Consider the following 63,211-nt stretch of genomic DNA (forward strand, 5'->3'; position numbering starts at 1 on the left):
CACAGTCAATAATCCATAACACAAACAAAAGGTGGATGTGTTTTAAATGCAGGGGCGGGGCAGAAGACTCCTGAAATTTTTGTACTGGATCATCCAACAAAAAGTGACGTCACATCCTGTTTAAATGGTGCTGCGCAGCTCGTTTCACAAAGCGAAAAAACGGCGTTTCGATTTTGGAAGATTTTCTCCCATTTGCAAACCATCAGGTCCGTGTCCTTCCATACTGAGGATAGAAATGTCGTGAAGGCACATTTCTTCCACTTTTGAAGCAAAACTGTTGGCAAAAGAGAACAGTTTAGTATTGTTTTGAAGGAAAATAACGGAGAACCTTCTGTCATCGAATGGCGGATTTTACACATATTCAAAACTGGTGTTGTTCCGACTTTTGGTTCTTATTGTTCGTGATTCGGTGATAACACTAAGTGCAATAGCCTATAATGTTAACAACAACTTGGATGAAGTATTGCTGGCCATAGTTTGCACTGTGTACAACGGGAACATATTTAACAGAAGCCGTTTTTTTCTGAAAGTGAACACAGTTGAAGCTCTGTATCCACGTGCGTGTGGTGGAAAAGACATGCTGAAGCGTATACTCAAGGTTAGTATCCTATTTCCGTATCTCTTGTTGAATACGGTTTTTCTATGTAAGAAATAAGCAATGTTGAGAGTTAGAGGCGAGCTTCGGGGATATCAGATTTCCCCGAAGAGATCAACAATCACAGTGGGTTTTGCTGAGTTAATTTTCTCTTCTTTGTAAATTGATATTTCTGCTTTAAATTCTACATCAAGGCATCATGTGACACTCGCCATGCGAAGAGTTGTCCCGGTTAGCCAAGCCAAAGTGTTTATATAAAGAAAAGTTGTCCTGCCTGTCAGGGTGCCAAGGCGTGATTATGAGCCAAGGCTAGACAACTCACCCACCCCTGTTGTCTTGCAGGCGAGACAGGTTCATGATCCTAAATGTAAACAGTTGGTTGAATGTTCAAAGAAATAAATAAAAAGTTAGCTTGGCCAGGGTAACTCAGGAGAAGGGTTGTCTTGGGTACCCAAGACCATATAAATGGTCCCTGGTAGGGTCATTCTATTTTATTTCCACACTCCCTCTTCCTCTGTTGACATGAGCTTTAGAGGGGGCTATGAAAGAGTTATTTCTTCACTTTTATCTTTTCTGTTAGGTGGGAAATATTGACTTATTTAGTGAGTGTGGCTGGGGGAAGGGGGTGTGGATATAAAATGGAATATCTCTAGTCAGCTCTGGGCCCAAGTTGTGTGTTGTCTAACTGATTATACAAACTATACTTTCCAAAATCTTTATGGGTAGGTGTTTGAGAGGATCATCTTATATGTTCACCACTACAGTGGAACCCTGCCTTCTGGCCACCCCATTCACATAGCCACCTTGTTATTACGGCCACTTGATTCTGGCTTGAACAAAGACTCAGTCAGTCAGTCATTTTCTTATTTAAAGAACCCCTTTAACCACACTGTTAATGTGGTCAGATTTTTGTGGCCCAGCAACCGGATTAACAGAGTTCCACTGTAATTTAAAATTGTCAGTGTTGGTTGTTTTAAGAATATTTGTACCTCACAGAGGTGAAAATGAATTTGAGCTATTACCCACAGAACAAAATTCTGGATCGTACATTGTAGGAGTAATATACACAGTTTATAATAAGCATCAGGCATCACTTTGATAGTGAAGTCCCATAACTCTATTATTTGGAGACTGGTTATCCACTATCCCTGAAATTACCAAGGCTGATATCTCTATTATCATGTCATCAAAGCCATAATATTTTGACACCTACTGTACCAAACACAGTTTCCTTAAGCAGTAACAAGAGTTTTTCTTTAGTAAACCAAAATAGTACTTGCTGCCAGGTGCTTTATAAAAGTATAACCCTTCAGAAGCGTTCACAAAGTAATATCAGTTGCTAACAATTTTTTTGTGGCTGATTTAAACCTTGTAATAAACCATACTGAACTGGCCCAAGTTTAATATACATTTTGTTGCATTTAGCTCACATGTTTTCAGTTTAAAGGAGAAGGTCACTCCAAAAAGCTTCCTTTTTTTGTCTTCACTTATAGCAAGTGAATATTCAGCATTTCCACTCACCAAAGGTTCAGCCTCTGAAGTGCCTGCTATCCTTGGGAAATTCATCTTGAAATTACGAAGCGACTTCGGAGGCCACCATTTTGCAACTGTCTTGGCAGCCTGAGGCTGTGTTTATGTGACTTCATTCCGTCCAACTCGAAATTGGTGGGAAGGAGAAGAACCTGCAACTGACTTGGCATCTGTCACAAGGTCAGCAAAATCTATTTTTTTCCCAAGCGATTATCCTCTTCACTATCTTCAAATATGCTATTATTTTGGAGTTTAAAGCATGTTTAGCTCAAAATAATATGTCCCAAGAGCAGCCATAACCCAGAGTGGCAGTCAAAAGGCTTGTCACAAGCCATCAGGACAAAATCTGTCAGACAGAATGATGTCATGAAAACTTGGCCTGGGTGCTTCTTTGGAGGCAAACTTCATAAGGAAAACCTGCACTTCAGACGCTGAAACTTCTGTGAGTGGTTAACCTTAGTGCAAGGTTTTCATTAGCGTTGACATAAAATTTATGTTTTTTGGAGTGACCTTCTCCTTTAAAATACACGCATTAAGGCTTAACTCAGTAGCAAGGTACCTCTTGTATGACCAGTAACAGTATACATGTATCCAAAAAACAAAATATATATTGTCCAAACTCAGTCATGTTAGTAGTGTTAGTGTCTAATGAGTTCCTGCAAAGAGATACTTATACAATCATTCTAGCAACTCTCCTCAATATTCTGGGAGTCTCCCACCTACCGTTTAGATCATCCATCCCAGGCAAGTTTTGAACTATTGTCCAGATACAAGGGACCATGGGCTCCTAGGGACAGTGCTTTAAAGTGCTATTATGATGAAATTTGCGGATGTCCTCCATAATATGAGCATAACAGTTTTGTTACCATGGCAACATACTGAGTTTCAACCTTCCCTGAAGATTATAGGCTTTTCTGGCCACCTTTAGCTTAATTTCCATTTTGACATTTGCCAATGGTGCCTCATCAGCATGATCTAGGAAGCATATTAACATGCAAGGTCAAAGTCGTAGCCTTGTTTAATGTTTCTCAAACTGAAAATCACTGAATTAGTAAAATCAGGTTACAGGGGACTGGAAAAGAGCGAGTTGCCATGGGAAAATACAGGCTGTATATAATTTTTATAGCCATAGGTGTATTTCCTGTAGTTCTAACTATAAGCCTACCAACCTGATGTAATATTGGGTTAAAGTGCCAATGGAATGAAATTTTTGTACGTGAGATTTTTGCTTAGTAATAAAGTTTCAACCTTACTTGGAAACACTGCAAACTTTTTTTTCGCATACGGTAAGCGAAAACTGCTTTTTCAGCCATTCAAAGTTGGCTGGTTAAGCCCAAAATTGGCGGCCAAACTAATAGGTATCGACAATATGAAGAATAAACTTGAATAAATCAAGTGAAAACAAGAGAGTATCTATAGCGCTTCTTGCGTGAATACAACCAGTGACGTCACAAGGTCCTTAAACTCGGTTCCAGAGCCCAGACACAGTTTTACTCAAAAAAGTCGATTTCAACAGCTAAAAAAAACACTTTCCGTTAGGATTTGACAGAAATAAAGTTCGCCATTACTTTAAGCACGTTTGAAACCATAGATTGGGACAATAAAAGAGAGAACGAAAATTTCGTTTTAGTTGCACTTTAAGTGCATGACAACATCAGTCACCTCATTTGCATATTTCTATTTTTCAAACCTACATATCTTTGGAACTGATGCAGATATTTGCAAAAGGTAAACAGCATTTTTAAGTTTTTGTGGAATTCTATGTGATACACCTGAAAATTCTGACTCAAGGGGTAAAACTTTAAGGATAGAAGCACTTTAAAGCATTGAGTTGAATTTATGCTGTTGGCAAAATTTTACTGTAAGGTGTCAAAAGGAATTTGGATGGGAATTTGGTGTGGTTATTGAATTGACAGACGTTGGTTCTGTTATTATTGTCATTATCTTCTGTATTTTTGAGGCAGAATGGTTGTTGGCAAAAGCAAAACTGGCAATATGCTCACTGACCTGTGTTTAGATGTTTTTAGGTTTTTGTCTCTGACAATGAAGATCAATTTGAGTAGTTACACTGTCTTTACAATAGAACATTATGGATATTAATAGTATAGTTATATTTCAATATCATCATACTAAAATTATAGTAATTTTATGGCTCAATTTCTACCTCTGCTTTAATTTGTTTAAACCAGTTTATTTTTTTAAACCAATTTAATTTCATCAAAGGGGAAGGGGGAATTTGAGAGCAACAATAAATTAGACCAACAAATATAAGGACATTAGCAATGTTTGCTTTCATGGCCTAGTGGAGATGAAGTGGACCAAAAAGTCAGAGATCTGATGTTTGAATCTAGGTCTGCATGTACAAAGATTGTATTGTAGTATAGGAGTATTATAGTAAGTTATCACTTATGTTGGGGGGTTGATATGGGATCCTGGCTGTACTGTTGTAGGGTAGGAATAGGGACTGACGGGTGGGTGGTGTGCTTGTGATCCTTTTTAAAAACCACTCTAAAAGTGAAAACAAACTGATTTCAATTGAAAAATTTACAGCACAAGTAAAAATGATACATTATATCTTGTTTTTTATAGGTGGTAACTGAGCAAATACCCTCATGATCAAGAGACCTGTCCAAGTGTGATTTTTTTTTACTGATAATGGAAATCATAATAAAGATGCAAAGCCACCTTGGTGTGATTTCTTCCTTGACAGTGAAGTGCAAGCTAACTTAAAGTTGCATTCTGTAAGAGGTTTACCAAAATTAAATGGAAAATTAAACTACTCCAGTTTGTATTAATTTTATAAGTACTCCTCTCTCCAAAATATATTTGGTATGTTGTCGTACATGTACTGGCATAAATATAATGTAGAAATTTTATGGGAAATGTTTCCATTCAAAAAATATGCAGCTCAGACACAATAACAGTAATTCTCACTTCTGTGGTGTTTTCTTTGGTGTGAAAGTGTAAAAACAGATTCTATTACCCTACATGTAAGTTGAAGAATATAGGAGCTCCTCTGCAAAAGTTTGTTGTTTTTTTTTTTCTGTTCATTTTTTTTGTTGAACATTTATATTTTCCTATAAGCAGTTTCTTCACAACACATTGTAAGATAATAACTAGCCATAAAAAGGACGTTTTTGTCTCCGAGATCATTTTCAAGATAAAAAAAAGGCGATTTTCATTTATATTTTTTATTTTCTTTGGGCAGGGACGTTTTGAGAATTTCCCTAAAAATATCACAAGGTACAAAGGAAGGGGCAAAAATAAAAGTTGTTTTCATTATCAGTTTGAGTCTTTCTATGAAGCTGCAAAGTATGGTTATTTTATACTGTTGTGGATAACGTTAGGCCCATTTTAATTCAAAATACAAATGGGAACTTACACTGATAATCACACAATCTCTTAAATTGGCACTGTTTTGTTTTTGCTTTTTTCCAGAAAACAATTTGAACATCCTTGTTACACAAGGAGAAGGGGGGGGGGGGGGGGGGAGGTATTCTACATAGTTTTAAATGGGGAAGCTCCACCTCAAGGTCCAACCCCTTAATACTGTATCCCTTTTCTAAACCCTTAGAAAGTAGTTTTAAAATATCTTTTTGAGCAATATATCAGAATCCCCTCATTCTGGCTCATGAGAGTAAATGAGAGATTATCAACAACATTTTAGAACTAGAAGAAGGGAAATCCCTAAAAGAAAGATTTCCGTACGCTTTCATTATACACGTGAATTCAGAAATCCCTTACCCTTTAATAGTTATATCTGAAACCTGAAAACTTTTGAGCAGAGCTTCACGATATATGTCATTACATGGAGTCCTCCCACATACACAATCCAGGAACCCTTGACAAGTTGCGATGAAGCTGGGGGGTAGTCAGCAACGATTTGTCAACAGTCAAACCAAAATGCTCCCCGGGTACCCTCGTGCTTTATTTGTCAAACCCATAAAGGGAGTGCCCGGTTACCCGGGGAGCATTTTGGTTTGACCGTTGACAAATCGTTGCTGACTACCCCCAGTCGGGCTAATTATAGTTACCCAACACCGCGAAAGTGTCCTAACTTTTGTGACGCGGCTGTTTTCGAATTTGCGAGCGAAGCAATCTCGAAATAAATGTATCGTTGCGAAGGCGTTGTGGACGGAATCGCGTAGCGAGTGAACTGACATGGAACTTCAACATCTCTTCTTCGATTCTACGGAGGAATTGAGCCGGCAGGGTTATTTTCAGTGGACTTATTCGCTTCGAGCGGCGGGCACTCCGGAAATCAGTGTCCGGCCTTGTCTTTCTTTTAGTAGTGGAAACCCACAGAACGATAACTCGCCGAAATCGCGTTAGATCGGCCTGAGGAGCTGGCAAACAACAAAGAATACAACACAGTAACAGGGTAAGTAGATTTTATTCACAAAATATAAGAATAATTGACTTTTCAAGCAAAGCCGTTGCTTTCTCATACAAACCTTTATACATCAAACCGTTGTAACACAACACCTCCATATACTGCAAGGCCAGAGTCACGTTTCGCGTAGTCAAATTCGGTCGTTATGTAATAGTATATGCCATATGTCACGTTAGGCTGAACGTTCGCATAAAAGTGAAAAAGGATAACATTGAGAGCTTGGGTCACCTATGGTCATAACTGTAGTTATGATTCCATCTCAGTGTAATTCTTTCACGCTAGCAGCGTGACATCCGAACTATACCTCCCGCTTTTAATAAAATGTAAAGTAAACATAGACTACGAGCAGTCTCTCTTTTGCTCGAAAATCCGTGGGGAAGAACGTAAAGAAGAACGCAAATCATCATTCGCCTTTATCGCACAGCAGCCATCTTGGATTGACGTCATGTACTTTTGACACCAATGCGAGGCCACGCGTGTAAAGTCACTTCCGGCGATCGAGGAGACAAGGCGATCATCTGCAATCATGCCCAACGGAGATCACTGTTGCGTGCCGCAATGTAAAAATAATCGCGCTAAAAATATTCCAAATCATACCTTTCACCAATTTCCCAGTGATGAAGCCATTCGAAAGCAGTGGGTTGTCAAAATACGGCGAGACGTGGGCAAAAGTGTCCAGGTAAGTTGGTTAGGTTATCGATGTCATTGTTGCGCACATGTATTTACATTAATTATTATGATCTGGTCCATCTACAGATAACAAACAGCACAAGAGTATGTTCTGTACACTTTAAGGAAGCGGATTTTCAGACAACTTTAACAGGGAAGCGTGTTCTGGAGAAGCATGCAGTTCCGAGTATTTTTTGCTGGTCAAGATCACCCAGGAACAGAAAATCTCCGACAAAGCGAGAACCACCGCGTGCACGAGTGCGATTGTTTGATGTAAGCGTGCCATCGTCCCCTGTCACTGTGACAGGTACATATTGTTGTCGATATTTCTTTAAACATTCCTTGGTTAAAATCGTAAAATAATCAGAAGTATTTTTATGTTTTTCATTTTAATCCATAGCATCAACTTTCGGCCAAGCTTCTGGTGAGGAAAGTTCTATGGAGGTCCAACCGGAACTGTCATCCTCTCCTGTTGTTGTAGACTTCTCGGAGCCAATATACACTGTCACTGTCACAGGTAAATATTGTTGTCGGTATGTCCACCAGATTGCAGTACCAAAACTCTGAAGAAATCAAAGTACTCGCTGACTCAGCCATGATGTTTCAACACGCGTGGCCTCGCTTTGATGCGAAAAATGGTGACGTTGCATCCAACATGGCGGACTGTGATTAAGGCGAATTGAGCGTGCGAGGGTCACATACGAAGCCGCGAGCTGTAAATAACGCGGGCGTCGCTCGCCCCTTGTATGTCACGCTCGCAGTCACGCTCGCACGTTCATTTGATTTGCCTTCTTCCCCACGGGTTTTCAAGCAAAAGAGAGACTGCTCGCAGTCTTAAGTAAGCAAAACAAAAGCGTTACACTTCCGGTATCATTACACATTAATTCCATCTGACCTGACGCCCTGATCTGGCCCATGTTGATATATAGAGTGAGATATTGATCATAACATACATAATATTAACTATAATTTTATGTGATTTATACCTGTTTGTTTATGTGCAGAAAATACGCATTAGTTGTTAGTTTTTAATTCGCTCGTTGCAATCTTTAGATTTGTCTGCGTGACTAAGAAAAGTCGACACTTCAACGTTTTAGCCTGTCACCTGTTGTCAAAATTGGTTAAATCGGGAGCGAGTTGTGTGACCCGTGGACTCGGACACTAACAGTAAAAACAGCCTGTCACAAATGCTTCAGTCTCCAAGGTCTGCATGCCAATCCCCGTAAAAAAACAAGAAATAAATAGTGTCTTCAATCTGTAAAGCGTGGTTGCCAAAACCAATAGCACAAACCGCCGTCAGTTCAACTTTTTATGGCTATCTTTCGTAGACAAAATTGATTAACCCAGAGTTTCCAGAGCCACCCTGCACAGGAATCTTACATTAAGAACGCAAAGAATGTTTAGACAGGAATTTCTTACACAGAAACGCGAATATAATTCTTACAGAGGAATGTAGGGAAGGCCCACATATACCTCGTGTTTACGTCACGTGGACACGAGGAAAAAATGGCGTTTCAAAGCCAGAACCAAATAATTCTTTAGAGTAGCCATAAACTTGCGGTCAAAATATTCCTAACAGGAACAGGTTTTTATTACCTAAACAGAATACATAATTGGGCAATTAAGGAAATTGTCTCTGACTTTTCAGCCCAGAATCTAAGGTGATTAACATCTGTGGCCGCGATTTCTCCAGAAAAAAAACATGACTTATCCCTCGTAAGATGGGTTCCGCCCCTTTAGCTAGAAACTAGGATTACGAATTATGCGCGCAGATGTACAGTTACACACTCACAGAAAAACTGCTACAAAAGCATTCTTAGATCACATAAAAAAAAGTTCAATCTGAAAAATATATCGTGGAAATATGGCGATTAGAAGATCAATCCAGCAACTGCGCAGTTGAGCCGGTGTGGGGAGATCCCAAAGTCTTAAGTTCAAAACATGCCTCAAAATTATCTACCGCAGAATTTTGTCTGCCACTCGTGATAGAGGTACATTGCACAGAGTCACTCTGACGAGCGAAAAGAACCGGACATCCCAGCTGGGACAAAATATCTTCAAATCCTTGGCGGAAATTTTCGCTAAACATCACGTACAACCAGGGAGTGAGCGCGGCGTTGAAGTGAGCCAGCAGCAACCTCAAGTACAGAACATCACAGGAAACACGCACACCATTTTTACGCAGCACCATCAAGACGAAATAGAGCGACCAGCATAATAGAAACGCTAATACTAAAACAAGAACCATTCTCATCACGCGACGGTTAGTTTCTTCCCTTTGTCTGTTGCAAGCTTCTGAAAGCGAGTATCCTGGGACTCTCCTTTTGAGCATCGTAACAACAATCGCTGAATTTAACAGCACAGTGACTAAGAAGGGTATCGCATATAAAACTATGAACACAAACTTGAAGTAGATCTGGCCCGAACCTGCACCAAAAGTTAAATCGAAGTCGACAATGTAGTACGTTTTACCTTGAAAATCAACCAAGCTTGACGCAAAAAGGGTCGGGATTTTCACACTTATCGCGATCAGCCACGCAGCGGAGATAACGAACGCGCAAATTTTTGTCGTAACTAACGCTCGTAACGGGGACGTTACGGCCAGAAAACGTTCCACGCTTATCGCAACGATCGTTAGGACGGAAACGATGACTGTTATTTCAACGAGAGATGATATCATATGGCAAAATATCAAGCCCACTAAACCATGAACGAGCCACTTGTATCCAAGAGATAGGATGGTGACAATCCGGGGAATGTAAACCAAAGAGAAGATTAAATCGCTCAACGCCATGTTAGCAATGAAGAAGTTGATGGTTTTTCTCATTGTTTTCTTTCTCCAGACAACCGCCAGCACCAGAATGTTACCTGTTATCGCGAAAAACGCGATCAGCGCAAACGGAGCGACGCGGAAAACGCGAACTAAATCCGTGTCATGAAGGAAGCAAGGAGCTTCACACACCACGGACTCATTTGAGGTAGAGTTCGAAGACGCCATTTTTCAGAAAACCGAGAAAGAAACTGGCTGAAACAGCAGGTGTAGTTAGCTGCTCGGTTTTCTAATAGCCCCGATTGTCTTTAAAATGTCACGTTATTTGCGAATCTTGTCTGCTTTATGCGTAAAGCAAACTTCTTGATATTTACATTGACACTAAGGCGACATACTTATATGATATGAAATAAAAACTCCGCCTAACAGACAAAACAAAGTGTAATCTTGGTTCAAAAACACACAAGGTCAAAATAAAATTATTTATATTTACAATTTTAGCGAACCTCAAGAAACAAATGCTTTGAAAAATGACTTGGAAAAATATCACTTTGGATAGCGTTTGTCTCATGGCAGTCGCATGTATAAATTCAATTATATCTCAGGAGTCGTTTTGGTTCTTATACTGATTTGCTTGAAACAAACCTATCCCTGCGTATTGGCGACAGCCATTGGTGTTATCATGTAAAACAATATCCTGTAAAGAACAACCCAGCTGCTTAAGTATCGGGGTTTTTTAAATGTGTGGAAAATTTGGAAAACCAGTCTTTACTCTTTAAGCCTTGACCTCCCTCATATGGGCCATACAGGAAAGAGTGGCGCTAATGGATATGGTTTTTGACCATTTTGGTCTGAAAAAGGACATGTTTTTCACTCTGGCTTGACAATGGGTATTTTGTTTGCAATGAAAGTTTTTTCCGCATCAACATTGGCGAATTTGTAGCTCTTCCCAAATTTTTACCGGAATGGAAACCATTTCTGGTTAGTTGCGGTCGTATGTCAGAGCTGTGTACTAATTTTAGAGGGCTGAAATGGGGTATTAATTTTTGGTTTAGGTCTGAAAGAGGGTATGGAAAATCACAGATAATGGTCTGAAATAGGGTTCATGTTTCAAGGATAATTCGTGCCGCACACTTCACCAATAAACTTGGTGAGTACCCCTCCGGCCCTCGACTAAATGCACTGAATAATCTTTGAATAGGCTGTAATGAAAGACAGCGGTATGATTTAGTAGGAAGTACGCTTTGCCACAATCTTGGATGAAAAACAACAACACCAATAACAACAAACTAAATTTAATTAATCCTCCGTTTGCAAAATCGGTATATATTGCACTAGTCCAGTCCCTGGACTCTCCTTTCTTCCCGCCCCATTCAGGGCTAAACCCGAGAAGGACTCTCTTTTCGCCCGCCCGGCCGGGTTCAGCACCCATATGGGGCAGGAAGAAACGAGAGTCCAGGGACTGAACTAATATTGCACTTGCTTTGAGAAGTAACACTGCACATCGGATCAAGTACTCAGGACTGTCTCTTCAGCGTATAACGATACCAAGCGGGGTGAGAGAGTCAGTAAGATTCGTAACGTGAGGTTTTTGACAAAATTTGAGCTGTTGAAGATCTTTTTGATCGCACATCTTTTAAAGCAAGTCATGAAAATGCTTAAAACCAATATTTAAGAGCCGGAGACGGCAAGACGAAAACACTAAGAAACACGCGAAATTGTATACGTATATTGAATTATTTACTTCTAATATTTAAAAGGAAATCATTTTTCATTTTGCCACTCGTCCAAACAAAACAAAACAAAAAAAAACAAAACAATAACTTTATTGTTTTGTTTGGTGTTAACTTTTCGACACCTTTTTAACAAGCTGATACTGTAATCAATTCAGTTAAAACTTTATGATGTGTGAACTGAGTTTTCGCCTCTAGTCGATGTTGCCTTAACCCCCGAAACGTCACGAGTTACGCAGTATAGTGTTTATTACAAGCTTTAGACACATTGTCAAGGTGGCGAGCAGATGGCAGGGATGGCGCAGTGGTGAGAGCGCTCGCCTTTCTCTAATGTGGCCCGGGTTCGATTCCGGCCCGGTGCCATATGTGGGTTGAGTTTGTTGTTCTTGCCTTCCTCTGAGGGTTTTTCTCCGGGTTCTCCGGTTTTCCTCCCTCCACAAAAACCAGCATCTTCAAATTCTAATTCGACCAGGATAGAGGACCCAGCAAAGGCTGACATGGCTTATTGTAATATATACTTGATTCGATCTTTTTGCTTTTTACGTTTTTATAACAAAACAGAGAAGATATCTCGGCGAATATCCAGCCATCTTGGCCTCAAGCTTTGATTATTCAACGGCAAATGTTTACATGCATACCAGGTAGTGCAGGTAACTGAAATTACAAGTAAATAAGATGGTGGTCTGGCCAGGTGACATTACTCACTGCGTTATTGTCGCTGTATTGGAGTCCTCACAACACAATACGGTGGGTAACGTTATATGTTTTAAATAGTCTTAAAGTAAATTTAATTTACTTAGAATAACCGAAAGTATGTTGAAGATTATTCACCGGAATCAGATGTCTTTTGTTAATGCTCTTAACTTGTGAGAGTTGAATCACAGTTGAAGACTAATGATTTTCGTAAGTTTGAAAAGAATTCCCTGAAGACGAGTGACGAAATTATTGTTCATTCTCTAGTATGATTCAAATTTGGTCAAAACAGTACGGAGATCACCATAAAACATATGTACATTGCCATTGTAAAATTTACTAATGTCACTTTTCAGTTACGTTTTCCTAATTGACATAAATGACTAAATTACAGAAATCAAAATAAACCCTGTAAATACCGATTTTTTCATGTCTTTTAATTTAGCTCACAAGAAGGTCTGCAAAAAAGAACCAGACCAGCTTCCACTCTTTATCGTAGAACTGTGTAAAAAAGCCTCGATAACTAACTTGTCATCAAAGTTGTAATAACAAACTGATGTAGAAGAGAACACCAGGATGAATATGGCAAATAGAAAGCGATCCAAATAACGTACATATAACGAAAATGCAACGGTGATTTCAGGCTTTTTCCCACTACATGATATTTGACCTTTTAAGATTGCCGGGAACAAATTTAAACAAAGTTTGTTTCGATTTACGTTTCATGGATTCTGTTTCAAAAATCACGACTAAGTGCAGATGCGAGTCAAAACTGAAACAATCTTCAAGAGTGTTTTGGGCTTCAAAATTTCAAATCGTATAATTTTCAAATAAAAAAACACATTGTCTTGCCGTCTTTTTGATGTTCGATTAAATTTATAAACGTACAAGAACTGTTTTAAGTTCTTATATGATACATTTTGCTTTTGTTGCTGATTACACTAAGCGATAAGGGATAATTGTAAATAGAAAAACACAAATCTGCGAGATCAACCAGCAGGAACCTTTTTGTTTGCAAAGAGGCACAAAGAGGCACCGTGTCAGTAGAGTAAAAATGATTATTATAGGTCTTAGCTCTGAGTCATTTCAAGAAAAACTAAGGTTCTGTTTGCCAAACCGAACATTGCCAGTGAGCAACTTAGTGGCTGAGTTTCAGCTGTTAATGATAGATGTATAGAAGATCAAAAACGACAACACTTCTAGCTTTCTCCCTGGTATAGTCAACCAAGTACACCTGTTTATGAGTAAACAAAAGAAGTACTTACTTTACAGGTAATGATTGACTAACTGTATGGAAGTCGGAGCAAAAAACATAATAGAATTTTCAATGAAATTTGTTTTTGGGTTAACCATAAATTTAACTATATTTTAATGTACAAACAAGCTAGATTTGAAAACTTCGGTGTACAATTGTTAACTAACACTGAATAAGAAGATGCATTGTGACATAGAACATTGACCTTTCTTATGCATTCGAAATATAATGTTACACTTTGAAATCATGAAACATAATCATTAATCCTCCATTAGCGTTAAAAGTAACGCCTCTCTGGCTTCCAATTCAACTGTCCTCGTTGAAACAGATTAACTTCTAACCCTAACACACCCCGGCCCAAACTGAACGAACATTTATTTAATTTTGACCAAAGCTGATCACCGAAGCTGCCGTCACTTGGGAGAGAGTTTCTAGCCTAGCTTAAAATGACATAAATAAGCAATATTTATTGTTCCTCGCCATAAATGCACCCTCTAACGTGAAATAAATGTGCCTTATAAAACACATCCCTTAATCCTTAATTGTTTTTTAACATTGCTCAACGGTAGCAGGAGAGAAAGTGGGCGAAAATGAGTGTTTCAGTGCTTATAACCAGATTGCACTGTAGCTCCTCGAGCAGTTCTGCACACCATTTGTAGTCTTCCAAGCGCCCAAGTTTTTTGAAAATATTTTTCTTCCCTCAAAAGTACACTAGCTTTATCTTTCTTTGACTGAACCCCTAATTGTTGTAAGATTCCTCCTGTCATTGAACTTGCTTAGTATTTTACAATAGCAAAGATGTCGATTGATTATGTTTATCATTGTTTGCTTGAAAATGAAAGGCCTCAATGAAGCCGTTATTTTCTTGATGTCTCTTGTTCCTCTGCGTAAGTATATGTCTAGTGTTGTTCAGTGATAATCCAAACATCCTTTTCATTTTTTTCCAACTCAGAGACAGGACGAAATGACGAACATAAATTGCACTGACAACTGATCAGTTCAGGACAACACAAGCGTTTTTATTCGCACTTTTTAAGGGACCGGACAAACGCAAAGAATCAAATCAAATCAAATCAAATGGTAACATCAACAACAACAACAACCATTTATTTGTACTCACAATTTATAAAATAACTACAATAAACATTAAATCCCATTGGTAAAATCTAACCTATGAAAATGACGCATTTTGAGTAACTGGAACTGCATTTAGCAACAACCGCTATCGAGGTTGAAGCAGAGAATTTACGTCTCCTGTCTGCTCCATAGGTCTCTCGTCGTATGATAATCTTCACCTTGTGGGTGTGCCGTACTTGGGGAGAAAGATGTGTAGTCGAAAACGTAAGTATTGATTTACCAATTGACTTACGTCGGTTACAGAGTGCTCTATTTCTATTTACGCGTCGATTTTCTCTAGATCAGTAGACTGCTAGCAGTCTGTCTTTCTCTCGAAATTGGTCGGGGATTGGGACGGGCCATGGGCGCAGCACTCATAAGCGTCAATCCCATTGTCCATACTGCCCCTTTGCATTCGCGTTCGCGGATAAACACAATCTTTGGACCCTAAGAGAAACGACCAGCTGTCAGAAGACTTCTAGATCAGTTCGTGATTCACCATTTCGTAAAATTTATTAGAAACGCAAGCCGGGCGCAACAGCAGTGCCGACTGTTATGCATATAGCGAGATGCCAGGAATACAGGCAACAGTTCGTATAATGCCCGCAATGTATACAATTCTAGCAATGCCAGATGTTATGCGTTCGATGCCACTGTCGTCACGCGTAATCCCAAGCTATGCCAGGTACGCTAGCAGTTATGCATTTAATGTCACCATGCAATGACACCAAGGCAAGCAGTGATACTCGTTGTAACCAGTGGCTAAAAGATTGACACTGTCAATAACACCGTTTTCAAACGTGCAGACACACAAGTAACATCATAAAACTTTCGCCATTGGTTTTGGCAGTAATGCATGTAATGCCAGCTGCTGGTAAAGCAGAAGTTACCTCAGTCCAACCTTTTTTCCGAGGGTCTCTCTTCCCCTGGAAAGAAAGCAGAAGAAGAGAGAGTCTGGGAACGAGGTGATGCAGGCCAATCTTCCTACACCACAATGTTTAACAATTTCTGTCTGACTTTGCAGCGATAAGAACTTTTGAGTGTCGTGATTAAGCCGTCTTTACAAATGAACGCCATCAAGGTTGAAGATATTCCAGAGCTGTCAGAAATGACCGTGTGTATGCGGCTGAAGCCTGGGACTCAGTGCGACGCCAGTGCAAATAAACAGATGTACCTCAGTGCCTATGACTTGGACCCTTCCGATAAATTGACGACAAACATCTTCTTCGTTGGACTTAATGATGATAATGAGCTGGTCTTTGGAATTGGAAACAGTGCGCCCACATGGTAAGTTAGTTACTGATATAGCACCACATAAGAGATAAATCTTTTCATCAATTGAATGTACCTTCTTACGTTTTTATACTTTCGTTGTCCAAAACGATTATTATTTCGGCGTGTTTTTGAATAAAGGGATAAGGTTATTCATTTGTTAGAGGTAGGCATCTTTCGGACTTTTGGTCCATGGATTAGCGCACTGTTAGTTGATTGTAGCGTCTGCTGTTGCTAAACAGTCCAATTAGTGATTTGTCCGCGGTTAGAATAATGTGCTGTTCTCGGCAAGGAGTGCTTTGAACATCTTTACACTCGAGATCTTTCTGTCATTCATTCATTCATTCATTCATTCATTCATTCATTCATTCATTCATTCGTTCATTCATTCATTCATTCTTTCATTCATTCATTCTTTCATTCATTCATTCATTCATTCATTCTTTCTTTCATTCATTCATTCATTCATTCAATCAATCAATCAATCAATCAATCATTCATTCATTCATTCATTCAATGAATCAATGAATCAATGAATCAATGAATCAATGAATCAATGAATCAATGAATCAATGAATCAATCAGTCATTCATTCATTCATTCATTCATTCATTCATTCATTCATTCATTCATTCATTCATTCATTCATTCATTCATTCATTCATTCATTTTATGTGTTAAATATTACAGCAACTTCGCAGCTTCTGATCTGATGGGTGGTCTTTGGCATCACAGCTGCCTTCCGTGGGACAGATCAGCCAATTCAGGATACACGAGTTACTACAAGGATGGAAAACAAGTTAAATATCAACAATGTCCTGCAGGTACAAGAACTGCAGGTGGGGAGTTGCAACTTGGAAGGGGTGGCAGAGCGGAAAACGTAGAAATGACAGGTTTCTATTTATGGAACAGAGTGTTGGCAGAAAGCGAGATTACGGAAGAAGCCAGCAGGTGTGATGTAGGCACGGGCGGTATAGTGGTTAGATGGCGTGACTTCTACAGCTCAGTGAGAAGAAATCGTGATTCCCTGAGAACCTCTGTCAGGCCTACATCCCGGTGTTATTTAGGTACTCAGAGGTGGTTTCCATATTAATTATGGGGGAACCCAATACGCCATTTCCGAGTTACCTGGTGCCTTTGTTTCAAAACGAGTCCTCGTGCAAAACTTTTCAAATGGAAATGAGTTTGATTAATTTCTATGAAAATGAACCTTTAAGGGGAAGCATTTCACTTTGAATGGTTTCACACGAGGACTCATTTTGAAACAGAGGCAAAATGCAACTTGGAAATGGTCAACTTTTCGAACCTCCAAGGGAAACGAAAATTAGTTTGAAAAATCATGCAGTCAGTCGAGAAATCGGGGGTAAAATTACAGTGTTCGACTGAGGGGAGAGAAACGACTTTTGGCTGGTTTTAGCTCGTGTCATGATCTGGAGGTCGAAAATTCGAGAAATTGGGATTTCACTGTATTCACAGCTATAGTGATATATTTTATCGAGGAAAGATGATCTAATTATTCTCTTAGTTTTGATTTAATATTTCAGTAAGAAATTATTTCTGGCAAATCTAGGCGTTAGCTGGATATAACACTTTTGATTGTCTGTATGAATAAACGCCGACGTCGATTTCGTCGCGCATTCTCCATCAAATCAACGATTTTTCAACGAAATCGTCGCTATAAATCAAAAACTGTTTTCGCTTTGAGGTTACCTTCCGAAATGGTACAGTATCCTACATCATAAAGTTGCTTCCGCTCCTTGCTGACCAACCAAGGTGGCTGATACTATGCATACGTACTTTTCCAACCATTAGGGACGCATTTAGAATGTCAAAGTGACCAGTACCAGAAACTAGATGAAGCCGATCGCGCTATGGGCAATAAGAACCAACCAGGCTCAAAGTACAAATGTGACAGAAAGGGCGAGTTTTCAACAGGCTGGTACCGCATGATGGGAAACACGGGTGACCAGATCCCCAAGGAGTGTGTTCCGAGAGGTGTCTGCGGCACCACGGCCACTTGCTGGTTAAATGGTAAACACCCAGCTGTCGAGGAAGGAATAGTTACCCGTGAAATTTGTTATTACTGGGATGGCAACTGCTGTAGGTGGAAAAACGACATCAAGATCTTGAACTGTGGAGGTTACTGTGTGTATGAGCTCCCACCCACTCCTATTTGCTTTGCACGTTACTGTGGCAACCATAAGTGTTGGTAGGAATTTTATTTCATGAGTGGTAAATAATAGTCACACTGACTGAAATCAGACACTTATCCCGCCCCACCTGCAATGACCCCGACTAAGCTCATGTATACGCTCATTAGTCATTGCGTCTATCCATGCATCCATGCATCCCAAATCATTTCTGATCCGTCCTTTTGTTTGACTGACCGTCAGCGTCTTTGTCTGTCTGTACGACAATTTATCTGTCGTTTTGTTTGTCTGTCTGACATGATCCAGGTATGATAGACTACCTGGATCAGGTGAGGCTCATCTGCCCGTAGCGTCGAGGCGGGTACTTAGCTGAGTGCTGCTGGGGCAACCTGAAGATGTGGGGAGGGGAGGAAGGGGGATAAGGGTTGAAGCAATTTGCTATAGACTAGTATCACATCGAGACGGACGGTGTAGCAATACTCTTGATCTCTTCAGGTTAGAAAAGAAGGACGTCACCTGTCATATAGAGATTACTTGCTCTTACTTGTGGAAAAATAAGTTGAGTTATTTTCGGCCCTTAAAGTAAAATTGAGTGTGAAAACACTCCTTACAGCTAGGTTTTGTTAAAACAGTTTTGGGATGACATTGATTCAACACTGTTATGCTCATTTTTGCTGTTTTATAGCGCTGGGTTCTGAATGCCACACCTACAAAGTACTCGATCAAGCAGACCGGGCCATGAGTAACACTGACAGAAGCCACATTAAAACAGACAATACAGGTCCAAACGCTCTCAGCTTTGGCTGGTATCGCACGATAAGGAAGTCTGGTACTCAGATACCGGAGCAGTGTGTTCCCACATGGCGCTGCAGCACTCATGCTCTTGGCTGGCACAGTGGTAAACACCCAGCTGTCAAGCAAGGTAGAGCGGTCCGAGAAGCTTTCTTTCATTGGGAAGACAACTGCTGTCAGTATACAGTCGTCATCAGGGTCCGTACTTGTGATGGTTACTACGTGTATGAGTTAGTAAAGCCTCCTAATTCAAGCTTGCGTTACCGTGGCAACAAGTAAGGTAGGTTTGCTATTTTACTTCGACCTTAATGGAGTTACGTCACGGTTTGTGCATTTTGAAAAGTTTAAGCTAAATTTTTCAAGTTCGTAGTTTGTAATTCGTGTCAGAATCTTCTCCATCCTTAACCATCCTTGTTCCTTATGGTTTATTATCACTCTCTTTGGTGATTTGCTATCTTAATAAACTACTATTCTCAGGATTCCTTCAATTTAAAAGTAGTTTTGTACGTGGTCTAAATAACTCACGGTACCGTGCTGAACTCCTTGAAGTCTGATTTAGTTTTGAACTGTGATTAGAATTGTTGAAAGTCACGAGCAATTGTCTTTTATTTCAAATTATATAAACAATAGCCTTCACTTGGCGCGAAAATATGCGCGGATATTTGTCCGCGGACATTATCTGTTCCGAGAAGCCAACAGTTTTCCGAGAGCATAGCTCGAGGAAAACAGTGAGCTTTGAGGATAATATCTGAGAATGATATCCGAGCATATTTTCGCACTCAATGGAGGCTATTGTGTTTATCATCTGTCAAATATTCTTCACATCGCGCGCCGTTTTGAAAACTGAGGAATACCTCTTGGATATTCCCCACATCTAGCTGGGGCATATTCAGTCACGTGACTTGTTTAAAGCAATCGTGCGCGATCGAAAATATTTGATAGATTTTCAGTTGTGATATCGCTTTCATATTTTTTTTCCACAGCTGAGTTTGTAATGTCAAATCGCAATGGCAGCTCTCATGGAATACAAGCGGGGCCGAGAGGCGCGTGAAAGAGAGGACGTATTTTATTCAGGCAAACAAGAACCATGAAGATTTTATTTCTTTCTGTTTTGTTACAGATTCGAAAATCGGCCATGATTCTATTTTGACATATTTTGCGAATTGTAGTGATTGAATTGTTACTGTTACTGTAACGATTTAGAAAAAGTGAAAAATTATCAGGCTTTTGGAACACTATCAGTATTGTAAAATTAATGATCACGGCACACATACGCCCTGCGGTGTGTGCATATACCCTTCCTCACACAACGAAATTTTCAAAATATATTCTAGTACGCAAATCCGAAAGGGATTTCATGTGTTAAATAGCATCCGTTATCATGGCAACTAGGCTTGCTACGTACCTCACTACAGAAATTCTAGAACATCACATTTCGTTCCTACTCACAGGATCTTTAGAGTTGTAAATCGACTTCGCAAACCAAAATGCTATCGCAATATTTACAACAAAAACTACAATGGTTGGGAACAATGTCTCCAAGCTCGATATTTCAGTCAGTGACCGCGCCAAAATTTCATTTCTCGGGTCCCGGCGGCTCTCCAACGCAACTTCTAGAATTTTGAACGCGTACTCCGTGGAAAGAGCACCAAAGATGTGAAGAAAATGATGACTGCTTCCTATGATGTCGAATGTTCCTGGCAGAAGGCGCTCAGGTAGTCTGCTACCATAAATCACTCCCCCCGCGACGGAACAAAAACAGTGACGCCAATAATACGTAACGAGCAATTCGTTACAGGAAACGAAGGACTGGCATTTCGTGACATCGTGACAACTACACATCGTCACGCCAACCGTTGGAGCGAGCACGGTGTTGATCCAGCCAGCGAACACTGCGATTATACGGATGACTGGTCCGTATTTTTGAAGATGTACTTTGCTCTTGCAGCTATAGAACGTTGCCAAAAAAGATAAACCAGCGCCCAGGAGCGTGTACATCACTGCTGATTCGAAAATTCTCCACTGGGTGTTAGTTGGTCGATTGTAGTAATACATTACTTGGCCTGAAGTGAAGGTATAAATGCTGATACCTGCATAGTCGAAGAAGTAGAAAACTCTGTGCATCTTTTCCGATTTGGAGTTAAACACATGAGCAGTGACGCTCAATGTGTACACGGTGATTGTTCCGATAAACGATGACAACATTGGCCAATAGAAATCTCTCTGAGGCGAGCTCGGTTGTCGTAACTCAAGCAGAACTACTGTATACCGCACAATAAAGTACAAAACTGCTATGATATGACTCCACATGTTGAAAGACTCGTTGTTGACGTAAAAGAGGCTTTGGAGACATTCCCAGGTAGTGCTGTTAGGCTTTCTGTATCCTGTTCTGACGAATGATTCGTGAAGGCCGGGTGGAACATCACTGACGTTGTATAAAAGGACATGTTTCCCGCTTTTTCCATTCAATAACTTCGCTGAAACGCCTCTGTCGTTGTTGTTTCGATTATTATTTACCTTTTCGTGGGCAGGAATCACGGACTTTGATCGGAGTTTCATTTCGACATAAATGTTTGTGTTGAAATGTTCCCGTTGCTTCTTAGTAAACTTAGGCGTCTTGCAATAATGTTAAATGATCAGTGAGGTGTAAAATGACGAACAGAGACATACTACGTCACTCACATGAGAAGCAAAAGTTCATAGTACCATTCTGCGGTTTTCGAGCAATTTCCATCAGTATCTCCGTCACGCTATACAATGTATATCGCTTATCTATTTTATTTATAAGCCGCGACTTCGTGAAAACATTCTGAGATGAATACAAAATTTCATTTGAGCAACAGTTCAGAAAATATTGTCAAGTGATTTGAATAATTTTTTTCCATTTTCATCTTCAAAATGCTAATTGGCAATTCAAAAAAGGTCAAAGAATTGTGTTGTTTTCATATTCTCCAAGGACGTAGAGCGTTTCTAAAACATGCCACTTATTCTATTTTCTAAAGTCACTTTTGTGGGTTTTAGGGATGTCTAATATGAGCAATGTCTATACTCTCCACATTTTTAATAACGAGGGTTAAAAACGCAAGTCATGTTCTCGTTACCATTTACGTGAAAACTCATTGTGTGAAGTCAGTGTTTCGTAAACAAAGTGACATGGATCAATATAAATACCAGAAATTACATACGAAGTGTTGTTGAATAAATTACGCATGAAGGAAACATCTACAGCAATAAAATATACATCTGGAGGAGATTACCCCAAACCATATTTAAAGAACTATTTACCCTAGAAATTTAGTAACTTAGCTTAGACAGCGATGATCATTTGAACGCGCTGTTGTTTCGTGACCATTTGACAATCAACTGTGAATAAATATTTATGTATTAGAGTGTACTTTGAAACTGAAAGACCGCTGGAGGCTGATTTCTCCTGTCTGTAGTGGTGCAATATTTTTAACACCTAACAGCATCTCATGGAAGTAGCGGATGTAAAGCTGATTGCCAAATTTTGAGCCGTAACATTGTAAGAAATGTACGAAAATAAGTAACGAGAATTGAAGATTCGAACGGTTGTAACTGAATGAATGTGTTGCTCTCTCCGTGATCTCATTATAACCTTGTTCAGCTGCAAATCTCTCCAGACGGTGAGTAAACTAATTCCGCTGTCTTCCTCTTAGTTTTAGCAATGAAATTACTACTTAAACGACAGTCAATAGGCTTTTCAGGATCGAAGAAAGGACTACTTGTTTACGTTTCGTCTGGCAGCGTTGTCACGCATTATTCAGTAAGAAACAGTTATCGGGTTTGAACTTAGTGCGGACCTACAATGTCCATCTTTCCAGCCTACTCGGTCACGGTTATGGACTTATAAAACGTGCCATTGTGTTTTTTTTCTTTTAACGATTAGCTATGTTCTTTATTAAATACTAAGACCGGGTTCAGGCTATGGGAATAGTAACTCCCATCTCTTTGATATCAGTATTGTGTTTACAATTTCTCGCTAAAGCAGTGATGACGCGCGGGTGAGCAAAAATTTCAGGGTGCACATCCGACCTTGACGAGAAATTCAGAAATTCGCCCAATTTGTTAATGCTAAGGGTTAGAAATTAGAAATTAACGCAAGGAAATCACAAGACAGTGCAAAGTCTCGGCCAAGCTAATGTATCACTTTACAACGCATCTGAAGACTTGGCATACCAATTAGCGTTTGGTCGCAAATCAAGCGTTACTGGTTATTTGTCCTTGTTTGTAATTATTAATGAGTCGAAGACGCCCAAACTCACGGCTCTTCGCTAACTGATTTGTACTTCGAGAAGTTTTGTTTGAAGACTTGCAAATGCATGGAAGGTACGTTTGCCGGTGGTTATATCGAAAAATAATCTGTGTTCCTGAGCTTAAGTTACGTAACATGGAGTATTCTGTTTTTCAAAACCACAGCATGTAGTTTCTTGTGTTTCGGGATGTAACTAACGAAAGATTTAGAATTTGACTGACCAGTTTTTGCCAGAACCTGCTGCATCCAATTTATTCCCTGGAAACAGAAACCAAAGTAGAGAAAACATAGAAATTATTCACTGTAAGATTGAAATGAATTTTCATTCAGCTTTTATCCTGTAAGAGCAAAATCTGATAGTTTGTATTTTCTGTATTGTTTATACCCGAACAAGTAAAGCTGCTTGTTTGATGTAGTTATGTGATACCTGCATATTCGACACAAAAGAATAAACACTGCTTTACAGTTTTCAAATGATATTCCAAGTTCATTTGAGCACCGTTCTCATGCATTGTTTTCACGCTTTTCAGTTACCTAGCTACACTTTACGCTTGACTTATTTTTATAAATATCGACGGAGAATATTACTTATTTAAAGTCGGGTTAAATACACCATATGCAAAATGCTGTTTTAGCTTAGGACTCCAGTATTTTCATCGACAAGGAGTCTATCGCATATGTGTAGAGACGCCATGCCAGTTCAACGTTTCCATGGCAAGGACATATTTTCAGAACGGAATGAGTCAGCGAATAATTATGCAAATATAGAACGATGGTAATCTTCCTCGATCCCAGGGTCTTGTAAACATGCCTCGCGCGCAATAACTTCGGTTGACACAGGTGAAAAATCAATAAAAAGCTAAAAACCAAGCTCTTCATTAGTTTAAATAACACTTTACTCCTCTAAGAATTGACTTTGATATAAATACAGGGTTAGTACCAGCTGTTGTCTCCTAACTTAGTATAAACCTACTTCAAACTTGTTTACACAGCCTCTGACGGAAGCATGGCAAGCACAAAGCGCAACAGAAACTACAATCCTACCAAAAGCACCACTTACCACAACAACGACAGCATGAAGGATTGCGCCACACAAAAGGACAAGCTTCTTTTTGAAGAACGCGAAATGCCAAAGGGTCTTCGAGAACCCTTCATCAAGTCGGGATATAGAAGAGCTTACAGTACACCTTGGCAGTGTTTCAAGAGCCTTTTCTACCTAAACAATGAGAGCTTTAACGTGTGGAGCCACATTTTAACAACATGTTACTTTTTGGTGCGTTATGGAACGGCCGCCGCCACTCAGTGCAACTCGTTGCTAGATCCTTTCAATTTACCTCTCTTTGCCTCTGCCTTTGGAACTCTAATACTTTACTCCACAAGCTCCGTTGCGCATCTTTTCAACTCTATGTCTGAGCGAGGATACAAAATCTGCTTCTTCTTTGACTACGCCGCCGTAAGCCTGTACACATTTACCTCGAGCCAAGCAATGTTCTTCTACGTTCGGCCAATGAACACACAGTGTATAATCTTTGAGTCGCCATCTTTGTACCTGTGTTTAGCGGCACTCTTTTCGTTTCTTGTGACGTACGGTTGCTGTAAGACTGATGCTGCAGTCAACAAGTTCAGTACCCTTCTCCGTGCTTTACCTGCCCTCGTTGCCTGGGTTTTCAGCACTCTGCCATTTACAGCTGGCGTGACGCTATGCAGCTGTCACGCAACAAACTCATCGTGTAGAGCTTTGTCTGCCTGTAGTAGCGAGTCTGTCAGTTACTATCTCCGTCACGTATTTTGCACAACTCTCGCGGGCTTCATGTACAGCAGTAGGTTACCTGAACGACTTTTTCCCGGGAGGTTTGATCTCATTGGTAACAGCCACCACTTCCTGCACCTTTGCGTTGCCCTGGCAACGGAATATGCGTTCAAAATCTTGGACCTTAATGTCAGCTATCTGAAGAACGAGCACTTGTTGGAGGAAGCAACTGCCTATGTCTCGCTTATCAACACCATGGGTGTGGCCATATTGGTGATGTTTATAAACACTGGAATTTCTGTCTGGTTTGCAAAGAACCTTAAGGTTAAGGAGAGTGTTTAGAAGAATTACACTCAATACATAAAACATTCCAGACTCCTACCCAGACGCTCTTTGGCTTCGTCACGCAATGCTCAGGAGCCTGATTGCGTGACTAGCGTAACGAACCTCTGCCTAGAAGACTATTATGGCTGTGGCGTCGTCTGAAATTTTCCCCAGCTTCAAAATAATAATTCAGCAAATCACAGTTTAAGGGTTATTTTGTAATTATGGCTAATAAAGATTTGGAACGATTAAAAGTAAAAATTTGAGTACTAGCTGCCTGGAATAACCATAGGGGCTAGCGGAGCAAGGCAGCCAGTTAACATCAGCATTAAATAGAAATAAAATACAGGTCAGCAAGAAAACTTGAGCACAAATGAACACACAAGAAGAAAAAAAAAAAGACGAGGAAAAACGTTGTTTCTATGCTATGAAGGAAGTCTAAAATAGTTTAAGTTATATATGAATACAAAACATTAATATAAGAAGAGCACACAATAGCCATGGCAACTAATAACAATATATAACAGTATATTATAATAACAGTATACTATAAAAGAAAGACTTGGAAAGGTGACAGATGAGAAATGAACAAAATACTAATTTACAGGTAAATTGGAAAACAACGCAACTGCTAATAAAAACCTAAGTAACTAATAATCTTTGACTAGATCGCTTTTTTCTGATTTCTTACTGATTAATTACTGTAATGTATTTTTCATACAACGGGACTCGTGATTGGCTCAAAATTGAGTGGCGTGACCAGTCATGCATGAAGCTCGAAGTCGTCACTAAAAATAAACAGAACGAAATTAAGTATGCCTTCGATTTAAGAGAAACGGGACTGTACAAGCGAGTTTCTTTCGCGCAAATTCACTTTTTGCTTTTTCTTCGTGATAATAGCTCAGGTTATGCGATTTCCCTTTAACAAGTCGAATTAGCCGGGAGAAAACCTGTCTAAATACAAACCCTGAACCTTGAGTTTGAATTTGCTTCCCTAAATATTGCTATAACGGCGAAATGTTAGTCACAGCTTTTCTATTTGGACAGAGTTCTTGAATTCAGAACGCGTATTTTCTCGGCGAAAGTTTTTACCACCGGCCTCCCAAATTAAGTTCGACGCAAGTACGCTGTCTGAACCAGCCGTCGCTCCAAAGTCGTTCTAAAGTCGAACTTAATCAAGTTTGGTTCAAAACATGACTGGAGCGGCGTTTGGACCGGGTCTAACAGTTTGAATTATTAAAATTCAGCTAGCAGCGAGGTCTAGAGGACACAAACAAAGCAAATTGAATGAGCATGTTTCTTCATTTCCCTTCTTTGTGGTACTAGGCCTCGCTATCGAGCTGAATTTCAATATATCGAAAGTAGCCTGTTATTTTGTATCTTAGATCCGGTACTAAGGGCCACCACAGACATCGACTAGACTTTTAGGCCCCGTCTGCACGTATCCGGATATTTTTGAATCCGCAACTTTTTCTTTCCGGATTCAAAAATTCCCCGTCCACACGTAGCGTATTCAAATTGAATTCGCCTGTCCACACGCATTCGATGGTATCCGGATTCAGTCTAGACAAACTAGGCCTACACGTTGTGCCGAAATATTGAATAATTTTTCGGTAAGAGACTGGACACGATTTTGCTAAGTCATCGGATTCGAAAATATCCGGATTCACTGTCCACACGTTATCGGATTCGTTGCGGATTTATTTTTTTCCACTCTGGAGAGCGGATTAAAAAATATCCGGATTCGCTGCAGAGTTCGCCGGATCATCGGCGTGTGGGCGGAAGCCGTATCCGGAGAGAAAAAGTTGAGGATTCAAAAATATCAGGATTCGTGTGGACAGGGCCCTAGTTGTCGACAACTATGAAGGCCACGACGGCAACGGCAACGGCAACGTCGCCAAACAAAAGGTTTATGAGCAGAACAATGGCTGTGCACGTGCGTTATAATTCTTGGTACATTTCTTAACCGTCCTCTGTAAAACAACAACCTGAAATGACCAACTTCTGCGTTGTCTGGAGAACGTGAGCCACGACGGCTAATTTTTTAAATTTTAATTTCGAATCATTCGATGTGTCCTAGATTCAGTTTCGTGATAGCTTTGACCGGTGATAAACAAATTAAATGACTCTAGAGTACGACGAGATTCGTAGGTAAAATATGAACTCATTTTTTAATCGACGCTGTCATTGATGTCGCCGTCGTGGTTTCTTAACACACTTGGCGCTACGATAAATCGATGACATTTTTATGATCTGGAACGAAGGCCTGAATAACCTAAAATTTTCATCGATTATCTTAACAACATTCACTCCATCATTAAATTCACTAGTCCACACTCTTTTACTAACATACCTTTCCTTGACGTTATTAGTGTCTCATTGACTAACGACGGTAATATATCTACTGACCTCTGCACCAAACCTACAGACAAACACCAACATCTACTCTATTCATCTTGTCATGTCTTACATACTAAAAAAACCATTCCTTTCAGTCTAGCACTCTGTTTACGACGTATCTGTTCTACGGACGCTATGTTTAATACTCGCGCTGCTCAAGGTTACAACCGTAACTTCGTCACTAAACAAATACGACGTGCCGCTGACATTTCCCGCAGATTCACTTTACAAACCAAAGACGTCAACAAACCTAAACGTATACCATTTATAACTACCTTTTAGTCCATCACTTCCTCACATCTCTAACATCATTAGAAAACATTACAATCGGTTGCTTTCTTATAACCGCTGCAAAAACGTCTTTCAGCATTTGCCTGTTATAGCCTTCAGACGCTCCCACAACCTTCTTGACTCATTAGTTGCAGCTGAATTCTCTTCTAATTCTAGCTAATTCTGCCCCCCCCCCCCCCCCAACTTCCTTCTGGTTCTTTCCCTTGTGACGAGAACTGTGCTACTTGTCCCTACATTTCTCACGGACTTACTACATATACCTTCCTTTCTACTAGGGAAACGCGCCCCATAAAATCTAACCTCGCCTGTGATACTAAAAACCTCATCTACATGATTCAATGTAAACCGCTGTGATTTACAATCGTTTAAAAGACTGATTAAGTGAACACCGCCGTACCATACATAACCCTAACAACAAATCTAAACCTATTACGTATACAGCCGCAGAACATTTCCTGTCCTCTCCTACCGAACTGTTATGAACAGTTCTACTCTCGTTGCGTGATCTATGAACATGAACACGAACGAACATGAACAGCCCGTGATTTACGAAGAATGCGTGACTTTGAACAATGCGTGATTATCGAAATATGCGTGATTATTTTCCTATGTTTCTCCACAGCTGAACGCAGACGTATTTCCGACCGTCGCTTGTCTCCGCCGAAAATAACGTCTGTGAACCCGAGCCAGGAAACTCATTCGTGGGCACTCGTAAGTAGTAATTACATGGTCTCAGTACGCATTGTACGCAGAGGTTACTAACCAGGTATTTTTGCAGCTCTTTCCATTTCATAATTTGTGGATCAAAACAAGGATCCATCAGAGTTCTACCAAGACTGGGTTTGAAAGCGTTTAAAGAAGATAAGATACGAGTAGATTCTGTGTGGTTGACTTGTCTGTTTTAACACTGCAGACATGGTGACCATTTGTGTAATACAGTTCATCCCGTATCCCTCTATTTCGAACCCTCAGCGGGGGAAACGAAAAATATAGTAGTTCGTGATAGCGGGAGTTCGAAATAGCCGATAGTAAATGACTTGAGGGAAAATCCAAGGGAAATGGTTTCTTTTGAGTTCGAAATAACGGAGATTTCGAAATAACCGAGTTCGAATTGCAATAAGATCTCGACTTGACGTTAATAATATCGCCCCGGGATGTCTATGATCGATATGCTCTAACTGCACCTCATATTAGAACTTATATTATCGTCCAAGTTCCCTTCGGAAACTCGACATGGGGAATGCAAACAAGAGTTTATTTCCACTGCCGTCGCGGCAGATCATTATCATAGGAACATTAAGGCCCGCTTCACACGAACCCCCGGCGGGTAACCCTTTTGCAGTCGAATGTTTATAAGCGTTTACATGAAAGCCGGGTCAGTCCCCTTGCCGGGTAACCCTTGTCGAGCCTCGGGTTGATTCAGTCAAATAACCATGTTGTTTCGTTTTTGTTTTTTGGTTTGTACATCAAGACCTCCCACCATTCCGTTATACTTTCTAGATTTTTTTGTTCGTTGTGTCTAGGAACCCGGCAGCTGGGAAGTGTTTTCAAAATACCACACACCCGGCAGTCTGAAATTATTCTAGAATTTCCACGGAAAACCCATCCAATCCTTCTTAAAACCGTAGATCTTCGTTTAAAAATGTCAAGCGATTTCAATTATAATTTTGGTTTTGTGGTTGAGGAAATTTTCGAGCTTGGGCATACTAGAAAATCTCGATGTTTCGACGCTTAGAAAAAATTCGTACTCTGACTCCGGTGTCAACTCTCATACGATAATTTCTACAAAAATTGAAGTTGAAACCCTATGAGAATATTCGATATATGTTCAGAAATGCGAAGCGATTCTAAATAATGCTTTGCTTTTGTTGTGGACGAATTCTCTTAGCTTCGGCATACTATAAAAACCTCAACTCACGGGCACGGTTGTTCAAAAAACTAGATACCCGGCAGTGAAAATTTTATGAATTATCAATACATTCAATATCCACAAAAATGATCATTGAAACCTCCCGAGAGTATTTCAGCATTTCGATCTTTGGTCGGAAATACAGAGCGAGTTTTTACAATGTTTTGGTTTTGCGTAAGAACTTTGTGTGATTCACGGGCACGGTTGTGACTGCCGGGTGTGTAGTATTTTGAAAACACTTCCCGGCTGCCGGGTATCTAGATACGACGTTTTTTGTTTGTCATCTTTCTAGCCCATGTTTTCAGTTTTTGATCGGTAGAAAGACTGACCCGGGTCAGGCTCGAAGCAAACAAACCACACGCTATTGCAGACTGACAACCCACGTTGGCGTAAAGTGTTTATTTTTAGCTATAAAATGTCTAAGCAAGCAACCGTAACCGGATGATCGTGCTGTCGCTGGTGCGCGTTGGATCAATAGTGATCTAATCGACTTCACATATGAAATGAAGAATATAAAAGCACAAACCGACACAACGTAGGATGATTATTTTGAAGGTGTGCTATATTTCGGCTGGCCTTCAGGTACAATGAGAATATTACATTGAGACGTGTTTTTCTGTGGCATGTTTTCGTAATACAGGATAATACCGGATAATAGCATATTTACGTATTTCCGGTATTACAAAAATATGCTACATGAAAACACGTCCCAATGTAAAATTCTCATTGTACCTGAAGAAGGCTAGTTTGGCCAGCCGAAATATGGTACACCTTCAAAAAAATCATCCTAAGTTGTGTCGGTTTCTTATTTTTAGCACTCTCTGCGGTGATTCAAACCGGGGTAAAAAGCAACCCGGGGTCGTGTGGAGAGGGCCTAACTTTCAAGACTCCAATATCGTTTTGATGTGGAATCTCTTTTTCCTTTTATGCAAAGGCCGGGACAGCCGCAAAATACCCAGTTTTACGTTTTCGTCGCGAAAAGATACCTTGCTGAGAATGGGTCTGATATCACACACCTTATATATTGTGAGCTTTGTCTATTCTCTCCTTTGAGTGAATTGATTCGCGTTTACAAAGTTCTCATCGGCCAGTTCCTTGCAACTTATCCAGGTGCTTTGCATCGTTTGGTTTTTTTGGATCACTCAGCTAATGACGTACAGCCAAACGTATTCTCGTAGACGGTATTATAGATGAGTGTCAGATGCTCTCAGTAAGTCATTGTTCTATTTTCAGACAGTCAAAAAGGCAAAAGTAACGACCGAAATGCAGTTATGCTCAGACATGCATGCACGTGGTCTGTTTATCAACCTGTTTTCGTTCTTGATCGAAGTTGTCTTTACTACCTTCAAGAACTTAAAACGCCTTGGTGACCTTAGTAATACGAAAAAAACGAGAACCGCTTCGATTAACCCTGTAATGACTTGTAATAGCTAAAATATAGCTCAATGTTTTCGGTAGGTCTTTAACAAATGGCAGTTAAATCCCTGGGATGTGCGTGACTCGTCACTCGTCACGCAAGCATTATTCCACCCATCTTCTCATCTTTAAACCTTTTTTCATAGATAACTATTATTTTTCGCCTAATAAAGAATTGATTGAAAAATCTCAGCACGGCTTTTTAAATATACGTCGTCGAATTGTGCACAAGAGGTAAATTTTTGAATGCAATATAAAAGAATGGAAACGGAGCATGGAAATTTACATTTTTATTCTCACAGCGGCTTATGGCGCCGATCATAAACAAAATAGGCTAAATTCACATTTTTTGCAAAGAAAGAGAAAGGCTGACTGAACAGATTAATGTTGCATTCACACCTTGTGCAGCTACATCGCAGTAGGACTTGAAAGTTTATTTTTATGCAAATGCCTAAACTGTGTCCGCCATGACTAAGCGCATTCCACAAATTTTTCGTTCTGTGCCAAATATTGGCTTCCCCCAAACATTCTCGATCGCACGAATGTATTTACATGTATTCCTCGGGACAAAGCAAAAGCTTATTTTTGAAAGCTGATGATAAACACTAACGAAGGATTAAACGTTGACCAAATGTTAGTCACGCGGTTACAGGTTGACAAGTCAATGAACCAACAGGTCTTGCGAGTAATTTAGATGCATACGAAAAGTTTATGTTTTTTTTTTTCACTCGCTCGTGAACAGTTATCATTAGGGACCCTAAGCAATGATGACAGCGACGCCTGGGACGACGCCTAGTTAAAAATGGATTTATATTTTACCTTCCAATTTCTTAACTATCTGAACCTAGCTGCTCAGTGCTCCAATCGGTCCAATAACCTGCTCAAACTAAATATGTACTTTTTGTACAGACTGCAAAGCATTTGCCGTCGTGGCCTACGTTCTCGAAAATACGCAGAACTTGGTCATTTTGCGTTGTTGTTTCGTAGAGCACGGCTGCGAAATGTACAAAGATTTAAAACGCACATACACAGTCACTGTTCGTCTTCTCATTAAACCTTTCGTTTGGTGACGTTTCGTTGCCGTTGCCATCGTGGTTTGCTTAAGCTCCCTAAATGCACTTGGCGGTTGCGTCTGAAGCGGTCGAGCAAAAGAGAGATTCTCACTCTTTCCTACCTCACCCAGGGAAGCCTCTGTGTATATGTCTGCGTAAATACCTCTGGTAAATTGGCCTATTTTTCCTTCGCGTAATGTGCGTAACAATTGCTCTTGAATGTACTGACTCTGCTAGTATCTTACTCGGTAAAGCGGCACTTTTATTCCTTATTCGTTCCTATTATCTTATTTTAATAAGAACTAGAAAAGAGATCATCTTCCCCTTGTGAAAAAGAAAGATTCCATTTTTCTCTTCACTCTCTTTAATATTTATAACGTGCGTGTAAGAGTTCCTGTCAAGGTGTTTCAAGAAGACTGGACTTCAAAACCAAGAAGAAGCGACTTAACGCGTCCTCCTCTTCGTCCTTCTCGTCCTCCTCGTCCTCCTCTTCCTCCACTTCCTGCTCTTCCTTTTCCTCTCCACCTCCTAATCCTCTTTCTCCACCCCCTAAACCTCCTCCGTCACAATTTTCTCCTCCTACTCCTCCAGCACCTTCTCTTCCCCGTCCACCACCACTACTACCTCCTCCTCCTTTTCCACCTCTTCCTGTTCCTCCTCCACCTCCAACTCCTCCTCCCCTTCCTCCTCCACTTCCTAGTCCTCCTCCTCCACCTCCTCCACCTCCTCCACCTCCTCCACCTCCTCTACCTCCTAAATCTCTTCCACCTCTTAAACCTCCTCCTCCACCACCACCACCTCCTCCTACCCCTCCAGCTCCTCCTCTTCCTCCCCCCTTTCTTTTTCCTCCTCCACCTTTAGCACTACCTCCCCCTCCTTTTCCTCCTCCCTTTCCTCCTTGGCCTCCCACCTGTTCCTCAATTGTATTTTTACCTCCTCCTCCTTCTCCTACTGCACTTCCTTCTATTCCATATTTCTTTCCCTTCCTATTCATCCTCCTGCTTCTCAGAATTCTTCCTGAACTTCTGCTCCTCCTGCTCCCTTTCCTCCTCGTGTTTGGTCTCGTCCTATCCACCCTTCTCCTTCTCCTTCTCCCTGTCCTTTTCTTACTCTCCTTCCCCCCTCGTTGCTTCACCACCTTTCCCTTGTTACTGTATACCGATTTAACTTCATTTTACGGGACCATAGACACCATAAACTTAAAGTTTTCTATTTCAGTTTGTTTGGGATCTCGCAGGTAAAAAGCAATGTGCTTAGCCTGTAGTGTGTCCAGGTTTCCTCACGAACGTTTAAATTACAAACTTAAGCACCAGGATTTTTTTTATACATTTTACAGTCGTTATCGGCAGTTTATAGATGTAATCTATTCTCATAATTTTGTTTTTCACAATTCATTTTGTCTACCATTATTTTCTCATGTTGATTGCCATTCTCCTTGTGCAGAATTTCATCATGGAAAGCACTGATCCCATGATAAAAGGGAAATCCACTCCAAAGACTAGCAGCATGCTGATGTTGTGGAAGGTTCTTGCCATCGTGTTCATTGTTATAAGCTTTGCATTGTTGATCGCTTTGATAGTGGTGGCAACAAAGCAAGGGAAAACCGACGAAGATCAAGAAAATGGCTCCCATGTTGCCCTCAGCGTGGAGTCCTGTGCAGAAGGCATGACCACTTCCGATGACCCACCCAAGTCTGCTGGTGTTTTTGATGACCTAACGGTCGATGAAATCACAGCCGTTCGAGACTATCTGCTGAAACAACCAGAGCTGAACCTCACGAAATATTTAAAGGCAACTGTGGACAGCAATTACATATACTTGATACAGTTTTTACCACCGTCCAAAGATGAGGTCCTCGAATTCCTGGACAACGATGGTCTCAAGCCTGAGTGAAGAGCTGTCGCGGTAGTGTTTCATGGTGCTACCGACCCCCCGGTAGTGAGGGAATACATAGTGAGTCCAGTCGCTAATCCCACTCAGCATGTTGTACGCAAAGTGCCTGGTGGGCAGAAAGGAACAGTCCCCTTCAATGCCAGGCCTTTTGATAGTTATGTGGAGTATAACGGACTAAACAACGTGATTATCTTAAAGGCTGCTCGGAAGCTGTACAAGCTGATGTATGAAAGCTATGATGGGTACACGTACACCTGCAGAAACAACAGGAAATGCCTGAACTTTCTCTATACAGCTCCAATGGGATTTACGGCGGAAGATCGCTACACTTGGATATTTTTCATTCGCGGCGATTTCACTGGTAGCTACTTTTATCCGATAGATGTAATGTTCCTTGTAGATCACGGTGGAGCAGTGGCTTCAAAATGGAAAATACTCAAAGTGCTCTACAATAATCAGACTTTTGACTCCGTAGATGAGTTAGTGGCCAAATACGAGAACAATACCATAGAAAAAATCAAGTTGCCTGCGCCAAAAGGCAATGAGACGTTTTTTTCAAGTTGCGAGCGACGAGGTGCTCCACAGCCGTCTAAACCAATGAGAGGCCCTGAACAATACCAGCCTGATGGCCAGCGGTATACTGTGAAAGGCCGCTATATTAGCTACATGTCGTGGTCTTTTGACTTCAGAATGGACTCCAACAGTGGAATGCAACTTTACGATATCCAATTCAACGGAGACAGAATCGTATACGAACTCAGTCTTCAGGAGGCAGCCGCCACATACGCAGGCTATTATCCAAACCCTTCTTGGAATAACTTTCTTGACGGATCGTGGAGAATGGGACAGAGCAGCTATGAGATGGTTCGTGGGGTAGATTTCCCAGAAACAGCTTTCTGTTTTGATCTGGTGCATATGATTGGAATGGAAAGACCGAGGACCTTCCGCAACGCCGTGTGCGTGTTTGAACTGAATGATGGAATTCCTCTGCGTCGACATTACGATAACAACTTTGTGAATGGGTAAAAGTTCTACGGTGGAATGGTCAATCAGGTGTTGATTCTGCGCACAATTGCCACAGTGTATAACTATGATTATGTTTTCGACTTCATGTTTTACCAAAACGGCGTCATAGAAGTCAAAATGTCAGCCTCTGGCTATATCTTTGGTTCTTTTTACAACCAGAATATAAATCCATACACTTATCCACTGCATGAGCATTTCACAAGCGGTACACACGATCATCTGATCAACTACAAAGTTGACTTAGACATCGGCGGACGAAAGAATTTCTACGAGACCATCGAAATTGGAATCGAGAACATCACTGAGCGCTGGTTCCCCAACAGAAGGCGTGTACAGAAAGTTCTAAAACGAAGCGTGAAGAAAACCGAGCTGGAGGCTGCGTATAAGTTTAACTTCGACCACCCAAAGTACTTGAACTTCTTTAATGACGCCAAAGAAAACAGAATGGGTGTAAAGAAGGGGTATCGCATACAGCTGGAATCCATGTTGAAACAGCTGTATCCTGAAGACTGGATGATCACGCCCATGATGAGCTGGTCCCTGTATCAAATGGCCGTCACTAAGTACAAAGAAAATGAGACCCAGAGTAGCTCCATCTATAACCAAAACTCACCTACTAATCCGCAGGTTAGCTTTGAATGGCTTAAAAATATAACATCCAAAGGCTTGGAACTGTTCAACTCTTCCTTCTTACCTTTATTCATTTAGCCTTCTCCCATGCTCCTCGTGTAGTTGGTATTTTCACCACACAAAGGTGGGCAAGGGAATCGGAAATGAGCGTACATCATTTTGCAAGGGCCCGTTTAATTGTCAGCGATACAAAATATACAATGGAGATTCTGTTTAGTTTATGGCACTTCCTAAAGTAAGAGTAAGAGAGTAAAAGAACGTTATCTTCAAAGGTATTAACAAAGACTTGAATGTGTGTACACTGGGTTATCGCCAGGACATTTTATAGACCCCTAGTATTATCTACCCTATAGAAAACTACAGTTAACACCAGCGACCAATCAAAACACCTTCTATATCTTACGCTGTTATTTTTTCCTTGATTTCTTCTCCACGCAGGTTGATTTCCGTAAGTATCTTATGGATAACGACTCCATAGTGAACGAGGACCTTGTAGCCTGGGTGACAATAGGAGCTATGCACATCCCACACTCAGAAGACTTGCCGAACACTGCCACAGCTGCAAACTCTGCCCACTTCTTTATTCGACCTTTCAACTACTTCGACGAAGACCCTTCCATTGGATCGACTAACGCCATTTTGATCACTCCAAAAGACGAGAAGCTTAGCGGACAGAAGGTTGAGCGATATAGGACCCCCACTGAACCACGTTGCATTCCCAAAGAGTATAAGACTGACTTCAAGGGCACTTATTGATCAGTCCTGATGAAGTCCTGGGGGCCGGGATTTCCAATGTTAAAGGGCCCGTAGAATGTAGACCAATTTGCTCTTACCCCTCCCCCGAACAAGCATTGCATTGCAATTGCTGCAGTCATTTCTTGCGTTTATATATTGTCATTCAACAAAGTAGATTTTGATCGTGCTTATTTTAGTTAAAAAGGAACCGATTATGAAACAAATTATAGAATTCACCGCATGGCATATGCAAATAACCAGGATATTCTTAAGACCTGTTTTTCGCAGCATTCAAATAAAAATATCTTAAAAGAGAGTTTTAGTCATACATTTGTAGACCGCACGCAATTTGAATTAATGGATTAAGGTGCCTCAAAATAGTTTCCATTAGTTAGGCTTTGATGGGTCATTATAACCACTCTTCATCACTTGATGCTACAATCATGGTATCGAAAAACTGCCCAGTCATTGGTGAACACGTTGTTAAAGTTTTGAAAATTTAAGGTGGCTCTGCACCCCATGTGCAGAATGTTTTTTAAACTTTGCTAAAAGTTACGTCATATCATACTTATTAAAATTTGAAAGAAAAATTTCACCGTGCCGTTTTTGAATTATGATCCCCTAATACTGTAATTAAGGGTGTTAGTTACTTTAGAACCTGATGTCAGCAGTTAAATTTTATCTGCTGGGCTCATTGCATTGTCTCCGGAATATTCTGTATCTTCGTTAGACGAGACGTTTGCGAGTTTTATTTTTCAATAACGACTTGTTAAATTACTCACCAGAGATTAACAAGAATAGGCATTGCTGTTTTTTGAACCGATACACCTTAAAATGTGAACTTATCGTAATTCATAATCTCACCACAAGATATTTTCCACGTGACTTGTCTGGAAAGAAAACTTGAATTTAAAATATCAGATAGAATATGTAGACTTCCCTGAGCTTAAAATGATAGCAATTGACTTCTCTTGGCTTTGGCAGACCAGTGTTCGGGAATTTCCACGCAGTAAAGCCTGTAACGTTTGGACTGTATTTCTTTTATTCCCAACAGTTCTCTTGACGCTTACAATTCTTTCCACAATTCAACAATCTCCAATCTGCAATCTGTCCTAGACGTTCTTTAGTTCGCTCTTAAGTACACATAGCTTTATTCTAATGTTACGCTTATATCTTGAAAATCAATCTTATTAACTCAGTGCCCCATCCAGTCCCTGTGTTCAGATCACGTTTCTCTGAGTCACGTTATAAATTTGCATGACAACTATTTCCCTAGGCAAGTTGCGTTACTTGATAAATGTTTTTCCGACAATCAGTCAAGTGAACTTTCGCGCCAAAATCCGAACACAGTTAGCATGGATTTATCGAGTAGTGAACATGTTTTTTTGGTTAACAAGAGAGGGCCTAATAAGTGTACATGTAGACGAACGTGATACACGAAAAATTCAAACCAGGAGATCCATAACACATCCTGTGTATACGAACGAGCGAGCCCCCCAGCTCTAGCACTAGCGAGAAAACTGTCAAATTAGTTTATTGGCCGCTTAAAGTATCTTTTCTGTGGACGCCAATGTCATCAGTTGCAATGTAGGTATCTAGGAGGAGGGGAGACGTGTTTCCTAACAAATCATATGGAAAACGAATATTCTTGTCAAATTTGTGAAAATGCTCCATGTGTTCTTTTGTATCAGAAGGAAACCCCTCAGGCGGTCCGCCTCGCCCGATTTCCCATCGACTGATTTCTTTGTAGGACACCACCGAATCGTGACATCCTCTTGAAATAGTTCAACACTGTTCTGCTCACTTTTAGGAAAGCGCTGTATCAAAGCGAGGCCTGGTGCAACAACCATCCAAACTGAGTTTAATTTGCGTGTTAGTGAAAGCTCATTTTCATATTAATGATCATGGGCAACAAGACTCCCTTTGAGAATGAGGCTTAAGGTAGTTCGGAAATGGCCTTCTTGTTTTACGTTCGATTTACATAAATGTGAGTGATGTGACCAGCCTCCTTTAGAAGAAATATATTAAATATTTTCGCCGCTTTCTACTGGTTTGAATGATAGAGCGTGACCGACGTCAAGTGTTTATGCTGTAATGAAATGTAAGTTGTGAATAATTATTGAGCACATCCTGTACGTATTGCTACTGGTGTCGATTGGAGAACGAAGACCTACCTGAAGGTTGAACTTTTTTGAAAAACTAAGGTATGAAATGTTCGATGCAACGTTATGCTAAGTACGTAACCGGTTTTTGTTAATTAAGATTCACTGCGCCAATGCGAAAATACTTTATCCGTGCTCGAATATGTAATCATGCAATCAAAATGAGATTTACACACAGTAATATATGGAGTAGAGGTTGTTAAGCACCTTTATGTGGAGTATTCATGCCCCGTTAATTCGAGTCGAATTTGGGAAGGATATTTCGGGTGTATTTCCCAACAGTCAGGCCTCCTTAATTCCGCAGAATGTACTTTGGTATGCACGCCACTCAATGTTTGGGTGAATTTGGGCCCAAACATTTGACCTTCTGAGCAGTGATACCTATTCTTCGGTCAGGATTTCGAGTCGATTTTCGAGTTGAATCTCATTTGAGAATTTTTGAGTCATGATTTGAGCTAGGATATCGAGTCAGGAATTCAAGCTAGCTAGGGTCCGTTAGGCCAAGTTTGCTGATATGCAAGCTAATCAGGCATGCAAGGCAAGATTCCTCCCAATAAAAGGGCTGAAGTTTTAAATTGCGTTAAGTTTCGAATGCAGCAAGGCAGAAACACGACTCTGTTACAGACGTCGTGCAGGATTGTACTATATTAAGGATTTACTGAAGTCACCTAACAACCAGCCAAGTAACTCCCTGCGGGAACACAATCCCGCCAAAACAAATCGTTATTACTTATGAATTGGTTTGGCGCGGCAGAAGCGTGACATTTGAATCGCTGCCGTGCTAGTCAGGCGTGTAGCACAAACACACTTGTCGAAATCTCAACTGCTTCGCCGAACTTAATTCAAACGTTTGTTCGGACGCCGTGCTACTGCTGTGCTTTTTGCCAACTTTACAGACAGGTCATTATTTATCGCCTGGGGGGCTCCCGACAAGCCTTTTTACTACCTCTGGGTTATGGCTGCTCTTGAGCTATATTATCAGCCATACATTATATTATTAGCCAAACATGCTCCAAACTCCGAAATGATAACATTAATGATAGTGAAGTGGACAACTGCTTGAAAAAAATAGATTTTGCTGACATTTTGAAGGATGCCAAGTCAATTTCAGGTTTTTCTCCTTTCCGCCAATGTCGAGTCCGACGGAATGATGTCGCATTAACACGGCCTGGCTGCCAAGATTTAAAATGCTAAGTTTTAAAATGGCGGCCTCCGAAGTCGCTTCTTTCGAGACAAATTTCTTCAGGATAGCGGGCACATCAAGGCCTGAAACTTCTGTGAGTGGAAAAACTGAATGTTTACTTGCTATAGGCGAAAACAAAAACGGAAGCTTTTTGGAGTGACCTCCTTTGAAAAGGTAAAACAGCACTACTTGCTATGTCTAATTTTATGATCATAAACAACTCATTTTCCGTAACACTTTCTTTGACAACCTACAATTTCAAAATTTTCCGGGGGAGCATGCTCCCGGACCCTCCTAGGTTGGCCTCGCTTTAATTTAAGCCGCTTGTTATGCTTTGTTGGACACCTGTGAAAATTTCTGATGACCTTGATCAGATATCGGGATCCAGACTAACAAAAGACACGGATGAAGAGACTGCACCATGGCGGTTTCATTATACTGTAAGAACATCATCGTTAGTAATACTTTCATATGACCGTTAAAAGCGCTAAATATACACGTCGAAAGATGAATATGTGTGTGAAGACAGGGGGGGATCACGAAATTTATCAAGATTTATGATGGAGGATCACTTCAATAAAATAGCATTTAAAGGCGGAATCAGCTTAATGTTACTGTCTTTAGCCAAAAATACTCCGACTACCACCCCTCGCCTCTCCCCTCCTACCCCGGCGATAAATAAAGACCGGTCCCTTATTCCTGAGTTCGGAACGGCACGTGTACGACGTCTGAACTGAGCTCTAGCTTTCAATATTGTTTGCTTGCAGTTTTCTTGTTGTGGCCTGCAAAAGGGCAGATTTCGTTTGTTGATTAGGGATGCATGACGTCACGAAAGTACTAGCGGCCACTTATCTCACGCATTGTTTCGCCATAGCTGCGCGGGAAAGACCACCGAATGTGTGAAATGTAGGTGCATAGAGATGCGTGCGGCGATCTTTATAAATCCACTCCTGCAAGTGAACTAACTACGCTGAGAATATGTTTTACCGTGATAGAAATTGGCAATAATTTTGCTCTTTCAGACGGTCTAGTTCACCGACGTGACACTCCTGGCTGGTGACACAAAATAATGTCCCAATCGCATTTCTCAAATTTTTCAGTTTTGTTCCAAATCTTGAGTATATTAAAGCTAAATGTACTTATTCTTCGTGACAAAAAAAAAATATCTAAGCTATGTTTTCTGCGGGTTAATTTGCCTAGTTTTTCACTGGGAAAATCAGATTTAGGTCAATGGCACTGGGAATAAAAGACATAAGAATGGGACTGGGCAGTTGGGCAAAACAGGGTTGCGAAATGGGCTTTGGGAACAATTTGGGCTGGAAAAAGGGATATATCCCTCCGCAGGACCCTCCCCTTAGCATCTTTCTTCCACCACTTTCTCTTCTTCCTCTTCTTCCTTCACCTCTTCCTCTCCCTCCTCTTCCTTTTCCTCTTCTTCCTCTACTTTCTCTTCTCCCTCTTGTTCCACCTCCCCCTCATCCTCGTCCTCGTCCTCTTTCTCCTCTTTCTCTTCCTTCTCCCTCTTGCGCCAGCACCACCATCACCACCTCCTCCTCCTTCTCCTCCTCCTCCTCTTCCCCTACTTTTTGCGCTTCTTCTTCTTCTTCGTCTTCTTCTTCCCCAACTACCTCCACCAGCTACCTCCTCCGAACGTTTTAGACCTGATAATTCATTAACATATATAATTCATCGGTCCAAATTTCTTTCGTGTACCATTATTTTTCACATTGACTGTCATTTTCCTTGTGCAGGATTCAGTCATCATGGAAAATACTGATCCCATGATAAAACGGAAATTCACTCCAGGGGCTAGCACTTCGCTGATGTTGTGGAAGGTTCTTGCCATCGTGTTCATTGTGATAAGCATAGCACTCTTGATTGCTTTGATAGTGGTGGCAACTAAGAAGGGAAAAAGCGATGAAAGCCAAGAAAATGGCTCCCGTGTTGCCGTAAGTATGGAGTCCTGTGGAGAAGGCATGTCCAGTTCCGATGACTCACCCAAGTCTGCTGGTGTTTTTGATGACCTGACGATCGAAGAGATCACCGCCGTTCGAGACTATCTGCTGAAACAACCAGAACTGAACCTTACGGAATATGTAGATGCAACTGTGGACAGCAACTACATATATTCAATACAGTTTTTACCACCGTCCAAAGATGAGGTCCTCGAATTCCTCGACAACGATGGTCCCAAACCTGAGCGAAGAGCTGTCGCTGTAGTGTTTCATGGTGCTACCGATCCCCCGGTGGTGAGGGAATACGTAGTGAGTGCGGTGGTTAATCCCACTCAGCATGTTGTACGCAAAGTGCCTGGTGGCCAGAAAGAAACGGTCCACTTCAATGCCAGGCCTTTTGATAGCGGTGTAGAGTACAAGATAATGTATTACGCGATGGCAATTGGTGTTGCTCCTAAGCTACAAAAGCTGATGAACGAAAGCTATGATGGGTATACACTCCAATGCACAAACAACAAGAAATGCCTGTACTTTCTTCAGACAGCTCCACTGGGATTCACGGCGGAAGATCGTTACTCTTGGATTTATTTCATTCGCGGCGACTTCATTGGTCACTACTTTTATCCGATAGACTTACATATCCTATTAGATCACGGTGGAGCAAATGCTTTCAAGTGGAAAATACTCAAAGTAATCTACAATAATCAAACTTTTGACTCCGTTGATGAGTTAGCGGCCAAATACGCGAACAATACCATAGAAAAAATCAAGATACCGGCGCCAAAAGGCGATGATGATACATTGTTTTCGAGCTACGAGCGACGAGGTACTCCACAGCCGTCTAAGCCCATGAGAGGCCCTGAACAATACCAACCTGATGGCCAGCGATATACTGTGAAAGGCCACCATATTAGCTACATGTCGTGGTCTTTTGACTTCAGAATGGACTCCAATAGTGGAATACAGCTTTACGATATCCAGTTCAACGGAGACAGAATCGTATACGAGCTCAGCCTTCAGGAGGCGGCCGCCACATACGCAGGTTATTACCCACTCCCGTCTTGGAATAACTTCATTGACGGGGCGTGGAAAATGGGACAGAGCAGCTATGAGATGGTCCTTGGAGTGGATGTCCCAGAAACAGCTTCCTGCTTTGATCTGGTGCACATGATCGGAATGGAAAGTCCGAAAACCTTTCGCAACGCTGTCTGTGTGTTTGAACTGAATGATGGAATTCCACTGCGTCGACATTACGATAACAACTTTGTGAATGGGTACAGGTTCTACGGTGGAATGGCCAATCAGGTATTAATTCTGCGCACGATTGCCACGGTATATAACTATGATTATTTGTTCGACTTCATATTTTACCAGAACGGCGTCATAGAAGTTAAACTGTCAGCCTCTGGCTATATCTATAGTTCCTTTTACGACGCTAATATGCATCCATACGCTTATCCACTGCACGAGCATTTCACAAGCGGTACACACGATCATCTGATCAACTACAAAGTTGACTTAGACATCGGCGGACGAAAGAATTCATACGAGACCATCGAAATTGGTATTGAAAACATCACTGAGCGCTGGTTCCCCAACAGAAGACGTGTGCAGAAAGTTCTAAAACGAAGCGTGAAGACAACGGAGTTGGAGGCTGCGTATAAGTTTAACTTCGACCACCCAAAGTACTTGAACTTCTTTAATGACGCCGAGGAGAACAGGATGGGTGTAAAAAAGGGGTATCGCATACAGCTGGAATCCATGTTGAAACAGCTGTATCCTGAAGACTGGATGATCACGCCCATGATGAGCTGGTCCCTGTATCAAATGGCCGTCACTAAGTACAAAGAAAATGAGACCCAGAGTAGCTCCATCTATAACCAAAACTCACCTACTAATCCACAGGTTAGTTTCATTTCACTGATTCGGCAGACTTTTATTTTATTTCTATCAGCGGCTGATGTAAGGGAGATACCGATAGGGTGGGGGCGTATTTGAATTCTGTGCTCTGTATTTGGTATGTGTAGTTGGCATATTTTCATAACGCTAACATGGGCATGTCATTCGGCCATACCAAAATGTCTTATTGGTGGAGGTGATTGACTGGATGTAAAAACCTTTTGGCGTCCAATCACAAACCGGAGATGAGGTTAATTCCAAAGTTAACCTAAAAATCGGTGATCATATCGCCATGATATTCTATAAATAATATTATCCCTTGAATTCGAAGAAAATAAGCATACAACTATTTTGGAAGGCCCTGTTTAATTGTCATACTGATAAAGGAGTCAACGTAAATTCCGCGGTTTAGACAGCTTATGAAACTTTCTAAAGAAAGAGTAAAAGAGCAAAAGGATATTTTCTTTCCGAAATATTACCAACGGCTTAATAAATGTTTGTACACTGGGCGATCTCCATAAGTCCCGTCATGACATTTTATATACCTCTGGTATCAAGGTTTCTGGCGTTATACGCTGAGGACTTAAACATGGTTTTAAGACCTAGAGTATCACAGTTACGTCACTGATCAATCGAAACCCCGTGATATCTTATGCTGTTATTTTTTGCTTTATTTCTTCTTCACCGACACAGCTTGATTTCCGTAAGTATCTTATGGATAACGACTCCATCGTGAACGAGGACCTTGTAGCCTGGGTAACAATAGGAGCCATGCACATTCCACACTCAGAAGACTTGCCCAATACCGCCACAGCTGCAAACTCCGCCCACTTCTTTATTCGACCTTTCAACTACTTCGACGAAGACCCTTCCATGGGATCGACTAACGCCATCTTGATTACGCCCAAAGACGAGAAGTTCAGCGGACAGAAGGTTGAGCGATATGGGACCCCCACTGGACCACATTGCATTCCCAAAGAGTACAAGACTGACTTTAATGGCACTTATTGATCAGTCCCGTTGTGGTCCCGGGGACCAGGGCTTCCATTGTTAAAGGGGTGGGGATGCTCGTCGGAAAAAAAAAAAAAAACCATATTGCATGAGACCAATCCGGTCCCCTTAAGGCCTCCTAAAGGGACCATCTAAGACCGACGGTAACAAAAGTGCTGCACTAACTTTGTAGATGATAAAGACGTCATCGAATGCCTTCATCTATGAACAAATTTTATAGATTTTATGGCTGATCGATCTAAGTGTATAACGAACTATCGTATCGTATAAATTCTTACAATGCCTTCGGGATTCTCCTATTTTTTTTTATTCCAGCCCTTTCTAGCTCATTGCAAGGCATAAGTATGCAAAAGTTATCATAAATAGCCCTTGAATAGACCTAAGCGCTAGCGTCCCCGTCCATTTCACGTGAAAGTCTCTTTGTTTATGAAACGTTCTCTGCGGATGTTAAAATATTTTCGTAATCGACAAGTGTTTTACAAGAAATATGAAGCGACTGAATGCATGCTAGATTCGATTTCCAGCCGTTTTGGGAGTCTGGTTTTCAGCCCCTTTTCATGTGTGTTAAGTTACGAACATGGTCTTTAATAAGACGGCTGAAGATCGAACACCACTCAGGCTAGTGTCTGAGAGGCATTTATGAGCCAATGTGCAGAAGCAATAATGATCTGGGTAATCTAACCTCAGGCTAACCTGTAACATTTTGAGTTCAAAATGTCTAAAAACTGGTTGGTTCAAATTTCCTTTTACCTGGCTGCTGAGATTAAGGTTGAGCATTGAAATGAAAGGAAAAACTCTAAGGTTGTTTCAAATTTAGGGGATTGATTTCTTAATCTTAAAATTTCAAAAAGAGGCAGCTTTAAGGAAACCAGGCCTCTTTATCTTTTTTTTCTGTCCCATTGATAAGACATGATTTATTTCCATTCGAGTATTTTGTGTTTCAGATTTATTAAAATAAATTCATTGTAACACTTGTTTTGTATTAAAATAATAAACTTCTCAAAATTAAAACAACCAGATCGGTGAATTAATAGTAGTTTGCATTGAACGTTCGACTATCAGCAGAGGGAATTACTGAAAAATGGATGGGAGTTGTCTATGGGTAGTGCTTAATTCTCCACCCTGGAATCTACAGTCAGTTTCGGCAGGCGTCGTTGGACAAGCGGCCTGACAAAAGTACTGTGGGGGGTGAGGGGGGGGGGGGGGGGGGCGCTGCGATGGATTGGGCCCAGACCCGAAATGATAGAGAAATTTCCCTTAGATGTTGGAGCGGGGGCATTGACCTCCCTAGCTACCTCCCTATAGCTATCCACCTGCCAATCTGCCCACTACCCCACCCACCTGCTAACTTGTTTTCCTCCTTACCTACCAATCTGCCTACCTTCCTTCCTGCCGTCATACCAATTTTTCAATTTTTTTGTGCAAAATTCCTACTCTTGTACGCATCCTTTTCTAATACAGGCAGAGGTTTCTTTTTCAAAAGTGCAAGCCAAGTTTTGGACCAAATCCTAGTGACAAAAGGATACTGAACTCGTACCCTCTTAATGCTAAATTGACCGGAAACGTTTCAGGGAGTGTGGGAAAGGTCGAAGATGCGAAAATTGACTCTGCGAAGGTCGTATCGTTCGCAGTTTCATGGATGGGCAAAAGTATTGTTGCTGCCACATAGAATGGTCAAAATCAATCGCGCCAGGCAACGGATTATTTATCCATGGATAGTCAGTGGGATCTAGGAGACCAAGGAAATATAGTTTCCGGGGTGTACTCTTTCCTGAGAAATGGCGAAAAAAATTGAGCCGGGCTTTCCTTCTCCTTTTTGGACAGCCGAGACATCAGTTCTTTGCAACCTACGTTTTTTCCAGCACCCGGATGAATCGGCCACTGCAGTCAATTTTTGTTCCTGATATCCTCCGTGCGATCGATAAAGGGAAAGAAGGAGATTGCTTGCAGTCTACTGCCAAGCGGTTTTTTAATTTAATTTAATTTATTTATTTATTTTTCATTCTTTGAGCAACCCGACCAAAAGGTTGTGAAAACTATTTGTCAGCCAGGGAAATGTGGGGTCTTTAGCATGTGCAATCCTGGACGCACAAGGCACAAAAATGTTGATATATAAAAAAGCACTATCGATCCTATAAACGAAGAAGAATTTATACCTTCTGTTATTAGTTTGTCAGGCGCGCTCCTTTTACGGCCGTTTTGGGAGTAGTCCCCGTCCCCGGACCCTTCGTGGTGTGGATAAAAAAAAAAGAAAAAAAAAAAAAGAACACTGGTACACAAAACGGCTGGAAATCGGGCCTATTTGTCAGGTGGTTCGTTTCGTTCTTTGAGGTGTTTGTTCATTTGTTCATTTGTTTATTTATTTATTTATTTATTTATCTATTTATTTATTTATTTATTTATTTATTTATTTATTTTGCACAGGTGGTGTCTGAAATCTGCTCCAGGGAACAGCTGTCAGCTGAACTGTTTTGTCCTGGCGCCCGACGTGTTTGTTAAGTAGGGCCAATTTTCGTTTTGTCGCTGAAGACCACGTTAATGTTGAAAATTTAGGAAAAACGAATTACAAGTGCCACTGTCATAACAGATTGTAATGACATGAAAATTTGAAATGCCTTCTTCCTGGAGTAAGCTTTAAATTTGGCGCCACCTGGGACTTCCGTGTCCGGGCTGACAGGTTGAATGTGGTTGTGCCATTCTGACCAAAAAATTGCCGAAAATGGCTTGTTCCTCATTAAATAAAATCCCAGAATCCTCCAGTTTTAACTTAGAAGTGTAAGAAGAGGAAAAATAACTTAAACATTAGCTAACATTATCTTAAACTGCGAAGAAAAAAGTATTTTTTGACTGCCGGACGCGAGACCACGCGATGTCCTTGGGACTGGGTACTACTACTCCCTATTCCTCCTCCACCAAGTCATAAATAAAGTTCATTCACTGCGGTTCTTTATTTGGCGGCGGTATACAAAGGGAAAGGGGAATCTCTCTGAACTTTACACTTCTTTCCCAAAATTTTAATGCTGCGCAAATGTCGAATCCGGAAATAACGTCAAAGAAGAGAAAAGAGCTCGAGAACGGCGACGAAGAAAATTCAAAGAAATCAAAGATCGAATGTTCAGACACACAGCCCGATTCACCGCCAGGTCAAGATCACATAGAGCAAAACCACTTAACAGACGAAACCTTAGCCGACAAAAATTCTGAAGAGGCCAAAGAAGTCGACAAAGTCCAGGTAGAGTGGATTTATGGCAATAAATAATTTGAGGTTGCGCGCTTTAGCATGTACGAATCCCTGGATCGAATTTCTTTGAGGTGTATTTTGCCGGTTCGCCGCCAATAATATTTTGTTCGAGATCTAATTATTGTTAATGGTTTCTGGGCCATTTCCGAGAATCATAGCACATTGAAAGTGGAATGAAAGTTTTTTAATGCGTTCCCATTGATGCAGTCTTTTGAGATCTCTAGAGAGATTTTCGCGAACACGATCGTTCGATCTTCATGCAAACGCATGATCGATCGATCGACAATGGATGAAGATTCTCGCATGCTAATCTTTTTGTCCGGCTGTTTCCGGTTTGCTCGAGGAAAATAATTTATTTTACTTGAAACGATCAATGAAATCACGACCCAGGAAGAATTTGCTCCGATGACACACGAAAATGACTAAAATACAGCGTTTATACGAAGTGACATTTATGAGCAAATCAATGACAGAAAAATCCTTTCGCGGGAAATTAACATCTTGGAGATATGAACAAGCTGTCACATAAATAAGCACCTCTCAGTATTTCCAAGATTTTAATAAAATCAGTGAAGCACTATTCGAAGACGTCTTTCTTCATACAATTTTTTGTGTCGGCTTTTCAGACTATTTAAGCTTACTTGACAAAATTGTCTTTTCATAAATGATTGTAACATAAGCTTAATAAACATGTTTAGAGATTGGCAGTAATTTATTGCCTGTTGGAAGCTCCGAATCTTTACGTTTTAAATTTCATAGATTCCCAAAAGGACCCTAAGAAAATTAACAATTAAAATTTTTGATCTTTAATATCAAGAAATCAAAACTTGCATTTTAGTTTGCCTAATCACAATCTGAAAGATTTTAATGGTTTCGCTTCAAAACGAAAATAAAAAAAATATTCATGACTGACGGTCGAGACAGCTTTCAACCAAATTGCCGGAATGGTAAATTAGGCTCAGTACAGAATGGCAAATTTATGGCCTTATTTAAGTACAAATCGAACGCACAAAGACGGTTTTGTTTAAAATTCAATAAGTGAAAGTCATTTGCATAGGATTTCAATACCAACCATCTGTCTTGTTAATATTGCATTTGGCATCACTTTAAAGGAAATATTTAAGCATTATGTCAGCTTACTAGGCTTCCTGGCCGTTGTTGAGTTTTGAAAGGTTATTGCACTTTGGATATAAAGAGGACACATGACAGTTAGGATTATTTGACAGCTTAAGGCTAAATCCATGTAATATAATGACAATTACCATTTAAGGTGTATTGTTTTAAATCTTTACAGATAATTGTAGTGCTTGAGTTATCAGAACATCAGCTTTCTTCTTTGAAGTATTTCCATTAAGCAGATATCTGTAAAAGACTAATACAGAGGAACCTCTAAAAAGAGGGCTCATATCGTTGGTGGAAACTATCATGTGACAGAGATTTTTATAGGGTTGTAATTTTTCCTGCGTAAATTGTCGATCTTTGACAGGGACTTAAAAATTTAAGTACCGTGCAACAAAAGTTAGAAAGATCTAAATCTGGAAAGATCTAAGATCTAAATCTCCAAGGCTAAGGATTTTTAAAACAGGCATGAAAACAAAAGTGATTTAAATAGCACATCCAAAGCTTCTATTACAGTAATATTAAAGCATGCAGACATGTTAATTATAAGTAGTGCAGTACCTGTTCTACTGCTTCATTTAAACAACACTGAAACACAGCAGCACATTAGATCCAGATGTTATTAGAAATGTAAAAGGCCAATGATATAAACCTCATTTTTAACCACAGCTTAAATAGAACTGAATGTGACTTAAGTTCATAGGTGTCAGGTTGGGGGCAAGGAGGGCTGTAGATGCAAAGTTTTTATCGTTTTTCTGAAGTTTTGGAAGAAAGTTTAGATGTAAATGGATAATTAAATTCGTTAGAAGACTAAAAGAAGGACGTTAGTGGTTTCTTGACTTTAAAAACTTGAAATTATTGAAAAAATGGGTGCATGCACATAAACAACAACAAATTTACCAAGGACAATTCAATGCGTGCGATTTTTAAAGCATAAAGTTCAGTAATGCGTAGAAAGATAATTAGAAACTGTTATTTGTGTTTATTTCAGTTAGAATTTACTAAAACAATTAGATTATACACTCTCAATTTCTATGAGGTGATAGTTGATTCGGCCTTCGGCCTCGAGCTCATAATCTAATTGTTAAATAGAAACATGATTTTAAACCAATCAACGCTCATATTTTCTGTGGGCAATTTCCTTAAGGCTCTTAAGCATGCACCTGCAGGTATTGATGGATGGCTGTTTACTCTAGGCCATTATTGTGTCATCATATTTCATTTAGAATGCAATCATTGATTTAGTGTTCATTAAGCTCATATGTTTATCTCGTAGTCTGCTGCATTACTGAATACCTGTGGTAAGCTTCTTATTAGTGGTGGAACCAACTGGGACTTGATTGGACGAAAGGAGACCCCAAAATCGGCAGGTACTTAATTTAGTAGATGTGACCACTCTTGAGCCCATTCTTGCTGTGAGAAATTGCTCTCAGATGGTGGTGTGAAATGCAAACTAGTTTTAATAACACCACTTTTTGACAATTCAAGGCAATGTTCACAAAAATTTTGTCGAAATTTACTAATCATAGTAATCTATCATTCAAAGAATCAAAGCTGAATGTTGTGATGGAGGTTAATGCATTAACAGTACATCTTTTTCTGTTTGAGGCATCTGTCAAATTTATTTGTTCTTAATTAATTACGTTAAAGAAATAAACAAACATTAGCACTGTGTTTCCAGAGTCAGTCTTAGTTCACAAACCACAGCCAAGTTTTTGACTAAATGAGAGGAAGTACATCTAGTGTAGATGGAGCATTCATGGTGGCCAAGTGGTTCACAAGGGAGCAGCTCAGGCTTGAAACATGGCCAGGTTCATTGTGTTGTATTGTTGGGTACACTGCCTCTCTCTATCCAGGTGTAAGAATGCGTACCACCAAATTTAATGCCGTGGGTAACCCTGCGATGGACTAGCATCTCAATCAAGGGGGTGAGGGGGGGGGGGGGGGGTTAAGAATACTCCTATAGTCACTTCATTGTACAGACACTGGTGATAAGTGCTGGTCTGAATGGCTACTAGGCTGGAATGTAGACTTATCCTAGCTATATGTACTTGTAGTATAAGTCTTTCTGTGTAATATGTATATAATTATAGAAACTTGCATGGTCAAATTTATGAACAGCTGGGAGAAAAAGTGATTCTAGCCAACCCGATTTTGTTTTGATTTTACAGCCAATGTCGGAGGTCCAAACTTGTGGGAACCACATAGCATTTCCTCACTAAACAGCATCAGAGTACAGCATGTAGCATCAGGACCAAGTGCTTGTCACAGCATCATCATCTGTGACGATGGAACTGCCATGAGTTTCGGTGGGTACATGTATACTGTCGATTGGACGTTTAATATTTTAGTTTTTTTAATACAGTAGCAAAGGATCAGGTTCAAACTAAAAAAACCTTCTGTGAGGATGGTGTGGTTCAACTGATATTTTAAAAAGTTGATCAGATGCCAGAGCCAAACATGCCATCATTATCCTTTTTGTTGTATTTGATTCTTCATTGATCTATCCTCCTCCAGCTACTTTTTATCATCATGAACATCACTATCTCTATCATCATCATCATCATCATCATCATCATCATCATCATCATAATCCTCATCGGAGCTGGCACGGGCATTGTCATCATCATCACCCTTACCATCATCAGCATCATCAGCATCATCATTACATACACCATAAACATCACCATAACCATGAATATCATCATTATCATTCATGTGAGCACGCTGCAGAGGCAACCACTACATTCAAATTATGTGCTGCCCACTTGCAGTCACATACATGTAACTGTTGCTGGTGTAAGCCCTTCTAAATGAGCTTTTGAACTCTTGGGGCAGAGCATTATGTTAAATATGTGTTAAGGTAACTTAAGGATAGTGTCCAAAAATCTTTAGTGAATTTCGCTCTTTCATGTGATTCACATATAGCTGTAACTAACTCTTGCATTTCATAAGGACGCAATGATTGCGGTCAACTTGGCCATGGAGATCTGGTGCGCTGTGACAAACCCAAGATCATTGAGAGTCTGAAGCATTATACTGTTGCTCAAGCTAGTTGTGGAAAAGGGCACACTCTGTTGCTTACAGGTGCAGTTCATTTAGTTAATACATTTGTCTGTTCATTTATCATTTCCCTATTATATATTTAATATCTCATTTAAAGTAAAGAATGCTGAAATTCAATACAGTGTGTTTCCAGTATATGAACATCTGACAGATATCAATAATAATTTATGAAATGCATTGTATTTGTTGGAGCTTGATCAGTATGGGCAAAGAAAAAGGCAGGCAATGAGGGAAGTGTCTGGGTGTATTATCTGTCAAACAAAATTCAGACTTCAGCTCACAAACACAGCTTTGAAAATTATGAGAAGGGCACATTTGACAGTTACAAAATCCAAGTTACTAATCAGACTGTCTAATAAGAATTCATTTGGGACTAACGCAGTTGGTGATGCAGATTTTCTTTTTTTATCATTACATTTCTCGTTTTATCATCACTTATAAGATATATTTTATTGATTCTTGTTTCAGCTGAAGGTATCCTATTTGGCTTTGGAGGAAACAAAATGGCTCAGTTAGGACAAGGACACCAAAAACCTGTGGTGGCAAAACCAGTACAGGTAGTACATGTAGTTTATTGATGACTTGTTTGTATTATAATTTATCTGCTAAGGTGCCTGTCGAGGCACTGAGCAAGCTTAAAAGGGATTCAGATTGGAATATTTAAAGCAGAACTAGGAAATTCAGAAACAAGATGCTGTAGCAGGCTAGCAGTTATCGCGACAACTTAGGGGAGCAGGATGTTACCTTACCTTACCTTACCTGCCCTTGTTTCTGGGTAGGATATCTTTAGCACAAGGTTTTAAAGATTCGCCATGAGGCAGGTGGGCATACAAAACAACACTAACCCACCACCTAACCACCCCCCTAAAAAATTGGTAACCCATTCCCTAGAACTCCAATACAAATAACAGTGAAAACCAAAAAAAAAAAAAGAAATTAAAAAAAAAAGTCAACAAGAACACCGTGTAGCAGTATTGGCACAACGGCGCTTTGCACAGACTAACTTATATGAACGAATCTCATCTTGATTTGAACACCAACCTTAATCTATTATAAAAAAAAAAACGATTTTAATTTGTTCTTAAAAGGTACTAACTTTACCTCCGACCTTATAGATAGGTAATGCATTCTGCAAATTAGTTATTCGTATGAAGAAAGAGTGACGGAAAAGAGATGAGAGTTACGGAAAAGGTTATGACATGTGCAAGTGGAGACTCCGCGCAGATTTGACCCACCTCAGTCAGCAAGACTTATTGTACGAGTTATTTGAGCGGTCCTCTTCTGACTGTCATAAAAGCACGATTAAGAATATCTTTTAAGCAGTGCCGAGCGCGGGAGAGCATTGTCGACTTCCCGAAGACTGAAACAATTTGTTTTTCTTAATGGTTAAACTCGGCATAGAGTGAACTCTGCAGCTAACACTTGCTGACTAAAGGTGATACATGATTCCTTTAGACTTTCGCGTTTTCTAAGTGAAAAATTGTTCGGACTAATCATTTGGTCTTCTAATGAAACTTTGACGTTCGAAGATGATCTGAACAATAGGAAAATGGATGTCTTTTGATACAGTGCATTATGATCACAAATAGGTTGACACTGATGGCTCAGTTCTTCATGAACTGCTGCGAAATACAGTATGTTCAAGGTATTAACCACAGGGCAGACCAGCTGGTCAAAACAAGTATACGATAGCTGTTGTTACCTTTAACTAAACCTGTTATTCATCAAATACCTCTAGTGATTACTCTAATATTGAATTCCGTTGTGCGTTGTTCCTTTCCCCACAAAGATTGTTCACCCAACCAACAAGAAGATCTTGAAGACAGCATGCGGGGCTGAATTTAGCGTGTTTATCGATGAAAACAACCTTCTGTATTCATTCGGTCGACCGGAACATGGTCAGCTCGGACACAACACAGATGGGCAATACTTCGTCACTTCCAACAAGCTTGCTTTTGACTGCGAGGTTCTTCCACGCCATGTGGCTGTGTTTGTAGAAAAGACAAAAGATGGCTTCACTCACATCATAGATGATGTGAAAATAGTGGACGTAGCTTGCGGCAATAACCACACGGTACAGTATTAGATTTGTTTTGACCGTAGCTTTGTTATTTTTGTGATTTTCAGGGAACTGTTTACGACTAACGAAGAGCCCGAATGTTTTTGCCTAAAGAAGGGGTTTTAATTTTCCATTGAAATTTCCTATAACCGTTTGAAACTTTACAAGTCCCAAGTTCTTTTTTGTTTCTTTGTTGGTGGAAATGGTATTTTATTTTGTTGTGTTGCCTAATTGGTCTGTTTGTTTTGCAATATTGTGTATAAACAGTGATAATGTGTTGGTTTCCTAAAAAATGTCAACACAAGCCAAGCAGGTAGTGTACATGTATATGAATTAAAAACCGGTTCAATAACACTACAGGGTTTTTTTCTTTCAGATTGCACGAGATACTAAAGACCGCGTATTTACTTGGGGCTTTGGAGGTTATGGCCGGCTCGGTCATCAACAGCCAAAAGATGAGCATATACCTAGACTAGTTACCTTCTTTAAAGGCAAAAGTGAGTGCAAACCATTTGTTCGTTGAGTGTTGTTTTATACACTGCAAAACAATTTACTGGTCCTGTCGGGTTAGCCGGGCTATTTTCGGAGTCTATTAGATATTTGTTTGCGAAATCTCAGGTTGAAACTCGAAAATACAGACGTAAGGGATATACTAAGATTCGATCGAGCTGTATGAATCAATGTATTGCTAGCATTTAAACTTTGTTCGAAGTATTTCGCATCCTTCCTTTGCAAGTCCATTTTCTTTCGCATTGTGCACTTCTCATAAAAATGTCCCCCTTCCTTGACCAAAAAGTGGAAGAATGGGAAGAGGAAAAAGCTGCGGGGTGAAATACACATACAACTGTGTCGTCCTCGCTTTTTCTTGTTTTCAGTTCTCGCGCGACAGGCTGAGAGAAAAAAGGGATGTTCTGGAAGTGTGTAGCCCTAATACCCCAGCCTTTTTCTGAGGTTCTCTTTGAAATTGAGGACAATTTTGCTCTTGGCACATAGTGACTTAGTCTAGTGTGACAGCTTTTGAAGACGCTATTTTAAATTTCTCCAAGAAATGCACGGACAATAAATTTATTGTTCATGGTTGTAATTTTCTAGCCTGCGAGCAGGTTCACTTTGAGTCACGCGCGCGAGCGGCGAACCGACGGGAAGGAGTCTGGTGAAGAGGCGCCAAGACGGCTTCTCGTCTGGCGCTGCTCGATTTCGCGCTGGCGGCTAAGCCGTGCGCGCTTGTGCTCCAACGTGAGCCTGCTGGCCAGTAATTTTCTCAATCCATCTCCTCAGGTGTTTCGTCAGTTCACGCGGGCTCAAGTTACAGCTTGGCTTTAAGTTCGGGTCAGCTGTATTTTTGGGGCTTGACCAAGAGTACGGGTGACGCTACCATGTACCCTAAACCCGTTCGGGACATGTCGGGATGGGACGTGCGGAGTGTCGGGTGTTCGTAAGTAGCCGAAATTTTGCTTGAATGTAACTATGATTTGGCGTGCTCTGTAGGTTCTCTCTATAAATGGCTGCCAGTTATAAATTCAAACTAGCGTGTCTAACCTCGTTTTTGAGTTGATAATTCAAAATAATATTTACTCTCAAACGAGTTTAGCGAGGCTGATTTAAATGCATACAAAAGAATTTTAAATTGGCAGCCAGTTATGAAGAAGGTCTATTACGTGTGATATACTAAATATGTTGAAGATGAGTAGTAGGCAGAGACAAGCGAAAACAAACCACACAAAAACCGTTCGCAAAACCGTCTAGCCTGTGGCGCAGTTGAGAAAAATATGCGAGCGACCGACCGATCGAAAAGCACGGACTAACATGTGAGTATTGATGGCAAGCGCTGCACAATCAGTGACCAGTGTGGAATAACATGTCAATAACTGGTGGTAAAGGCGGGAAGACCAAGTCACTTATCGATGTCAATCGCGGGTAAACAAATAACATTGCCAAATAAGGTGGCTCATAGCCTATTGTGTTGACATGACAACCTTTTAGCTCCAAGGGGTGCAGTGAGGGCATTGAGCACAACTGTTATGCACCAATTGTACAGCTCGATAAACTAGTTATACAGCAGATGGTGTTGACTATCGTAAATGCATCTGTTTACTTTTTTAACAGTAAAACAAGCATTGTTCTGGCAGCGGACGATAGCGTGGTGAGCTGGGGCCCAAGCCCAACATACGGGGAACTGGTTAGTACACTGCCTACGTTTGATTGATTCGGTGTTGTCGTTTGATACTTTCATTATGAACTGTAGTTTTTACAATCAAGTGTAAGCCCATTATAACGGCAAACATCCTTGGAGCTGGCCATATATAAGGACACGAACTACACATATTGAATCAAAGACAGTGCCTCATATATCAGGGCTTTTACCAAGGGACCTAATACAACCAACAATTAACAATTTACCTAATACAACCAACAAAATATGTGGAGCTATTTCTAATTAGACTACGAGTAGTCCCTCTTTCGCTTAGTCCGTCGTGCGTAACGCGAAAGAAAACCGCGAGAAAAAAATGGCCGCGCGAAATCCTGGAGGCGAGGAGCGCGCGAAAGGAGGGACTACCGCCTAAGCCCAAGAGTTTGAATTATGCGTTGCTCTCACAACGCAAAATATGATTGGCTTATGTTAGGAGCGTTGACAACGTGTTGTCAACATTCGAGATACCTGTGACGTCTTGCAGAAATGTTTTGGAACCGGAGCAAATCGAAGCGTTGGAATCGCGCTTCGCAAGCCGTGATGTTCTTACGAATCTGCCAACAGGCGCTTTGGAAAGATTTAAATTTATCCAGTGTTTTGTTTGGCAAAGCTCTCTGTCTCCAACCCGACTGCGAGCGTGTTAGTGATTTCGCCGCTCAACAGCATCGTCTAAGTCAGCGAATATAAATTCACTGAGCTTGGCCTTTCTTTCGTCCATTTGAAAGATTGAACCGGACTCTCACTTGACGCCAGACATTCACCTGAAATTTTCCGCTGCTATCGGCCGGCGGCAAACATTTCACCGCAGTTGGATGATCTCCTATGTATAATGTATAATGTATAATGTATAATGTATAATGTATAATGTATAATGTATAATGTATAATGTATAATGTATAATGTATAATGTATAATGTATAATGTATAATGTATAATGTATAATGTATAATGTATAATGTATAATGTATAATGTATAATGTATAATGTATAATGTATAATGTATAATGTATAATGTATAATGTATAATGTATAATGTATAATGTATAATGTATAATGTATAATGTATAATGTATAATGTATAATGTATAATGTATAATGTATAATGTATAATGTATAATGTATAATGTATAATGTATAATGTATAATGTATAATGTATAATGTATAATGTATAATGTATAATGTATAATGTATAATGTATAATGTATAATGTATAATGTATAATGTATAATGTATAATGTATAATGTATAATGTATAATGTATAATGTATAATGTATAATGTATAATGTAAATTCTCGGTTGAAATTTTCGCAATAACTTTTAGACGCAGCGGAAATCGTTACAAGAGGCCTCATTCGCCGTCTTCTTTTTAAAACTTCTTTGACAGTTTCGCTGAACGAACACTGAACGAAGATATACTTCTCACGGCATTTTTTCTTTGCCTGGCTACTTGAAGAGTAGAGTAGAGCAATTTTATTCAGATCTCCCGGGGCTATTGATAATAGGCGATAATAAGAGGACGTCAAGATGAGAAATCCTACACCGAAAAAATCACTCGGCCGTGAAAGAGCAAACTCTTGGGCTTAGGCGGTAGTCCCTCCTTTCGCGCGCTCCTAGCCCCCAGGATTTCGCGCGGCCATTTTTTTCTCGCGAATTTCTTTCGCGTCACGCACGACGGACTGAGCGAAAGAGGGACTACTCGTAGTCTAATTTCTAATGTATTTAAAACGACGTTATCACTCACATATATAATGAAGTCCAACAAAACGAACAAACCTTGCGGAACCAGCCATTTTTTTTAATACTAAAGAATTCCTGTTTAAAACGAACTGTTCATTTGGTCCTTAACACATATACTTACCGTGGTTTCAAGATTCAGACATCGTAATAGTTGCCTCTATAATTCCTTTCTTTAGGGTTACGGATTAAAGAAAGGCGGACAAAAGTCCTCATCAAACCCAAAGATAGTGGAACCTCTAGAAGGCATTTACATTCAACAAGTGGCGTGCGGATTAGGCCACACCCTGTTCATTGCACGTGACGAGGAGAACGATCGAGCGCTACTGGATAAAATACCGGTGTACGATCCTGACAAGGTAAGATTCTATTTTCGTAGCAAGCGCTACCTGTCTCGCGAACCTTATTAGCCAATGGGGATATATGGCGCCAACTTTGGCCTGTGCAGTTTTTAGGCACAAAAGGTGTTCGTGTGATTGTTAGGAGAAAACGTTACCAACCAATGAGATAGAGAAGCTCCGAGTTGTTTGTCAAATTCATTAGAAAGTGAGCACGATGGTTCATTGGAGCGAAGCGCGCGTGTTTGATCCAGGCTAGAGCCATTCTTGTTTATATCAGCCCGACTCGCGAGGCTTAAATCGATCTCGTGCACGAAGCGCTTCCTAAAATGACCGGTGGATAACTAGCGTCTCACTGTTAAACGTGCTCGCCGTACTCTTTCTTTTTGACCTCGTGCGTGTAACACGCGAATCCCGCGTTCCCTACATTTAGCCTGGGGCTCGAGCCCTGGACCCTCCGTAACTGCTGGATTGTAACTGAGTTCACAATGTTAGGCTTTTTCGCACCCGTGATGTCTTGCATCACGCAATGTTTTTCCTTGCTAATGCACAAGAAAGTTGTTTGACGCTCGAAAGAAGAGTGTGGCTTCTAGAGAGTGATCAAGAATGGTCACGGCACTTTTATTGCAATGGGCCGCTGTGTCTGACGCCATGGCGTTATTGTTGTCTGTTTTGTAGGTATGAAAGCTGTGGATGTGTTGCTTTGGTTTTCGTCCTGAAATGCCGCGCACTTCACGACCACTGAATGAGCTGTCATGTCACAAGTCACGTGATCCCATGCATGCGTAGTAGTTACTAACTCCAACCTGTTAAAAATATCAATTTCGTTGCACGAATAAATAGTTTATTCTGTTTCTTTAGGTAACCTTAGACAATACTTTAGATGAATCGTACGCGAGCCTTTGTATTTCTCCTTTCGACGCAGCATTGGACTGGGTGCAAAAATTGCTGCTTAGTTAATAAGTTTGTCTGTTACTGTTAAAGAGCTGCCGCAAACCTGCAGCTGTCGAAGCTCAGCATCCTATGCTCGATATTGGCAAAGCCCAAAGCATGATTCATCTTCATGGTAATGAGCTGTCGTCAGATCGTCATCGCAACAAGCTGACGTCACAGCTTTCGTGGCGCTCCAACCCACTTCTGATTGGGCATTAAATTCCGAAAATTCCTGCCACTTGTACGGGAATTCGTAGGAAGCAAAACTTGCTGTATGATATGATTCGGGCTATGTTGCATGTATCATAAAATGGGAGGGTTTTTGTTCTTTAAAACTACTACTTAGAAAAAGCTATTATCCCCGAAGCACAGCAATACAACGGTAGCTTCTCTCTTATGTTGCTTATGATCAGATATTACTTTCAGGCCTAAACAAGAGACCAATACACGACAAGTCATGCCCATGAAAATCGCTTGTGATCTATTTATAAGTCGTATATATTGTTACCATTTCTATCGTCATCTTCGAATTCAGTACCTCTCATCTCTAAAATCTCTCAGAACTTGTGAAAAGGTAATCTGTTCTTGACAGATAACTGATAGTTCGGAGTGAAATTTCTGTGAGGGAGGGATGTAAAAGGGAACACTTTCTCTCGTAATTGTCTTCTGTATTAAATATTTCAGAAAATATCTGTATGTTCAATTTTGTGTAAGTGCCTTTTCCTTTCTTTCGCAAAACATCATCAGGCTGTATATTTCTTAGTAATGGTTAGAGACTTTGTAATAGTGGGTCAGAGATTTGGTAACAGCTGAAGAAAGCCGAATATTGTACATTTAAATCTATAACAAGAAGAAAAATTTCAAAGTTGAGGTTAGAAAAGCAAGAATAGTGAAAGTTTATTTATTTTGCAGAGCTCTAAAAGAATCAAAGTATTGATTGAAGTGAAGATTGTTGACTCCTAAGTTATCAATGTTATTGTTACGGCGCCATGTGCAATAAAATCAATATAAAACGGTTATCTGCTGGTTGTTCTGAACTTTTACAGACTGAAACCTCCAGATAGGGGATACCCTCGGGATAATGAAAGGTGCCCCTTAAAGGGAGGTACCCTTCTAATGAGAGCTCGTCGATACAAAGATGTATCTTGCTACCGGACAAACGGTTTTGTTCTCTTAAAGGTGTCGTCCCTTAATATGTGTCCCAGAGTAAAATCTCTACTGTAGCGCAAGTAAGGAGAGATTGAAGTTAAAGGTTGTTTTCTACCGCTGTTTGGAGAAAGCTTGTCGGAATAAAGCGTAAAAGTGCACACAGTAGAGAGCTGCTGCTCACGCTGACTACTTAAACATAAAAAAGTCGCAAACGTCATTTCTTAGGTTTTCTTTTTCTTCAGACTTTTGGAAACAGTCTTTAAACCAAAAGTTACGAAACAGTAAAAGACCGGTCTTATAAGTTTTGATATCTAATATATCCTTCCTAATACTTCACGTGCAAAAGTACAAATTTGTAGATTTCCTCTACACCGGCACGCAAAATTCCAGTGACTACCCAGACTACCATTCGGTCTTGCCGCGTGGGCTTGACGCTTTCATCCAACAACTTATCTCGAAACAGCTGTATACAAACAGACCCAGCAAAGTAACGGTCACACGAGACAATGCGCGATTGAAGCCTGTGCGCACGCCGGCCTTTTACAAGCAAAACAAGAAGCTAAAAGAGCTTCAATTGTGCCCGGGAGTTCAAAAACTAAAAATCACCTTTTTGCATGATGAGTCCCGATACAAAACCACGGTGAAACCTTTCGAAAACACGGGATGTGAGTCGCCTAAAAGTACGACGCTTCCGTGAATGATCGGGAAGCCGCTGTCGGGCGGTAGAATAGATTTTGGAAAGGCACTGGAAACGAGACCTGTTGAGCCACACCATAGTTAATAGAGGAGAATGGTGATGAAACCCTACAAAGTTCTTTGTTGTACGTTTTTGTTCACTTGTTTGGCCCTCACCATGCACAAAACACAATAGTTGTTTACTTCTGACGGATAAACCAATAGTAGCATTTTGGTTTCGTAACTCATGCATAGAGTATGAGCATAAAACAAAAGACTGTGCCTGGTTGTGGACCTTCCAACATAATTCTTGGCATCTTTGTTTGCTCCTATTGTGTTGGCCGGTTTTTATAAGCACTCCCCTCAGTGAACCATGGCTACACACGTCGAAACCTGGGCGCCATATTGGGAACAAAACAAAATAAACGTACAGTGATTTCCTTACTTCTTTATTGAGACATCCCGCGATTAAGTGTAGTAACATCCCATTTTACAGATATACATTATGCTGCAAGACCCACACTACTATATAACAAACAATCACTAAATATGGAAACAAAACATTACATCTCAAGACAACCTCAACTTCACACAACGGCAAGCGCGCAACTTTCTTCTGGTCTTAAATCCCTGACTAACCATGGACAACTATTGAAAACAAATCAACAAAATTGCGATGTTTACAATTGAATCACTCGATAACTTATTTTCAAAAATTCAATGCAAAAATGCAAACGACAGTTTTAATCAAGCGACTCAAGTGATTGGTAATTTCCTTTTAAGGAGAGAGGACCCCGTATACGCGGGAAAATGTAATGCCTTTAGCAAGCGCGGGAAAAGTTTGAGGCGATGGAGCTCGTGATTGGCCAAAAAATGCTTCAGCTTTGCTCTGATTGGCCAGAGAATGTCGAACAGCTTGTGTCATTTTACCGAGAGCTGTAACGAAAGAGTCACATAAAGGAGGAAGAAACTTACCTTGATCGTAGAATATTCCGCTCCAGTCAGGATCACACCGACCGGGTAAGAGATTCTCGCCCATATCAACTTTCTTTTCTCTCGTAAGTTCTCGCGCGTTTAGAGATGCGCAACACTCGCGTTTTAGAAGCGGGAATCCCAACCAATGCTTACCTAACTTTTTAAAGATGCTACTTTTAGCTCTCCCCCAAATCTACACACGTGCCTTTCACTTGTGGAAGTCTATCAATTTGGACAGTGCTTGAGTTAGAGATTCTCGCCCATATGAACTTTCTTTTCTCCAGTAAGTTCTCGCGCGTTTAGAGATACGCCACACTCGCGGTTTTAGAGTTGGGATCTCAAGCTAGGCTTACTAGAATTTTTGAAGATGCTAGATTTGGCCCTTTCTCAAATCTACAGACGTGTATTTCACTTCTAAAAGTCTAGCGATTTGGAGAGTGTTTAGGTTGGAGATTCTCGCCCATTCATCTTTTTTTTCCTCGCGTGTTTTCGCGCGTTTATGAGATGCGCCACACTCGCGATTTTGGAGTTGGGATCTCAAACTATGCTTACTAGAATTTTTGAAGATGCTAGATTTGGCCCTCCCCCAAATCTACACACGTGTATTTCACTTGTAAAAGTCTATCGATTTGGAAAGTGCTTGGGTTAGAGATTCTCGCCCATATCAACTTTCTTTTCTCTCGTAAGTTCTCGCGCGTTTAGAGATGCTCCACACTCGCGTTTTAGGTGCGGGGATCCCACCCAATGCTTACCTAACTTTTTAAAGATGCTACTATTAGCCCTCCCCCAAATCTATGCACGTGTGTTTTACTTCTGGAAGTCTATCGATTTGGACAGTGTTTGGGTTGGAGA

General features: G+C 40.5%; 6 protein-coding genes and 2 pseudogenes across 10 annotated transcripts in view; 7 read left to right on the forward strand and 1 right to left on the reverse strand.

Moving 5' to 3' along the window:
• Nucleotides 1-3,385, forward strand: part of LOC110063764 (uncharacterized) — a 4,241-nt pseudogene extending 856 nt beyond the window's left edge. The window contains exons 1-2 of the transcript XR_016203607.1: nt 1-598; nt 2,089-3,385. The exon at nt 1-598 is cut by the window's left edge and continues 856 nt beyond it. The product of XR_016203607.1 is annotated as an uncharacterized LOC110063764 (transcript). The remainder of the gene's footprint in view (nt 599-2,088) is intronic.
• Nucleotides 3,386-6,857: 3,472 nt separating this feature from the next.
• Nucleotides 6,858-11,780, forward strand: LOC149116185 (THAP domain-containing protein 1-like). Its single transcript, XM_089282134.1, has 4 exons — nt 6,858-7,197; nt 7,275-7,494; nt 7,588-7,704; nt 10,031-11,780. Exons 1-4 carry the CDS (start codon nt 7,045-7,047, stop codon nt 10,111-10,113), a joined length of 573 nt encoding a protein of 190 aa, XP_089138260.1. The 5' UTR covers nt 6,858-7,044; the 3' UTR covers nt 10,114-11,780.
• A 126-nt stretch (nt 11,781-11,906) lies between these two features.
• LOC110063602 (uncharacterized) lies at nt 11,907-21,263 on the forward strand. 2 transcript variants are annotated; one of them, XM_089282131.1, is made up of 6 exons: nt 11,907-14,979; nt 15,779-16,041; nt 16,717-17,093; nt 17,839-18,231; nt 18,862-19,248; nt 19,952-21,263. In XM_089282131.1, exons 2-5 carry the CDS (start codon nt 15,821-15,823, stop codon nt 19,245-19,247), a joined length of 1,377 nt encoding a protein of 458 aa, XP_089138257.1. In that variant the 5' UTR covers nt 11,907-14,979; nt 15,779-15,820; the 3' UTR covers nt 19,248; nt 19,952-21,263. The 2 variants fall into 2 exon arrangements, with proteins under 2 accessions (XP_089138257.1, XP_020626252.2); XM_020770593.2 differs by lacking the exon at nt 19,952-21,263 and having other exon boundaries at nt 17,839-18,235; nt 18,862-18,999.
• On the reverse strand, nt 20,033-21,660 carry LOC110063662 (membrane progestin receptor gamma-A-like). The gene has a single exon (XM_089282132.1). It carries the CDS (start codon nt 21,525-21,527, stop codon nt 20,397-20,399), a length of 1,131 nt encoding a protein of 376 aa, XP_089138258.1. The 5' UTR covers nt 21,528-21,660; the 3' UTR covers nt 20,033-20,396.
• A 736-nt stretch (nt 21,661-22,396) lies between these two features.
• LOC110063663 (membrane progestin receptor gamma-B-like) lies at nt 22,397-25,972 on the forward strand. 2 transcript variants are annotated; one of them, XM_020770663.2, is made up of 2 exons: nt 22,397-22,612; nt 24,234-25,972. In XM_020770663.2, exon 2 carries the CDS (start codon nt 24,248-24,250, stop codon nt 25,331-25,333), a length of 1,086 nt encoding a protein of 361 aa, XP_020626322.2. In that variant the 5' UTR covers nt 22,397-22,612; nt 24,234-24,247; the 3' UTR covers nt 25,334-25,972. The 2 variants fall into 2 exon arrangements, with proteins under 2 accessions (XP_020626322.2, XP_089138259.1); XM_089282133.1 differs by lacking the exon at nt 22,397-22,612 and adding an exon at nt 23,231-23,315.
• Nucleotides 25,973-28,583: 2,611 nt separating this feature from the next.
• Nucleotides 28,584-37,257, forward strand: LOC110063696 (diamine oxidase [copper-containing]-like; annotated as a pseudogene). Its single transcript, XR_016205343.1, has 3 exons — nt 28,584-28,717; nt 33,827-35,929; nt 36,371-37,257. The product of XR_016205343.1 is annotated as a diamine oxidase [copper-containing]-like (transcript).
• Nucleotides 37,258-38,716: 1,459 nt separating this feature from the next.
• Nucleotides 38,717-45,891, forward strand: LOC110063646 (diamine oxidase [copper-containing]-like). Its single transcript, XM_089282135.1, has 3 exons — nt 38,717-38,871; nt 41,764-43,872; nt 44,560-45,891. Exons 2-3 carry the CDS (start codon nt 41,776-41,778, stop codon nt 44,875-44,877), a joined length of 2,415 nt encoding a protein of 804 aa, XP_089138261.1. The 5' UTR covers nt 38,717-38,871; nt 41,764-41,775; the 3' UTR covers nt 44,878-45,891.
• Nucleotides 45,892-47,787: 1,896 nt separating this feature from the next.
• Nucleotides 47,788-60,577, forward strand: LOC110063647 (protein RCC2 homolog). The gene is made up of 11 exons (XM_089282136.1): nt 47,788-48,109; nt 50,514-50,607; nt 51,409-51,546; nt 52,193-52,324; nt 52,772-52,860; nt 54,093-54,377; nt 54,739-54,859; nt 55,641-55,797; nt 56,469-56,541; nt 58,469-58,648; nt 59,306-60,577. Exons 1-11 carry the CDS (start codon nt 47,906-47,908, stop codon nt 59,309-59,311), a joined length of 1,479 nt encoding a protein of 492 aa, XP_089138262.1. The 5' UTR covers nt 47,788-47,905; the 3' UTR covers nt 59,312-60,577.
• Nucleotides 60,578-63,211: the final 2,634 nt, after the last annotated feature.

Source organism: Orbicella faveolata, unplaced genomic scaffold, assembly GCF_042242905.1.
Source record: "Orbicella faveolata isolate gen_17 unplaced genomic scaffold, um_ofav_v1 contig_12, whole genome shotgun sequence".
Taxonomy (NCBI): domain Eukaryota; kingdom Metazoa; phylum Cnidaria; class Anthozoa; order Scleractinia; family Merulinidae; genus Orbicella; species Orbicella faveolata.

Coding starts and splice junctions, on each gene's coding strand:
- LOC110063662 (XM_089282132.1), bottom strand. CDS start 21,527: ATGAAACTCCGATCAAAGTCCGTGATTCCTGCCCACGAAAAGGTAAAT.
- LOC149116185 (XM_089282134.1), top strand. CDS start 7,045: ATGCCCAACGGAGATCACTGTTGCGTGCCGCAATGTAAAAATAATCGC. Junction 7,495..7,587: donor GTCCCCTGTCACTGTGACAG/GTACATATTGTT, acceptor TTTAATCCATAG/CATCAACTTTCGGCCAAGCT. Junction 7,705..10,030: donor ATACACTGTCACTGTCACAG/GTAAATATTGTT, acceptor TTCTTTCTCCAG/ACAACCGCCAGCACCAGAAT.
- LOC110063602 (XM_089282131.1), top strand. CDS start 15,821: ATGAACGCCATCAAGGTTGAAGATATTCCAGAGCTGTCAGAAATGACC. Junction 16,042..16,716: donor GGAAACAGTGCGCCCACATG/GTAAGTTAGTTA, acceptor TAAATATTACAG/CAACTTCGCAGCTTCTGATC. Junction 18,232..18,861: donor TTACTGTGGCAACCATAAGT/GTTGGTAGGAAT, acceptor GCTGTTTTATAG/CGCTGGGTTCTGAATGCCAC.
- LOC110063646 (XM_089282135.1), top strand. CDS start 41,776: ATGGAAAATACTGATCCCATGATAAAACGGAAATTCACTCCAGGGGCT. Junction 43,873..44,559: donor ACTCACCTACTAATCCACAG/GTTAGTTTCATT, acceptor TCACCGACACAG/CTTGATTTCCGTAAGTATCT.
- LOC110063647 (XM_089282136.1), top strand. CDS start 47,906: ATGTCGAATCCGGAAATAACGTCAAAGAAGAGAAAAGAGCTCGAGAAC. Junction 48,110..50,513: donor AAGAAGTCGACAAAGTCCAG/GTAGAGTGGATT, acceptor TTTATCTCGTAG/TCTGCTGCATTACTGAATAC. Junction 54,378..54,738: donor CTTGCGGCAATAACCACACG/GTACAGTATTAG, acceptor TTTTTCTTTCAG/ATTGCACGAGATACTAAAGA.